Below are 67,567 nucleotides of genomic sequence, written 5' to 3'. Positions count from 1 at the left end.
TCCTTCCTGTAAGACATGTGATTCAGCTAGTCAAGGTCCCCAGGAGATGAGTATAATCAGGTGTGGTAGAGACGGGCAAGCAGGAGGGCATCTCCCCAGGAGTAGGATTGGCCACCCCTTGTTCTGTCATAGAGGCTAGCTGTGGTATCTGGGAGGTTTCCGTTTGTCAACACAGACACCTCGTCAACCTCGGCAATTTCATTTAAAATGATTGAAAACAAATAAGAGATTTTATGGTCTTCGTTTAAGGTTAGGCATAAGGTTAGTAGGGTGGTTAGGGTTATGGTTTAAAATCAGATTTTAAGAAGATAAATTGTGTAGAAATAGGACGGGGGTTTATGACTTTGTGGATGTGGTAACTAGTGACAGCCTAGCTGGGCTGGGGTTAGGGTTAGGGTTAGGGTTAGGGTTAAAAGCCCCCTACAGGAGGATGAGTGTACTGCCGTCATGCTGTGGTCGACTGTCTGTCTGTCAGGAAGAATAGCCTTTTGATTCCCCCTATTGCTGGGCTGTCATTAACTGACTGACTGACTCCTCCACTGAGTCACACAGCTGGGTGTCAGCAGTAACTAACTGTCTGACTGACTCCTCCACTGAGTCACACAGCTGGGTGTCAGCAGTAACTAACTGACTGACTGACTCACTCCTCTACTGAGAATATATAGAATATAGTGAATATATAGCTCCCGAGTGGCGCTGCGGCCTAAGGCCTCGAGGCGTCACCAGAGACCCTGGTTTGATTCCAGGCTGTATCACAGCGGTCTAAGACATCTCAGTGCTAGAGGCGTCACTACAGACCCTGGTTTGATTACATCTCAGTGCTAGAGGCGTCACTACAGATATACTGAATATATAGCTCCCGAGTGGCGCTGCGGCCTAAGGCCTCGAGGCGTCACCAGAGACCCTGGTTTGATTCCAGGCTGTATCACAACCGGTTGTGAGTCCCATAACGCGGTGCACAATTGGCCCAGCGTCGTCCGGGTTAGGGTTTGGCCAAGGTAGGCCGTCGTTGCTGTAAATCAGAATATGTTCTCAACTGACCTGCCTAGGTAATTTAAGGTTAAATCAAATATAAAAATCCTCACCACACCTGTCGTATATCTAGTTATTATTCCGATCAGTGATTCATGTCAAGGAAGACATTTTCTAAGTATCTCTTCAGTGCCAGACAATCTGCCAACTGATTTGGAGGAGTTGAGATGTTTTTTTGTGTGATTGATTGTTTTATCTATCTTAACCTAGTGGACTAAACATCTCTCCATGGTGAAGGAATTTCATGAAGAACGTAACCGACGGAGTGGAGCCAAGACCAGGCTTTGTGCAATCTAGCTCAGACAACATCGTTTCGCACAAGGTCAATATTTAAAAATATATATTCAGTAGGGCAAAAAAGTATTTAGTCAGCCACCAATTGTGCAAGTTCTCCCACTTAAAAAGATGAGAGAGGCCTGTAATTTTCATCATAGGTACACTTCAACTATGACAAAAAAAAATCCAGAAAATCACATTGTAGAATTTTTAATGAATTTATTTGCGAATTATGGTGGAAAATATGTTTTTGGTCACCTACAAACAAGCACGATTTCTGGCTCTCACAGACCTGTAACTTCTTCTTTAAGAGGCTCCTCTGTCCTCCACACATTACCTGTATTAATGGCACCTGTTTGAACTTGTTATCAGTATAAAAGACACCTGTCCACAACCTCAAACAGTCACACTCCAAACTCCACTATGGCCAAGACCAAGTATAAATACGTTTTTGCCCCACTGTATATTATGGAATCCCCACCTTGTACCTGTGTCTGGTCTGTTTTTTAAAAGTATTGACCTCAGGTGAATCGATGTTGTCTGTTTTTTAAAGTATTGACCTCAGGTGAATCGATGTTGTCTGTTTTTTAAAGTATTGACCTCAGGTGAATCGATGTTGTCTGTTTTTTAACACCAGATTTAGTTTAGATGTCAATTAAAAAAAAAAATACCACTAGAGGGAGCCACTGCACCAAAAGTGTCCTGATTCAAAGACTGAATCTCAATTTCCCCCCTAAGCCTAAACCCTACCCCAGGGATCATTAACTAGATTCAGCGGCAGGCCGATTTTTATTTTTCTTGAGTGGATAATCGGCAGGCCAGAACATAATTACAAACAATTTGTAGACTGAAAATTGACCGCAGAAAGAATCCCAAACAGATATAATATTTGACTAAAACGTAATAATTTCAAATCACCAGGTGTTCACAATCATCACCTATTGCTATTATACGTGTGAATACTTGGGAGCAGATATCCCACATTAAAATAACTTGGAGCTGATTTATTAGTGTTTTTAGTCTTATGCCCCCCCCCCAAAATATAATATATATATATATTTTAACCTCGGGCCTCCAGTTGGGGAACCCTACCCTATGAACTTGTGAAGATCTGAGACTATTTGACAGATCCAAGCACTATGGTAATAGCTCCACCCATTGCCCTCTGATTGGCTTGATGGAAGTTTCACCATATTGCTTACACAAATCAAAATAATCTCCATAGGATGTGGGGTCTAGTGGGTCATTTGGGATTGGACCTCTGACTCCACTGTCATTTAATAAGGATCGGACTCTTTTTTTTCATTTTTCACCTAAAATGACATACCCAAGTCTAACTGTCTGTAGCTCAGGACCTAGAGCAAGGGTATGCATATTCTTGGTACCATTTGAAATTAAACACTTTGAAGTTTGTGGAAATGTGAAATTAATGTAGGAGAATATAACACATTAGACCTGGTAGAAGATAACAGTTTTTTTTTGTACCATCATCTTTGAAATGCAAGAGAAAGGCCATAATGTATTATTCCAGCCCAGGTCAATTTAAATTTTGGCCACTAGATGGCAGCAGTGTATGTGCAACGTTTCAGACTGTTCCAATGAACCATTGCATTTCTGTATCAATTTTGTATCAAGACTACCCAAATGTGCCAAATAATTTGTTCACTAATAATTCTTCATGTTCAAAATTGTGCACTCTTCTCAAACAATAGCATATAAATTATTTCACTGTAATAGCTACTGTAAATTGGACAGTGCAGTTAGATTAACAAGAATTTAAGCTTTCTGCCCATATCAGATATGTCTATGTCCTGGGAAATGTTCTTGTTACTTACAACCTCATGCTAATCAAATTAGTTTTTCACCTTTTAAGCTCAAGACTCGGATCTACAATAAGTGTACTAAACATTAGGAACACCTTCACTTTCCATGACATAGACTGAGCAGGTGAATGCAGGTGACAGCTATGATCCCTTATTGATGTAGATGAAGTGGAAGAGACAGGTTAAAAATATATATTTTTAAGCCTTGAGACAATTGAGACATGGATTGTGTATATGTGCCATTCAGAGTGTGAATGGGCAAGACAAAAGATTTAAGTGCCTTTGAACGGGGGGGTATGGTAGTAGGTGTCATGCGCACCGGTTTGAGTGTGTCAAGAACTGCAATGCTGCTGGGTTTTTCACACTCAACAGTTTCCTGTGTGGATCAAGAATGGTTCACCACCCAAAGGACATCCAGCCAACTTGACACAACAGTGGGAAGCATTGGAGTCAACATGGGCCAGCATCCCTGTGGGACGCTTTCGACACAATTTATAGGGTCCATGCCCTGATGAATTGACACTGTTCTGGGGGCAACTCAATATTAGGAAGGTGTTCCTAATGTTTTGTACACTCAAGATATGAGTAGCCTGACTCTGCAATGGGATTTTAAGCTATCTCAGTAAGCGCTACACATTTATAACACTACTTGATTAAATAACAAATAGCATGTGTTCTAAACCGTACACCATAAACATCTAGTTACAAAATATATAGACATTTCAGGATGTAATGAACAAGCTGAATGAAGCGTCTGTCTCCCACCCACTGTACTGCCATAGTCCTGTGAACTGACTCCACTATCCTTCAGGTGGCATAGCAGAGCTGTGTTGTCATTCAATGTCCCCCTGTCCCTGTCCATGCCCCTGTCCATGTCCCTGTCCCTGTCCCTACCCCTGTCCCTACCCCTACCCCTGTCCCTGTCCCTGTCCCTGTCCCTACCCCTGTTCCCTAACCCTGTCCCTGTCCCTGTCCCTGTCCCTACCCCTGTCCCTACCCCTACCCCTGTCCCTGTCCCTACCCCTGTCCCTGTCCCTGTCCCTGCCTGCTGGCCTGTGTGTTTGTCTCTAGCGCCACCAGCAGGTTTAGATGTGGAATTCCTGGTCCTCCTCCCCTGGTCGGAGTCACCACCTCATTAATGCTGTTAGAGCTGTCCAATTGGCCCGGGGCCACTCAGGGGCAGGCTAGCGCTGTTGGGACGTGGCCACTGCAGGGTGGAAGGCATGCTATGGGGGGAGGTTAGGCTGTTGTTTCTCATGGGAACAGGGGGCCGGCCTAATGTTGACACCTTGGGCCTGACGTTGGCGGGGTGGCGAGGGTCTGCAGCTCTTTGAGTACACAGACACTACCGACAGATCCACAATGCTGCTTCCCATATCTATCTTTATCACTGTGTCCATGTCTGTCTCCTCTGCACCAATCAGAGCGTCCACATTGAGGCGAAAAGGCGGGATCAGGGAGGAGCTGAGGGAGTGGGAGTGGCTTCCGTGGAGGGCGGGGCATGGGGATGTGCCAGGGGAGGAGCAGGCAGAGCGGGAGCGAGAGCCACCAAACCCTGCCAGTCTGGGCAGGGAAAATAGGGAGCGGGTTCGACCAGTCCACCAGGCTTTAGAGCCAGCCTCCATCTCCTTCTCCTCCTCACAGACCAGGGGCAGGGCAGTCTGGGAGGCCTGGCTGGACCTGCTGTGGGTCTAGGGCAGAGGCAGGGTCCGGGAGTGGGACGAGTTGCGCCTGTCCTGTAGGAGGCAGGCCACCGGCCAAATGTGTCCGCTGCCGGACAGAGTCATGGCTGGGTCTGCGGGTCATGGCTGGGTCTGCGGGTCATGGCTGGGTCTATGGGTCATGGCTGGGTCTATGGGTCATGGCTGGGTCTATGGGTCATGGCTGGGTCTGCGGGTCATGGCTGGGTCTATGGGTCATGGCTGGGTCTGCGGGTCATGGCTGGGTCTGCGGGTCATGGCTGGGTCTGCGGGTCATGGCTGGGTCTGCGGGTCATGGCTGGGTCTATGGGTCATGGCTGGGTCTGCGGGTCATGGCTGGGTCTGCGGGTCATGGCTGGATCTGCGGGTCATGGCCGGGTCTGCGGGTCATGGCTGGATCTGCGGGTCATGGCTGGGTCTATGGGTCATGGCTGGGTCTGCGGGTCATGGCTGGATCTGCGGGTCATGGCTGGGTCTGCGGGTCATGGCTGGGTCTGCGGGTCATGGCTGGGTCTGCGGGTCATGGCTGGATCTGCGGGTCATGGCCGGGTCTGCGGGTCATGGCTGGATCTGCGGGTCATGGCTGGGTCTATGGGTCATGGCTGGGTCTGCGGGTCATGGCTGGGTCTGCGGGTCATGGCTGGGTCTGCGGGTCATGGCTGGGTCGCTTGCAATGTGAAAGTTGTGGGTTCGATTCCTGCGGGGGGACCTGTATGAAAATGAGTACACTCTACTGTAAGTTGCTCTGGACAAGAGCGTCTAGGGAAAAGGAATGAATAGACCATTTCAGTTTTCACATAGAAATAAATTGCATTTGCAAAGTATTTCAAGAAACTGGGAAACATACAGTACTAGTCAAAAGTTGACACACCCACTCATTTAAGGTTTTCTTAATTTGTACTATTTTCTACGTTGTATAAAAGTAGTGAAGACATCAAAACCATTAAAAAACATACATGGAATCATGTAGTAACCAAGAAATTGTTAAACAAATCAACAAATATTTTATATGATATATTCTTCAAAGTAGCCACTCTTTGCCTTGATGACAGCTTTGCACACCTTTGGCATTCTCTCAACCAGTTTCACCTGGAATGCTTTTCAAACAGTGTTGAAGTAGTTCCCACATATGCTGAGCACTTGGTGGCCGCTTTTACTTCACTATGCAGTCCAACTCATCCCAAACCATCTTATTTACTTATCTTGCTCCTTTCCACCCCAGTATCTCTACTTGCACATTCACCTTCTGCACATTCTACCATTCCAGTGTTTTATTGCTATATTGTAATTACTTCGCCACTATGGCCTATTTATTGCCTTACCTCCCTTATCTTACCTCATTTGCACTCACTGTATATAGACTTTTCTACTGTCATGCGTAGGTGTAATAGGTGGCAGGGAAGTCAGGCGTAGGAGAGTCAAATGGAGTGTAAAATGGAGTCTTTTAATAAAGTCCACGGAGTATGCTCCATAACACTAAATGTACATAAACATGGGTACGAGGACCCGACGCACACCTATACAACAATCACACTACACTGACAAATAAAACAATCTCTGACAAAGACATGAGGGGAAACAGAGGGTTAAATACACAACAGGTAATGAATGGGATTGAAAACAGGTGTATGGGAAGACAAGACAAAACCAATGGAAAATGAAAAAAAGGATCAATGATGGCTAGAAGACCGGTGACGTCGAACGCCGAGCACCGCCCGAACAAGGAGAGGCAACGACTTCGGCAGAAGTCGTGACAGTACCCCCCCCCCTGACGCGCGGCTCCAGCTGCGCGTCGACACCGGCCTCGGGGACGACCCGGAAGGCGAGGTGCAGGGCGATCCGGATGGAGACGGTGGAATTCTGATAACAATGAAGGATCTAACACGTCCTCCACCGGAACCCAGCATCTCTCCTCCGGCCCGTACCCCTCCCAGTCCACGAGGTACTGAAGGCCCCTCGCCCGACGTCTCGAATCCAAAATGGATCGAACAGAGTACGCCGGAACCCCCTCGATGTCTAGAGGAGGCGGAGGAACATTACGCACTTCAGCCTCCTGGAGCGGGCCAGCCACCATCGGCCTGAGGAGAGACACATGGAACGAGGGGTTAATACGGTAATGAGTGGGTAGTTGTAACCTATAACATACCTCGTTCACTCTCCTCAGGACTTTAAACGGCCCCACAAACCGCGGACCCAGCTTCCGGCAGAGAAGGCGATGGGGCAGGTTTCGGGTCGAGAGCCAGACCCTGTCCCCTGGTGCGAACACTGGGGCCTCACTGCGGCGACGGTCTGCGCCAATTTTCTGGCGCCTTATGGCACGCTGAAGGTGGACGTGGGCTGCCTCCCAGGTCTCCTCAGCGTGCCGAAACCAATTGTCCACCGCAGGGGCCTCAGTCTGGCTCTGATGCCAAGGAGCCAGAACCGGCTGATACCCTAATACACATTGAAAGGGAGTAAGGTTAGTGGAGGAGTGACGTAGCGAGTTCTGAGCCATCTCTGCCCAGGGCACGAACTTCGCCCACTCCCCCGGCCGATCCTGGCAATAAGACCGCAGAAACCTACCCACATCCTGGTTAACTCTCTCCACCTGCCCATTACTCTCGGGGTGAAAACCTGAGGTAAGACTAACCGAGATCCCCAGACGCTCCATGAACGCCTTCCAGACCCTTGATGTGAACTGGGGACCCCGATCAGACACTATATCCTCAGGCACCCCATAGTGCCGGAAAACGTGTGTAAACAGGGCCTCTGCAGTTTGTAAGGCCGTAGGGAGACCGGGCAAAGGGAGGAGACGACAGGACTTAGAAAACCGATCCACAACGACCAGGATCGTGGTGTAACCCTGTGAAGGTGGAAGATCGGTCAAAAAATCCACCGACAGGTGTGACCACGGCCGTTGAGGAACGGGTAGAGGTTGTAGCTTACCTCTGGGCAGGTGTCTAGGAGCCTTGCACTGGGCGCACACCGAGCAGGAAGAAACATAAATCCTCATGTCCTTAGCTAAAGTGGGCCACCAGTATCTCCCGTCAAGACAGCGCATCGTCCGACCTATCCCAGGATGACCAGAGGAGGGTGACGTGTGAGCCCAATATATCAATCGGTCGCGGACAGCAGACGGAACGTACAGACGACCAGCTGGACACTCAGGGGGAGAAGGCTCTGCACGTGACGCCTGCTCAATGTCCGTGTCCAGCTCCCACACTACTGGCGCCACCAAACACGAAGCTGGGAGTATGGGAGTGGGATCCATGGACCGCTCCTCTGTGTCATACAGCCGAGACAATGCGTCTGCCTTAACGTTCTGGGAGCCTGGTCTGTAAGAAAGAGTAAACACAAAACGAGTGAAAAACATGGCCCACCTTGCCTGGCGAGGATTCAATCTCTTTGCCTGCCGGATATACTCCAGATTGCGGTGGTCAGTCCAGATGAGAAAAGGGTGTTTAGCCCCCTCAAGCCAATGCCTCCACACCTTCAAAGCTTCTACGACAGCTAACAGCTCCCGGTTCCCCACATCATAGTTTCGCTCCGCCGGGCTGAGCTTCTTAGAAAAGAAAGCACAGGGGCGAAGCTTCAGTGGCGTACCCGAATGCTGAGAGAGCACTGCTCCTATCCCAGCTTCGGATGCGTCCACCTCCACTATGAATGGCAAAGAGGGATCCGGATGAGCCAGCACAGGCGCCGAAGTAAACAGAGTCTTCAGGTGCTCAAAAGCCCTGTTCGCCTCAGCCGACCACTGCAAGCGCACCGGGCCCCCCTTTAGCAGTGAGGTAATGGGAGCTGCCACCTGACCAAAACCCCGGATAAACCTCCGGTAGTAATTGGAAAACCCCAAAAAACGCTGCAACTCCTTTACTGTGGTTGGAGTCGGCCAATTACGCACGGCTGTAATGCGGTCGCTCTCCATCTCGACTCCTGAAGTGGAAATCCGATGCCCTAGGAAGGAGATGGATTGTTGGAAAAACAAGCATTTCTCAGACCAGGGACACATGCTCGGCGCGTGTAGCAGAGTATATCAGAATATCATCGATATACACCACTACACCCTGCCCGTGCAGGTCCCTGAAGATCTAATCTACAAATGATTGGAAAACTGATGGAGCATTCATCAACCCATATGGCATGACCAGGTACTCATAATGACCTGAGGTGGTGCTAAATGCCGTCTTCCACTCATCACCCTTCTTAATACGCACCAGATTGTACGCACTCCTGAGATCCAATTTTGTGAAAAAACGTGCCCCGTGCATTAACTCAATAATCGTATTGATCAGAGGTAGCGGGTAACTATATTTCACTGTGATTTTATTAAGACCTCGATAATCAACGCACGGGCGTAAACCGCCATCCTTTTTTTTCACAAAAAATAAACTCGAAGAGACGGGTGAAATGGATGGCTGAATGAACCCCTGATGCAGGGATTCAGAGATATATGTCTCCATAGCCTCCGTCTCCGCTTGCGACAGGGGATACACGTGACTCTTGGGATATGCAGCGTCTACCAGGAGATCTATCGCACAATCCCCCAATCGATGGGGTGGTAATTGAGTCGCCTTCTTTTTACAGAAGGCGAGAGCCAAATCGGCATATTCGGGGGGAATGCGCACGGTGGAGACCTGGTCTGGACTTTCCACCGTAGTAGCACCAACGGAAACCCCTAAACACCTACCTGAGCATTCTCGCGACCACCCTGTGAGAGCCCTCTGTGGCCAAGAAACAGTGGGGTTATGACAAACTAACCAGGGTAGGCCTAGCACCACAGAATACGCAGGAGAATCAATAAGGAAAAGACTAATCTTCTTGTGACCCTCCTGCGTTATCATACACAAAGGTGCGGTTACCTCCCTGATAAACCCTGACCCTAATGGTCGACTATCTAAGGCATGAATAGGGAAAGGCATATCCACAGGAACAATAGGGATCCCTAAACTATGAGCTAGACTTTTATTAATGAAATTCCCAGCCGCACCCGAATCTACTAGCGCCTTATACTGGGAATGCAGTGAAAAATCAGGAAAAGAGACAGAGACAAACATTAGTGCAGCAGAGGGCTCTGGATGAGAATGGTGCCTACTCACCTGGGGTGACGCCAGAATGCCCTGCCTGCCCTCTCTATTCCCAGAGGAACCAACCCGGCACCGACCAGCAGTGTGCTCTCTGCGACCTTGAATGGTGCTCGAGCCGGAACCCCCTCCGGTCTCCCTGCGCACCATCCCTCCCAATTCCATAGGTTCGGGAGAGAGGGTGCGGGAGGATGGAACAACCAGACCCCGATCTAGACGTCCACGAGTAGCCAGCATGTTGTCCAGCCTGATGGAGGTGAGGGTGGTGTCTCTACAGGCCAGCTCCCGACGGACGTCCTCGCGTAGACTACAACGGTAATGGTCGATCAGGGCCCTGTCGCTCCATCCAGCGCCGGCAGCCAAGGTCCTAAACTCCAAAGCAAAATCCTGTGCACTCCTCGTCTCCTGCCTCAGATGATAGAGAAGCTCACCCGCTGCTTTGCCTTCAGGTGGGTGATCGAATACTATCCGGAATTGGCGGGTGAACTCCTCAAAATGGTCCAGCGCCGCATCCTCCCTACTACACACAGCGCTGGCCCATTCCAGGGCTTTCCCGGTGAGGCATGAGACGAGGGCGTAACTCTTCTCACGGTCAGATGGTACTGGGGAGGCCGTGGCTAGATACAAGTTCAGTTTAAGGAGGAAACCCTGGCAGCCGGCAGTATCTCCGTTGTATCCCGTAGGTAGGGATAAATGGATCCTAGATTCCGGAGAGGAAAAATCGTTCACAGGAGATTCCGGTTGTGGTGGTGGTGGCGCTGGAGAAACTCACTGTCTCTCCCAGCGATCCATTTTCATGACAATGTGATCCATGAAGGAGCTGATAACGTCAAGCTCCCTAGCTTGTTCCTGAACGCGTTCCTCCAGCTCCATGGGCATAGTGTCCTCTCCTGCTGACTTCATATATTGGTCAGAGATTCTGTCATGCGTAGGTGTAATAGGTGGCAGGGAAGTCAGGCGCAGGAGAGTCAAATGGAGTGTAAAATGGAGTCTTTTAATAAAGTCCACGGAGTATGCTCCATAACACTAAATGTACATAAACATGGGTACGAGGACCCGACGCACACCTATACAACAATCACACTACACTGACAAATAAAACAATCTCTGACAAAGACATGAGGGGAAACAGAGGGTTAAATACACAACAGGTAATGAATGGGATTGAAAACAGGTGTATGGGAAGACAAGACAAAACCAATGGAAAATGAAAAAAAAGGATCAATGATGGCTAGAAGACCGGTGACGTCGAACGCCGAGCACCGCCCGAACAAGGAGAGGCAACGACTTCGGCAGAAGTCGTGACATCTACTGTATTATTGATTGTATGTTTGTTTATTCCATGTGTAACTCTGTGTTGTTGTTTGTGTCGAACTGCTTTGCTTTATCTTGGCCAGGTCGCAGTTGTAAATGAGAACTTGTTCTCAACTTGCCTACCTGGTTAAATAAAGGTGAAATAAATTTAATAAAAATAACAAATCTCAACTGGATTGAGGTTGGGTGATTATGGAGGCCAGGTCATCTGATGCAGCACTCCATCACTCTCCTTCTGGGTAAAACAGCCCTTACACAGCCTGGAGGTCATTGGGTCATTGTCCTGCTGAAAACAAATGATGCACCCACTAAGCGCAAACCATATGGGATGGCGTATCACTGCAGAATGCTGTGGTAGCCATGCTGATTAAGTGTGCCTTGAATTCTAGATAAATCACTGACAGTGTCACCAGCAAAGCACTTCCACACCATCACACCTCCTCCTCCATGCTTCACGGTGGAAACCACATATGCTGAGATCATCCGTTCACCTACTCTGCGTCTCATAAAGACACGGCCGTTGGAACCAAACATCTCACATTTGGACTGATCAGACCAAAAGACAAATTTCTGTGTGTGTGTGTGTGTGTGTGTGTGTGTGTGCGTGCGTGCGTGCGTTTGTGCGTGTGTGCGTGTGTGTGTGTGTGTGTGACTGTTAGGGATTGGTTATCTTTCCATTAGGTAGAATTCAACATGACTTTGATGACAGAAGCTGCTCTGACGACATCACACATGGGTTATGTATATATAATTATTTCCTCGATGCCCATGTTTAAAAAAAAAAGCACATGTATTTCAATCACAACAATATCCCTATATCACTGATCCCAAGTCAGCCTGAGCCTAAACCCTGAATCTAACTGCTCTGTTAGCACAACGCTCTGGACTGGTTCAAGGTCAGTGCCCGGGGAGGAGTACTCTTTCATCACATAAAGGAAATCAATGGACCCCCCTAAACTCCCCAATAAGTAGAACATTTGATTCCCTCTTAGAACCATTAGAACCTATTCACTTCTAACATATAATTTAGTTTGGGAGAAGAGAGGCAGTATACAGCAGAACAACATTCTCTAAAACTCCTTAAGCAAATGCTTGCTTTTGTTGCCCCCATGTGGTACAGGGAGGTACTGCCATACCGACTTTTGATACAATGGTAGGCTAGAATGTGTGATGACACGTTCTATTACATTGTACAATGAGAGTATCATGTTTTTAGACACCTAAAACAATATACACAATGATTCCATTCACAACTCTCAGCGATAGTGTTGGCTTACCGTTTAAGACCTCATAAACTTTTACAGATGCACCATTGAGAGCATCCTGTCAGACTGTATCACCGCCTGGTACGGCAAATGCACCGCCGGCAACCGCAGAGCTCTCCAGAGGGTGGTGCGGTCAGGCCAATGCATCACCGGGGGCAAACTGCCTGCCCTCCAGGACATCTACAGCGGCCGGTGTTACAGGAAGGTCAAGAAGATCATTAAGGACCTCAGCCACCGAGCCACGGCCTGTTCACCCCGCTACCATCTAGAAGATCATCAAGGACCTCTGCCACCCGAGCCACGGCCTGTTCACGCCGCTACCATCCCGAAAATCATCAAGGACCTCAGCCACCCGAGACACGGCCTGTTCGCCCCGCTACCATCCCGAAGATCATCAAGGACCTCAGCCACCCGAGACACGGCCTGTTCGCCCCGCTACCATCCCGAAGATCATCAAAGACCTCAGCCACCCGAGCTACAGCCTGTTCACCCCGCTACCATCCCGAAAATCATCAAGGACCTCAGCCACCCGAGCCACGGTCTGTTCACCCCGCTACCATCCAGAAGATCATCAAGGACCTCAGTCACCCCACTACCATCCAGAAGATCATCAAGGACCTCAGTCACCCCACTATACCATCCAGAAGATCATCAAGGACCTCAGCCACCCGAGACACAGCCTGTTCACCCTGCTACCATCTAGAAGATCATCAAGGACCTCTGCCACCCGAGCCACGGCCTGTTCACCCCGATACCATCTAGAAGATCATAAAGGACCTCTGCCACCCGAGCCACGGCCTGTTCACCCCACTACCATCTAGAAGATCATCAAGGACCTCAGCCACCCGAGACACGGCCTGTTCACCCCACTACCATCTAGAAGATCATCAAGGACCTCAGCCACCTGAGCCACGGCCTGTTCACCCCGCTACGATCTAGAAGGCGAAGGTAGTACAGGTGATGCAATGCTGGGTCAGAGAGACTGATAAACAGGCTTCTATCTCAAGGCCATCAGACTGTTAAACATTTACCACTAGCCGGCCTCTGCCCAGTACCCTACCCTGAACCTTAGTCACTGTTACTATCCGCCTACCACTCGGTACTCTGCCCTGCGCCTTAGAGACTGCTGCCCTATGTACATAAACATGGAAAACCAGTCACTTTAACACTGTTTACATACTGTTTTACCCACTTCATATGTATAGTATATACTGTGTTCTTGTCATGGTTCATCCTATACAACTACTGCTGTCCACTTCATATGTACAGTATATACTGTGTTCTAGTCATGGTTCATCCTATTATAACTACTGTCTATACACACCATCCTATATAACTACTGTCTATACTGTCTATACACACCATCCTCTATAACTACTGTCTATACTATCTATACACACCATCCTATATAACTACTGTCTATACTATCTATACACACCATCCTATATAACTACTGTCTATACACACCATCCTGTTTAACTACTGTCTATACACACCATCCTATATAACTACTGTCTATGCACACCATCCTATATAACTACTGTCTATATACACCATCCTATATAACTACTGTCTATACACACCATCCTATATAACTACTGTCTATACACACCATCCTATATAACTACTGTCTATACTGTCTATACACCCCATCCTATATAACTACTGTCTATACACACCATCCTGTTTAACTACTGTCTATACACACCATCCTATATAACTACTGTCTATGCACACCATCCTATATAACTACTGTCTATATACACCATCCTATATAACTACTGTCTATACACACCATCCTATATAACTACTGTCTATACTGTCTATACACCCCATCCTATATATAACTACTGTCTATACACACCATCCTATATAACTACTGTCTATATACACCATCCTATATAACTACTGTCTATACACACCATCCTATATAACTACTGTCTATACTGTCTATACACCCCATCCTATATATAACTACTGTCTATACACACCATCCTATATAACTACTGTCTATACTGTCTATACACCCCATCCTATATATAACTACTGTCTATACACACCATTCTATATAACTACTGTCTAAACACACCATTCTATATAACTACTGTCTATACACACCATCCTATATAACTACTGTCTATACACACCATTCTATATAACTACTGTCTAAACACACCATTCTATATAACTACTGTCTATACACACCATCCTATATAACTACTGTCTATACACACCATGCTATATAACTACTGTCTATACACACCATCCTATATAACTACTGTCTATACACACCATCCTATATAACTACTGTCTATACTGTCTATACACACCATCCTACATAACTACTGTCTATACACACCATCCTATATAACTACTGTCTATACACACCATCCTATATAATTACTGTCTATACACACCATCCTATATAACTACTGTCTAAACACACCATCCTATATAACTACTGTCTATACACACCATCCTATATAACTACTGTCTATACACACCATCCTATATAACTACTGTCTATACACACCATCCTATATAACTACTGTCTATACTGTCTATACACACCATCCTACATAACTACTGTCTATACACACCATCCTATATAACTACTGTCTATACACACCATCCTATATAATTACTGTCTATACACACCATCCTATATAACTACTGTCTAAACACACCATCCTATATAACTACTGTCTATACACACCATCCTATATAACTACTGTCTATACACACCATCCTATATAACTACTGTCTATACACACCATCCTATATAACTACTGTCTATACACACCATCCTATATAACTACTGTCTATACACACCATCCTATATAACTACTGTCTATACACACCATCCTATATAATTACTGTCTATACTGTCTATACACACCATCCTATATAACTACTGTCTATACACACCATCCTATATAATTACTGTCTATACTGTCTATACACACCATCCTATATAACTACTGTCTATACACACCATCCTATATAACTACTGTCTATACTGTCTATACACACCATCCTATATAATTACTGTCTATACACACCATCCTATATAACTACTGTCTATACACACCATCCTATATAATTACTGTCTATACACACCATCCTATATAACTACTGTCTATACACACCATCCTATATAATTACTGTCTATACACACCATTCTATATAACTACTGTCTATACACACCATTCTATATAACTACTGTCTATACACACCATCCTATATAATTACTGTCTATACACACCATTCTATATAACTACTGTCTATACACACCATCCTATATAACTACTGTCTATACACACCATTCTATATAACTACTGTCTATACACACCATCCTATACATATACATGTATTTTCAGGACTCTGACATTGCTCGTTCAAATATCTCTTTCTTAATTTCTTTCTTTTATTTGTATTTTGGAGATGTGTGTTTATTGTTTTGTATTGTTAGGTATTACTGCGCTGTTGGAACGAGGAACATAACCATTTCCCAACACTGTGATAACATTTGCATAATATATGTACGTAGCCAATACAATTTCATTTGTATCCCCAAATGTCACCAGTTGTGAACTAGACATGTGTTTTTTTTTAGTTTGTAGGCTCTGCGATGGCCCTCCGTCTTCCTCCCTCTGCCTTTCATCCAGATCTCTTTTGGTTATTTGGGGATTTGTTGTAAATAAGCCCAAGTGTTGTCCAATTGGTAGAGAAGGAGATAAGAATGTAACATAAAAACACCACTCCTTCTCACTGGTCTGGTAGAGAGAGGGGGTGTGGTCTGGTAGAGAGAGGGGGTGTGGTCTGGTGGAGAGAGAGGGGGTGTGGTCTGGTAGAGAGAGGGGATGTGGTCTGGTGGAGAGAGAGGGGGTGTGGTCTGGTGGAGAGAGAGGGGGTGTGGTCTGGTGGAGAGAGGGGGTGTGGTCTGGTAGAGAGAGAGGGGGTGTGGTCTGGTAGAGAGAGGGGGTGTGGTCTGGTAGAGAGAGGGGGTTGTGGTCTGGTAGAGAGAGGGGGTGTGGTATGGTAGAGAGAGAGGGGGTGTGGTCTGGTGGAGAGAGCGGTGTTCCTTGCACCTCTTGGACTCTTGACCTCTTGGTTTCTCTTATTACATAATTATTATCCAAGATACTCCTGACCATTACACATAACCGAGACTATCACTGGCATCACATGATGCTATATTGTGTTACAGCAACTCCCACTGTTTCCACAGAACTCTTGAGTGTCATGGTGACCTAGGTCTACTGGATCACAGTAGTTCAGATGAGAATTTCAATTAACACCCTTCCTTGCAAGCTGTGGATTATTCAAACACTCAACCACTCTGATTGATTTTCAAATAATAAATACGTTATATATAATTCCACACTATGAGGTTGGAATAATACGGTGACATTTTGAAAATGATGATAATACCCTTTTAGTTTAAGAGCTGTTTGAAAAGATTTCAGCCTGTGGGATGGACTTTTGGCCTGCCTGATGACATCACCATGTTAATCGAAAACAATCCCAGGCTGAAAGGTACTTACTTAATGGTTACCCAGAAGTGATTTGATATTGAGATGAAAACAGTGGCGTTGGACTTTTAAGTGAATCGCAATTAGTTGCCACTGCACATCAGAAGCCGAGAGGCAGCAGGTTCCTGACAGACCAAATATAAAAGCTGTGGTCTATTTTAGGGCTCTGGTTGTCCTCTTTATCACAAGGAGAATGACAGACACAAGAATATGCAGTCTGATCTGTGATGACGTTCAATTAGTCTGATCCACACAGACAACTACAGAATAAAAGTTGTCTGTGTTTCTTCTGATGGAGAGTGAAAATAAATGTTGAGTAGGATGAAGCTGTGCTCATCTGTTAGTTTGCAGAGTTATAGCCTAAGATAAGATACAGATGAACTCAAAAATCAGTTTTATTGATTGATGATTGGACGCGTTTATGTCCAAATCACTGCTGTAAAATGAACCCACTGCCCCAGTGGGTAAAAAGGGGGTGACTTTTGATGCTTTTAGGACAACTGGGAGTTCGGGGGGTGGGGGTCATGACTTCAGCGATCTCCAGGTCGGAAGTCTAGAAAGATATCAGAGTTTCCGACTTCCAATTCCGAGTTGGGAGGACGATTCAAAATATGTTTTCCTATTGGTGTTCTTTTTCTTTCTCTCGAGTTCCCAGTTGTCTTCAATGGACTGACTTGTTCTGAATGCGGCATTTATCCCGGTGATTTAAACTCGTTGAACCTTTTTTTATTTATTTTGGACGTGCCCCCGGATTTGATTGGGCAGCACGAGGCCAACGCCTTCTGACAGCTTCGTCAAACATAAATTAGCCACAACCGATAGGATTTTGTCAACGTGACTGGAACGATTCTCGCATGGTCTCAACAGGACTGCCTGTAGTGGGTAATATAAAGCCGACCACGGGTTCACCGGCGTTTGTAGAACTTGATCACCACGGATACGAACAGAAGGATGTCCACAGCGTCTTACTCGGAGAGGATCACAATGGGGCCCCTGGTCGCAGCTATCGATCAAGGCACAAGCTCGACGAGGTTTCTGGTAAGTTGGCAAAGTCACAGCAAGCCTCTGAGTTCTCCTGTTTTTCAAAAACCTCTTAAATGTAACTTCGTGTAATCCCCGAAAGTAATTATTTATCATGAATCCATCAATAACTAGTGATTTAAAAAAAAAAATATATATATAAACAGTTAAGTTAAGAACAAATTCTTATTTACAATTAAGGCTTTGTTCAGGGGCAGAACGACCGGTAAAAACCTTGTCAGCTCGGGGATTCGATCCTGCAACCTTTCGTTTACTGGCTCAACGTTCTAACTAGGCTACCTGCCGCCCCAATCCATACTCCCAAGATTACAATCTCACCTTTCTGTAAAAATGTTTACAAATAAATTGTTGAGTCACTTTTACAGACACAAGTACAAATATGATTTACATTTAAAAAAATATATATTTTATGACGTATTCCCTATTTAACACTGTATGAATAAGGTTTGGAATTACTTGTATGCTTTCTAAATATAGTATAATGAAATTTATAAAACCACAAACTGTAAAAATGTCACCTTCCTTACAACTGTAAAATACATGTTAGAGAAAAATGTGCATATTTTCTGAAGGTATCTCTTGTTCATATTGGTGGGGGCAGATGTTTTGAGCATCACACCGAGCTCTGGAGTGGCTTCCTGAACTCCAAAGAACAAGTGTTTTTGTTTAAAATCTATGAATATATTTTTTTGATTTAATGGCTATAAATTGATCTCTGACTGTACTATAGTGACGAATCCACTCTTTCCTGCTGTGCTACGATAAGGATTTCAGGCTATGTCAGTGGCTGTGAAGTAGGGGTTCAGACAGGAGAGCAAAAAATATACTACTGTATCCTTGGGAACCAGGGCTATTACTCAATGCAAGCCATTTCCATCTACGGTGTCCACAGATCAATTTAGAAGTGAAAATGTCGATCTGAACCGGTATCAGAACCACACAGGTCCCCTAAACGGGGGACTTTACATCTAATAGGTTTTTAAAGTAAACCGCTGTTTTCGTCCTCATGCTAGTAGCCACAGCAGCCATAATGGAATGTCACATTGAACAACAAAGGAGCTGATTGGCTGACACTGACATTCTAAAATGGCTGCTCTGGCTTCTGGTACCTAGCATGAGGATGAAAACAGCAGTTTACTGGGAGAAGAAACTAGCAGTTGTCCAATGTTCTTTGTGTAACAGTTGAGCTAATGGGACAATTCAGAGTACAACTCATTTCTCATCCCTGGATTGAGGTATGTTTTCTGAGCCATATCTTGCTCCGTGGTGTCTACACAGGAAGACTGTCCGACCCCCTAGAAGACTGTCCGACCCCCTAGAAGACTGTCCGACCCCTAGCCCAATATTGGACTATAGAAGCCTAAAGTTACTCCTTATCGTCCAAGGACCTTACATGTTCTGTTAAAGGTGAATTGGGTCTGGAAGCCAAATCCTCCATCTCTAAACGTGAATCGATTCTCAATTTCAGTACTGTTCTAGAAACAAAACCCCTCTACTTTCATATCATGTCCCAAAATATTTTCACCAATGCAACAAAAAATACACACTTACGCTGACTGTTTTTAAACAGGTTGCTTACTGTAGGTTGCAGCTGACCAGTATTGTTCAGCAACAACACGTTTGTGGTGTCTTGTCTTCCATTTTACACACGTGTTCAGAGACTCGGATAGCTAATTAACACAGGTAGTCCACTCTCATTCGTCTGTTTTCTGTAAACAAGAGCTGTAGTAACATGGAAATACACTGAACGTGCACAAAAACATTAAGGTGTCGAAAGCCTTCACCAGGGATGTTGACTGCAATGCTTCCCACAGTTGTGTCAAGTTGGCTGGATGTCCATTGGGTGGTGAACCATTCTTCATACACACGGGAAACTGTTGAGCGTGAAAGATCCAGCAGTGTTACAGTGTTCTTGACGCCCTCAAACCGGTGTGCCTGACACCTACTGTCCTACTTCGTTCAATGGCACTTAAAATATTTTGTCTTGCCCATTCCCCCTCTAAATGGCACACACACAATCCATGTCTCATTTGTCTCAACCCTAAAAAAAAAAAAAATATCCTTCTTTAGCCCGTCTCCTCTCCTTCATCTACACTGATTTGAAGGTGGTCTCCATAAGAGATCATAGCTTTCACCTGGCCAGTCTGTCATGGAAATAGCAATTGTTGCTAATGTTTTGTCCACTCAGTGTGTGTGTGGCCGTGTGGGAACCCATATGAAGGTGTCGCTTTAACGTCTTGATTTTTGAAAATTATTTCTAAGGGCCTTATGCCTCCAAAACCAAGCGACTCTTTAATGAAGGGGCGTGGTAATGAAGGGGCGTGGTAATGAAGGGGCGTGGTAATGAAGGGGCGTGGTAATGAAGGGGCGGCAGGTTAGAGTGTTGGGTCAGTAACAGAAAGGTTGCTGGATCTAATCCCTGAGCTGACAAGGTAAAAAATCTGACGTTCTGCCCCTGAGAGAGGCAGTTAACACACTGTTCCCTGGGTGTTGAAGATTTTTAAGGCAGCACCTCTCTGACTCAGAGGGGTTGGGTTAAATGCAGGAAGAGACATTTCAGTTGAAAACATTCAGTTGTACAACTGACTAGGTCTCCCCCTTTCCTTAATGTTCAGACAGTGTCGCAGCTCTTAACAACCCCCCCCCACCACCCCTACAGAAGACTCCCTCATCCGGTGTGTGTAATATAATGGAACAAGTGTGTAATGTAAAGGCCAAGTCCGACTTTGTCCGACCCTAGTGCCACTGTAAGCAGGGTTGATGTAGATAGTCTTTCTTTAAGAGGGTCTCTGATCTCTCATCATTTGATCACTACCTTGGTGGCAGCACTGGGATAACACCCCCCCCCCCCCCCCCCCCCCCCCCTGCTTCTTTATACCTCTACCTGAATAAACTGTGAAGAGCTACTGTTTCACGTGTCTTGGTTAAACAGGAAGCTGTCCATTTTTTGTTGAAGGCTTTACATATTTTTTTTTACTCGTCCTGTTGTGACGTAAATATGTTCCAGGCGACGCGACGTTCTGGACATCCAGTCTTGGACAATGTTTCTAACTCTCGTCAAAATGTGTGTAACAACATGTAGTCTACACATTAACTACTATCCTATGGGTGAGAGAGGTCAAGCACTCCTTTTTTTTCAAATGGTCATAGAGGACAGGAGTCCAGCTGGCTATTTAACATGTAAAAACAATGAAGTAACACGTTAATGAATAATTGAGGAACAAAACACACCTTTAGTATCTGAGGGAAAACCTGACGATCTAAACCACTATGCAATTTGTCTTTCCGGGACTGTAAAACAATGCAAATGACATATGTTGTGTAATTTGTTAGATACTACTACTAGTTAGATTATTACTGCATTGTGGGGGCTAGAAACACAAGCGCTTCATTTACACCCGCAATAACATCTGCTAATCACGTCTATGTGACCAATAAATGTTTGATTTAATTTTCTTTAGTGATTATTTCAAATGAGCATCACTTTTCACACTATTTTATTACTCCTGTAAATTCCATGGTATCTACTGCTGAGGACCGTTATCCATCTCTCGGGTAGTGACGTAACACCTGACAGTCGTCCATCTCTCGGGTAGTGACGTAACACCTGACAGTCGTCCATCTCTCGGGTAGTGACGTAACACCTGACAGTCGTCCATCTCTCGGGTAGTGACGTAACACCTGACAGTCGTCCATCTCTCGGGTAGTGACGTAACACCTGACAGTCGTCCATCTCTCGGGTAGTGACGTAACACCTGACAGTCGTCCATCTCTCGGGTAGTGACGTAACACCTGACAGTCGTCCATCTCTCGGGTAGTGACGTAACACCTGACAGTCGTCCATCTCTCGGGTAGTGACGTAACACCTGACAGTCGTCCATCTCTCGGGTAGTGACGTAACACCTGACAGTTGTCCATCTCTCGGGTAGTGACGTAACACCTGACAGTCGTCCATCTCTCGGGTAGTGACGTAACACCTGACAGTCGTCCATCTCTCGGGTAGTGACGTAACACCTGACAGTCGTCCATCTCTCGGGTAGTGACGTAACACCTGACAGTCGTCCATCTCTCGGGTAGTGACGTAACACCTGACAGTCGTCCATCTCTCGGGTAGTGACGTAACACCTGACAGTCGTCCATCTCTCGGGTAGTGACGTAACACCTGACAGTCGTCCATCTCTCGGGTAGTGACGTAACACCTGACAGTCGTCCATCTCTCGGGTAGTGACGTAACACCTGACAGTCGTCCATCTCTCGGGTAGTGACGTAACACCTGACAGTCGTCCATCTCTCGGGTAGTGACGTAACACCTGACAGTCGTCCATCTCTCGGGTAGTGATGTAACACCTGACAGTCGTCCATCTCTCAGGTAGTGACGTAACACCTGACAGTCGTGCCAAAACAATGTCTGCTTTGTTTATCTGTCAACATTGTTTGCTGGCATGATCAGAGTATATATAAAAAATAAAAAAAAGAATGTGAAATGTCAGATTTAATAGTAGTGAGAATTATTTATTTCAGCTTTTATTTCTTTCATCACATTACCAGTGGGTCAGAAGTTGACATACACTCAATTAGTATTTGGTAACATTGCCATTCATTTTTTTAAACTTGGGTCAAATGTTTCGGGTAGCCTTCCACAATAAGTTGGGTGAATTTTGTCCCATTCCTCCTGACAGAGGAATGTAACTGAGTCAGGTTTGTAGGGCTCCTTGCTCGCACATGCTTTTTCAGTTCTGCCGACAAATTTTCTATAAGATTGAGGTCAGGGCTTTGTGATGGCCACTCCAATACCTTGACTTTGTTGTCCTTAAGCCGTTTTGCCACAACTTTGGAAGTATGCTTGGGGTCATTGCCCATTTGGAAGACCCATTTGCGACCAAGCTTTAACTTCCTGACTGATGTCTTGAGATGTTGCTTCAATATATCCACCTAATTGTCCTCCCTCATGATGCCATCTATTTTGTGAAGTGCACCAGTCCCTCCTGCAGCAAAGCAACCCCACAACATGATACTGCCACCCCCTTGCTTCACGGTTGGGATGGTGTTCTTCGGCTTGCAAACATCCCCCTTTTTCCTCCAAACATAACGATGGTCATTATGTCCAAACAGTTCTATTTTTGTTTCATCAGACAAGAGGACAAAAAGTGTGATCTTTGTCCCCATGTGCAGTTGCAAACCGTAGTCTGGCTTTTTTTATGCCAGTTTTGGAGCAGTGGCTTCATCCTTGCTGAGCGGCCTTTCAGGTTATATCGATATAGGACTCATTTTACTGTGGATATAGATACTTTTGTACCCGTTTCCTCCAGCATCTTCACAAGGTCCTTTGCTGTTGTTCTGGGATTGATTTGCACTTTTTGCACCAAAGTACGTTCATCTCTAGGAGACAGAACGCTTCTCCTTCCTGAGCGGTATGATGGCTGCGTGGTCCCATGGTGTTTATACTTGCGTACTATTTGTTTGTACAGATGAACCAGACTTGTGGAGGTCTACAAAAATGTTTTTCTGGCGTCTTGGCTGATTTCTTTTGATTTTCCCATGATGTCAAGCAAAGAGGCACTGAGTTTGAAGGTAGGCCTTGAAATACATCCACAGGTACACCTCCAATTGACTCAAATGATGTCAATTAGCCTATCAGAAGGTTGTAAAGCCATGGCATAATTTTCTGGAATTTTCCAAGCTGTTTAAAGGCACAGTCAACTTAGTGTTTGTACACTTATGACAAGTCCATCATATTCATGGCTTTTTGAAAGAGCTCACAGAGCTTGTTTCTTCATCCACAGTGTTATTTCTTCAGACTGTTACAGAAGCGCTTGAAAATGATGTCTAAGATTATCATGGAAAATATATGCTAAAATGCTTTTCTCATACATGGCAGTACTGTTTTTTAAATGCATTTATATATTTTTTGATAAGTGTTCATTAACAATATGTGAATAGTCCTGGAGGCGGATCTAAATCATTTTCATTGGTAGCACTGGTGCAAAAGTTAGGAGCACAACATAAAATCTAGGCGTGCCAGAATTTATATCTATTTTTAATTGATTGAGATATAGCATATTGGGCCTAGATCAATCCTATACTGACGAAAAACATAAACGCAACATGTAAAAGTGTTGGTTTCATGAGCTGAAATAAAGAAATCACAATTTTCGATTTGCACCAAAAAAATGTATTAATCTCAAATTTCATGCAGAATTGTATTTTTAATGATCTTTGTTCGGTTTTTCTCTTTAGCCAAGAGAATCCATCCACCTTACAGGTGTGGCATATCAAGAAACTGAATTAACAACATGATTACACAGGTGCACCTTGTGCTGGGGACAATAAAAGGCCACTTTAAAACGTGCAGTTTTGACACAACAATGCCACAGGCATGCTGACCGCTGGAATGTCCACCAGTGCTGTTGCCATAAAATTCAATGTTTATTTCTCGACCCTAAGCCCCCTCCAATGTCATTGAAAATGTGGCAGCATGTCCAACTGGCCTCAACTGCGGACCACCTTTATGGCGTTCTGTGGTTGAGCGGTTTGTTGACGCCAACGTTGTGAACAGAGTGCCCCGTGGTGGCAGTGGGCTTATGGTATGGGCAGGCGTAAGCTACGGACATTGGACACAATTGCATTTTATCGATAGCAATTTGAATGCACAGAGATGCCGTGATGAGATCCTGAGGCCCATTGTCGTGCCATTCGTCTGCCGACATCACCTCATGTTTCAGTATGATAATGCACAGCCCCATGTCGCAAGGATCTGGACAAAATTCCTAGAAGCTGAAAATGTCCCAGATCTTCCACGGCCTGCATACACACGTGACATGTCACCCATTGAGCATGTTTGGGATGCTCTGGATCGACGTGTAGCACCGCGTGTTCCAGTTCCCTCCAATTTTTTTTTATTTTTTATTTTACCTTTATTTAACCAGGCAAGTCAGTTAAGAACAAATTCTTATTTTCAATGACGGCCTGGGAACAGTGGGGTTAACTGCCTGTTCAGGGGCAGAACGACAGATTTGTACCTTGTCGGCTCGGGGGTTTGAACTCGCAACCTTCCGGTTACTAGTCCAACGCTCTAACCACTAGGCTACCCTGCCGCCCCGCCCAATATCTAGCAACGTTGCGCAGCCGTTGAAGAGGAGTGGGGACAACATTCCAACACGCCACAATAAAGAGCCCTCATCCACTCTAAGTGAAGGAGATGTGTCGCGCTGCATGAGGCAAATGGTGGTCGCACCAGATACTGACTGGTTTTCTGAAGAAATAAAAAAAAGTGTGATCAACCGATTCACATCTGTATTCCCAGTCGTGAAATCCATAGATTAGGGTCTAAAGAATTTATTTTAATTGACAGATTTTTCTTATGAACTGTAAATCGGTAAAATCATTTGAAATTGTTGCAGGTCACTTTAAAAAATATATATTTGTTCAGTATAATCTGATTTTTAAGATCACTTGCACAGTAGGAACAACTCTAACTCTTGTCGCTCCTCTCCTCAGGTGTTCGATTCTAAAACGGCAGAGCTGCTAAGTCACCACCAGGTTGGGATAAAGCAGAGTTTCCCTAAAGAGGGGTGAGTGCCCACACCTCACACTGCAATACAGTCCGCTTGCAAGGCCCAGTAACAATACTTTTATGAGCATGCGCTATTCTCCTCCCCTCTTTTTTATTTTTACCTTTATTTAACTAGGCATGTCAGTTAAGAACAAATTCTTATTTTCAACGGCCTAGGAACAGTGGGGTTAACTGCCTTGTTCAGGGGAACAGTGGGGTTAACTGCCTTGTTCAGGGGAACAGTGGGGTTAACTGCCTTGTTCAGGGGAACAGTGGGGTTAACTGCCTTGTTCAGGGGCAGAACAACAGTTTTTGACCTTGTCAGCTCGGGGGATACAATCTAGCAACCTTTGAGTTACTATTCCAACGCTCTAACCACTAGGCTACCTGGCTCTACCCTTCTGGGGTGAATTCTGATCCAGGATTGGTCAGTGATGACAGGAAGAATGGAAAGAGGGGAAATATGGAAGGAGGATCTTTATGAGTATGTCAACATTTACCAAATCCCCTCCCTGGGTTGAGTCGACACTGAGTACTAAGAACTGAGATTACACTTTAATGAAGATCCCTAGGATTTTTTTTCCCCCCTTTAGCTGAATGCATGAGCTGTCAGAGTCCAATGTCCAGGGCTTATTTACATTAGACAGACTATTGGTGAGGCAGACTGTGGGGTTCTGTGGGCCAGGCAGACTATTGGTGTTCTGTGGGCCAGGCAGACTGTGGGGTTCTGTGGGCCAGGCAGACTGTGGGGTTCTGTGGGCTACTAAAGCCTTATTTGGGGAACTTACAGTGCATTCGGAAAGTTACGTTACAGCCTTATTCTAAAATGGATTAAATTGTCCCCCCCTCCCCATCAATATTCACACAATACCTCCATAATGACAAAGCAAAAACAGGTTTTGACATTTTTGCAAAAAACAAAACCAATGATATCACGTTTACATAAGTATTCAGACCCTTTACTCAGTGCTTTGTTGAAGCCCCTTCGGCAGCGACTACAGCCTCACGTCTTTTGTTGGGTATGACGCTACTAGCTTGGCACACCTGTATTTGGGGGAGTTTCTCCCATTCTTCTCTGCAGATCCTCTCAAGCTCAGTCAAGTTGGATGGGGAGCGTTTCTGCACAGCTTTTTTCAGGTCTCTCCAGAGATGTTCGATCAGGTTCAAATCCAGGCTCTGGCTGAGCCACTCAAGGACATTCAGACTTGTCCCAAAGCCACTCCTGCATTGTCTTGGCTGTGTGCTTATGTTCGTTGTCCTGTTGGAAGGTGGACCTTCGCCCCAGTCTGAGGTCCAGAGCACTCTGGAGCAGGTTTTCATCAAGGATCTCTCTACTTTGATCTGTTCATCTTTCCCTCGATCCTGACTAGTCTCCCAGTCCCCGCTGCTGAAAAACATCCCCACAGCATGATGCTGCCACCACCATGCTTCACCGTAGGGATGGGGTCAGGTTTCCTCCAGATGTGATGCTTGGCATTCAGGACAAAGAGTTCAATCTTGGTTTCATCAGACCAGAGAATCTTGTTTCTCATGGTCCGAGTTCCTTAGGTGACTTTTGGCAAACTCCAAGTTGGCTGTCATGTGCCTTTTTTTACTGAGGTGTGGCTTCTCTCTGGCCACTCTACCATAAAGGCCTGATTGGTGGAGTGCTGCAGAGATGGGTTTTTCCTTCTGGAAGGTTATCCATTCTCCACAGAGGAACTCTGGAGCTCTGTCAGAGTAACCATCAGGTATTTGGTCACCTCCCTGACCAAGGCCCTTCTCTCCCGATTGCTCAGTTTTGGCCGGGCAGCCAGCTCTAGGAAGAGTCTTGGCGGTTCCCAACTTCTTCCATTTAAGAATGATGGAGGCCACTGTGTTCTTGGAGACTTTTAATGCCGTATACATTTTTGGTACCCTTCCCCAGATCTGTTCCTCGACACAATCCTGTCTCAGGGCTCTATGGACAATTCCTTTGACCTCATGGCTTGGTTTTTGCTCTGACATCCACTGTCAACTGTGGGACCTTTTATATAAATAGACAGGTGTGTCTTTTACAAATCATGTCCAATCAATTGAATTTACCACAGCTGGACTCCAAGTTGTATAAACATATCAAGGATGATCAATGGAAACAGGATGCACCTGAGCTCAATTTAGAGTCTCATAGCAAAGAGTCTGAATACTTATGTAAATAAGGTCTTTCTGAATTATTATTTTTTTCTCAATACATTTGCCCAAAATTCTTAAACCTGCTTTTGCTTTGTCATTATCGGGTATTGTGTGTAGATCGAGATTTTTAAAATTAAAAAAAAAAAAGTATTGAATCAATTTTAGAATAAGGTTGGAATGTAACCAGAGAAGGGATCTGAACACTTTCCGAACTGTATACAGAGAAGCTGCTATTCACTATGGGCCTGGGTTCTTTTGGAACGACTCTTTGACCGAGTCAGAACTTTTAAATTGTTTTTAAAACCAATTGTCTTTTGACCCTGATGAGGACCAGTAGAAAAGAGGGGAATTGGACCACATGTGACTGAAAGACTTAAGTGTTGTACAGTGATCATCAGGGATAGAACGCACAACACTAAGCTGAAATATGACACTTGTCATTACACATTTTCATCATGTTCGTACTCTGAACTGCTACTTTCTAATACTGGTAAAACCGTTTCCAACACTTAGTTGAACTGTGTTTGTGTGTGTGTCAGCTGGGTAGAAGAGGACCCTAAGGAGATTCTTCAGTCAGTTTATGAGTGTATGGAGAGGACCTGTGAGAAGCTCGGCCAGCTCAACATAGACATCTCCAACATTAAAGGTACAGTGGTGTATGTATGTATGTATGTATGTGTGTGTGTGTGTGTGTGTATTAATTTGTGCCTTCAGAAAGTATTCATACCCCTTGACTTTGTCCACATTTTGTTGTGTTACAGCCTGAATTTAAAATGGATTACATTTTATGTGTATTCTTCTTTTTGTCACTGGCCCACACACAATACCCTATAATGTCAGTGTAATAATATTTTTCAAAATGTTTACATAATTAATTACAAGCTGAAATATATATTGATTCAATAAGTATTCAACCCCTTTTGTTATGGCAAGGAGCCATAACAATAAGTTCAGGAGTAAAAATGTGACTAAAACAAGTCACGTAATAAGTTGCATGGATTCACTCTGTGTGCAATAATAGTTTATAGCACGATGTTTGAATGACTACCTCATCTCTGTACCCCACAAATAATAAATGATCTCTAAGGTCTCTGAGTCTCTCAGTGAATTTCAAACACAGATTCAACCACAAAGACAAGGGAGGTTTTCCCAATGCCTCACAATTAAGGGCATCTATTGCTTAAAAACAAATAAAACAGACATTGAATATCCCTTTGAGCATGGTGAAGTTATTAATTACCCATTGTCGTGACTGGGTATATTGATACACCATCCAAAGACACAGGTGTCCCTTCTAACTCTGTTGCCGGAGAGGAAGGAAACCACTCAGGCCAATTTGGTGACTTAAAACAACTATTAGAGTTGACTGGCTGTGATAGGAGAACACTGAGGATGGATCAACAACATTGTAGTTACTCCGCAATACTAAACTAATTGACAGAGTGAAAAGAAGGAAGTACAGAATATATAGTATTACAAGACATGCTTCCTGTTTCCAACAAGGCACTAAAGTAATACTGAAAAAAAAAATGTGACAAAGCAATTAGCTATTTGTCCTGAATGCAATGTGTTATGTTTGGGGTGGAAAATACAACACATTACTGAGTACCTCTCTCGCATATGTCCAAGCATAGTGGTGGCTGCATCATGTTATGGGTATGCTTGTAATCGATAAGGACTGGGGGAGTTTTTGTAGGATTAAAAGAAACTGAATGGAGCTCAACACAGGCTAAATCCTAGAGGAAAACCTGGTTCAGTCTGCTTTCCACCAGCCACTGGGAGATACTTTCACTTTTCAGCAGGAATACACAATAACCTAAAACACAAGGCCAAATATTCACTGGAGTCTTTTACCAAGAAGACTGAATCTTCCTGAATGTCTGAGTTAGTTTTAACTTAAATTGAGAATGAGAATCAATGGCAAGACGTAAATGGCTGTCTAGCAATGATCATCTACCAGTTTAACAGAATTTGAAGAATTTTGAAATGAATAACAATCCAGGTGTGGAAAGCTCTTAGAGACTTACCCAGAAAGCCTCACAGCTGTAATCGCAGCCGAAGATACTTCTACAATGTATTGAGTCACGGGTATGACTACTTATCTGAATTAGCTATTTTATGTATTTAATTTTCCAAAAAAATTTAAACATTTCTAAAAAAACATGTTTTCACTTTGTCGTTATGGGATTTGTGTGTGTGTGTTCAGAAATCCATTTTGAATTCAGGCTGTAACACAACAAAAATGTGTAACAAGTCCAGGGGTGTGAATACTCTGTACCTACAGTGGCACTCAGGATTCCATTGGATGCTGCAGGGGGTGTGATGTTTGTTGACCATTTTGTTTTTGTTTTGTGTTTACCCAGCTGTCGGCGTGACCAATCAGAGAGAGACTACGCTGGTTTGGGACAAAGAGACGGGGGAACCGCTCTACAATGCCATTGGTGGGTATTTACCAAGCTCATTGGTAGTCACAAGCGTATGTGCCAGAAAGTACGGGGTCACCGTCCCCAGTAGAAGGAACAGCCTGTTCACTTTTTTTTTTTTTTGGGGGGGGGGGGGGGGGGGGATCAGAGTTATAATTCAGTAGTGGTTTTAGGAACCAGTCCAATTCATTAGCTTTGACACACTTTTTCCCCCCAGTCTGATTCAGACAGCTACCTTCAGCCCCCCCCCCCACCCCAGTCTCTCCCTCAAACCTCCACACAGATCCTTACTGTAACTCAACTTAGTACATTTCCTACAGTTGTGTCATGTGACAAACCACACAGCACATGGCCAGATTGCATAACATCATCCAATAGCATTGTTGCAATACCATTACACCCTCCCCCAGCTCCAGGAAGTCCTGTATGATGTCATACCAACAGTTGTGCTTTTCATTCTGCCAGTTCCACCACTGTCTATAGTTGAACATTGTAAGATACAGTGTGTATATAGATATTATAATCTCTGGGTGATTTTATTCAATTCAAGATTTAGTTTTTCAGCAGTGATTTCTTTAACTCCTTGTGTGCTCGGTTATCCCTGTAGTTTGGCTGGACCTTCGTACACAGTCCACAGTGGAGAGGCTGATCAACAGCACCCCGGGAAAGAACAAGAACCATCTGAAGGTAAGAGGAGAGCCCTGTCCCAAACCAACCCCTAAACCAGTGGTGGGCTCCTCCAGGCCCTCATTGGAGTCACACTTTCCCTCCATCCCTAGCAAACACAGCGGATTTTAAACTGATTGCATTCTAAACTGAAGATCGTGATTATTGGAGTTAGGTGTCACAGTTTTGCCCCAGCTATCAGGCCCTCGAGGACTGGAATTGCCTGCCCTAGACCCTACTTCATAGCCCCTACCCCACCATGGATCCTAGTCTATAGGCACCTGTGGGGATGAGAAGATTAGATATGAGGTGTGAACTCTCTGATGGGTGACGTCAACCCCCTTGACTCCTCACCCTTACATTTGATTCTTTCTCGATATCTATCTCTCCATACATCTCCCTTTTTATTTGTGATTTAAAAAAAAATGTAATTTAACCTTTTTATTTAACCAAGTCAGTTAAGAACAAATTCTTATTTACAATGACGGTCCCCCGCCAAACCCGGACGACGCTGGGCCAATTGTGCGCCACCCTATGGGACACCCAATCACGGCTGGAAGTGATACAGCCTCTATCTCTCCATCTCTCACTCTCTCCCCAGCACAAGACCGGTCTGCCCATCAGTACATACTTCAGTGCTGTGAAGCTGCGTTGGCTCATGGACAACGTGGAGGAGGTCGCTGAGGCTGTCCTGACACACAGAGCCATGTTCGGCACCGTGGACTCCTGGCTTATCTGGGTAAGACTGGGCCCAACCCAAACGCTACAGGCTGGGTGATTGGTTTTAGTTTTTAATACTGGGCTGGTACAAAAACCTGCACAGTTACTCCGGATCGGAGTTGGTGATCAGTTCCTGTTCAGATTGTTTATCTGTGATAAATGATTAATCATCCAGATGATTGATTTGACAGTTTTAAAAAGGACAGGATCTAAAAAAATTTTTAACTTGTCAGCGGTGACTTAAAAACAAGACTTATTTCCATTGTGGTTCTGTATCGACATGTTTATTATTCATTATCTTCTGTGGCGGTGCGGCCCTCTCTACCCCAGTGTCTGACAGGGGGGAAGAGTGGAGGGGTGCATGTCACAGATGTGACCAATGCAAGTCGCACCATGCTCTTCAATATACACACCCTGGACTGGGACCCCGAGCTCTGCAAGTAGGAACACACACACACACACACACACAGTTGAACATGTCTGCATAGACATATCTGCATGAGTTTATTATTATTTTTTGTACAAAATGTACTATATATTTCCAGCATTATTTTGAATATTTATTTGTTTGTTGTAGATATTTTGATGTCCCAATGGAAATTCTACCCCAAGTGAAGAGCTCCTCAGAAATATACGGTTCAATGGTGAGTCGATGTTTGCGTAATGTTTTTGAAACGCTTAGCGAACCATGTTTTAACCATTAACCCACCTATCCAGGTTAAGTCCTATCATTTTTCAGTAGAAGGAAGCCATAGATGGTTTATGATCAAATATGTGATTTAATTGACCAATCAAAGCGGGTTATTTGGTTTTTATGACTAGTGTTTAGTTCCAACTGAGTCAAAGCTGACCTGATAAGATTCCAGTTGACTGTCATTAGACTATGTAATGGTCAAGGTTTACAGGGCTAAATGTTGTTTTCTTGGTTCGTTCCCCCAGACACTTGATCAGACGTGACATACCGTGTGGTTTTATTTTTGGAAAGTATTCAGACCCCTTGACTTTTTCCACATTGTTACGTCACAGCCTTATTCTAAAATTGAAACTTTTTTTAAATAATCTATCTTCACACAATGACAAAACAAAAACAGGTTTTTGGATATTTTTTTGCAAAATTAATATCACATTTACATAAGTATTCAGTACTATAGCTTTCTTATTCTTGACACTTCTCCCAGTCATATTTAAGGTTAGAACTACCACTTTCTAAGTGTTCTGATACTTCTAGTTTGGAGTTGTATTTTTATGTTAACGTAGCTACAGTATTTCAATGTGTATAGTATTGCTGCTTACTAGGTGTGTCCCATCCATTGTGTAACCACTCCCTCTTCCAATTAGGGCTAATTGATTTATTTAATTAGCTGTTCAAAAGAGGACCTTGTATTTCTTTATTATTTTTTGTTTGTTACTCCCTGACGAAGGCCATGCGGCCGAAACGCGTCGGTTTTAAACTTAGTTTCTATTGAACATGCCATACGAATAAAGGCATTTGAATCAATTGTATGAAGAGTGTCTTGGTCCTCCTTTTTGATTCAGTACTTTGTTGAAGCACCTTTTGGCAGGAATTTTCTGGAAGTTAAAGCTTATTTACTGTAGTTCTACACAATTCAAAAACTCTAAAAAAGCTATTTGGAAAACAACAAAATGACCCCAGCCATGAATTATCGATATTACTTTAAAGGTCAATGTACAGTGCATTTGGAAAGTATTCAGACCCCTTGAATTTTTTCCACATTTTGTTAGGTTACAACCTTATTCTAAAATGGATTGTACTGTTTTGTTTCTCCCCCTCAATTTACACACAATACCCCATAATGACATCTTAATACCCCATAATGACATCTTAATACCCCATAATGACATCACAATACCCCATAATGACATCACAATACCCCATAATGACAAAGCAAAAACAGGTTTTCAGAAAATTTTGCAAATGTAACCCCCCCCCCCCGGAAATATCGCATTTACATAAGTATTCAGACTGTTTACTCAGTACTTTGTTGAATCACCTTTGGCAGCGATTACAGCCTCAAGTCTTCTTGGGGATGACGCAACAAGCTTGGCACACCTGTATTTGGGGCGTTTCTCCCATTCTTCTCTGCAGATCCTCTCAAGCTCGGTCAGGTTGGCTAGGGAACATTGTTGCACTGCTATTTTCAGGTCTCTCTAGAGATGTTCAAGTCCGGGTTCTGGCTGGGGCACTCGAGGACATTCAGAGACTTGTCCCGAAGCCACTCCTGCGTTGTCTTTGGTTTGTGCTTAGGGTTGTTGTACTGTTGGAAGGTGAACCTTCGCCCCAGTCTGAGGTCCAGAGCGCTCTGGAGCAGGTTTTCATCAAGGATCTCTCTACTTTGCTCTTCATCTTTCTCTTGATCGTGACTAGTTTCCCAAAAATCTCCCCACAGCTTGATGCTGCCATCACCATGCTTCACAGTAGGGATGGTGCCAGGTTTCTTCCAGACGTGACTCTTGCCATTCAGGCCAACGAGTTCAATCTTGTTTTTTTTTTCAGACCAGAGAATCTGGTTTCTCATGATCCGAGTCCTTTAGGTGCCTTTTGGCTAACTCTAAGCAGGCTGTCATGTATGTTTTTACTGAAGAGTGACTTCTGTCTGGCCACTCTACCATAAAGGCCTGATTGGTGGATTGCTGCATAGATGGTTGTCCTTCTGGAAGGTTCTCCCATTTCCACAGAGGAGCTCTGTCAGTGACCATCGGGTTCTTGGTCACCTCCCTGACCAAGGCTCTTCTCCCCCGATTGCTCAGTTTGGCCGGCTGGCCAGCTCTAGGAAGCGTCTCGGTGGTTCCAAACTTCTTCCATTTAAGAATGATGCAGGCCACTGTGTTCTTGGAGACCTTCAATGCTGCAGAAATGGTTTTTTGGTAAGGTTCCCCAGATCTGTGCCTCGACACAATCCTGTCTCGGAGCTCTACGAACAATTCCTTGAACCTCATGGCTTGGTTTTTGCTCTGACATGCACTGTCAACTGTGGGACATTATATAGACAGGTGTGTGCCTTTCCAAATCATAATCATCAAATCATTTACCACAAGTGGACTCCAAGCAAGTTGTTGAAACATATCAAGGATGATCAATGGAAACAGGATGCACCTGAGCTCAATTTCGAGTCTCATAGCAAAAGGTCTGAAATGAGGGAGGGGGAAAAAATGTATTTAATCCATTTTAGAATAAGGCTGTAATGTAACAAAGTGGAAAAAGTCAAGGGGTCTGAATACTTTCTGAATGCTCTGTATATGACTTTGATACAGAGAAATGCCGCTCATCTTGTGACAGTTGTCATTGTAATGAGGGCAGATTTAAATGGGTCAAATTTTAAAACTACATACTCTCTAATGAATAGAACGTGAAGTGTCTGTCTGTTTTTGTGTTTTATCTCATGTCACTGTGTCATGTTTGCTGCACTGCTGTCAACTACCTTGGTGTCCAGAGGTCATTCATTGAGCTGGTTGCTCCTCCTACTTCTGATGTGTTCTTATCTGCCACTGTCACCTAAAATGGCTGCCCGTCGTCCCCAAAATGTCCTCTCTCTCTCACCTCCTGCCTCACATCCGCCAAATGGAGGTTTGGTAAGGTCCGTGGAGAGAATGCCAGGCCTTTACCCCCCCCCCCCCCCCCCCCCCCCCCTCTTTTCCATTACACCATTGAGACGCTCGTGACTCCTGTGGCGTCCGTAGAGAGTGTGTGGCTACAGCTATGCCAGTTATTTGGACAGGAGCGTCTCGTGACTGCCTTAACAGCTGATTTTTGGTTTGGCTGTAGAGATGATTTGGACAGATGGTGTGGTTTGTGTTTTAATACGACCTGGTTGACCCGATCCTGTTGCTGCTACTATTAGTTTGGATTTGATAAAGGTGGCAGATTTTTTTTTTTACATTTAAAAAAAAAATTTTTATGGACTTTGTTGAGATTTGACACAGGTCCTGGATCAGTAACTTCACTCACATCATGTCTGTTCATTTCATCCTCTTCTAGAACTCTGGTTCTCTGGCAGGAGTTCCCATCTCCGGGGTAAGGAGTTCTCCCTCGTTGTTATTGCATCAAAACAATATACTGTGTGCGTGTGTGATTTGCCCTAGTTGGAGTGAATCAATGACCTAGCTTTGACAGTAATGACTGACAGAGGTTTGTTTGTGTGTGTGATGACCAAACGCTGTTGTGGTTCTTGACGTCGCAGTGTCTCGGGGACCAGTCCGCTGCTCTGGTTGGTCAGATGTGCTTCCAGGATGGACAGGCTAAAAACACGTAAGTTCTCCTCAAGATGGGTCTTCTCTCCTTACTTGGAAAGATTGCCAGTGATATTCATTCATATCATTTTATTCAGAGGTCTGTATCACTTAAAGGTGCTTGTGTGTGTGTGTGTGTGTAAAAATTTTATCCTTAGACTGTCCAGGTATTCCTTCAGTTAGTTGTAATGAAAGGAGAGGGTGGTCTTTGACTCTGCCATTTTGTTTGGGAGCCTATCACACGGCTCTGTAGCTCTGCATTCTGCCTGTGGAATGCTTGTTGTGTTCACAGCTATGGTGTAGCTGTTTTAGACGGGTTTATGACCTAGCAGACACGGTCGTTCTCTGTGGAACTGGACGTGCTGGTTTAGGTCGTCATCACTCCGAAACACAGCCATTTTCAGAATATATTAGGCAATAGAATGTTATGTACGAGCCTGGCTCCTCTCTAGGTTTCTTCCTAGGTTCCTGACCTTCTAGTGAGTGTGTCCTAGCCACTGTGCTTCTTCTGCCTCTACTTTGCTTGCCCCCCCCAGCCATAAGACTGCTGAACTATTAATCAAATGGCCACTGGACTATTACATTAACCCCCCCCATTTGTTTTGTACACTGCTGCTACTCGCTGTTTAATCTATGTATAGTCACTTCACCCCTACCTACATGTACAGATTACCTCGACTAACCTGTACCCCTGCACACTGACTCAGTACCGGTACCCCGTGTGTATATAGCTTCATCGTTATTATGTCAATTTTTATAAAAAATTTTTTTTTTTACTTAGTTTTTTTTAAATTAAAAAATAAACTCTTTCTTGAATTGCATTGTTGGTTAAGGGCTTGTAAGCATTTCACGGTCTACACTTGTTGTATTCGGCGCATGTGACAAAGTTTGCTTTGATTTTCAGAGATGTCCCCAAGTCTTCCTCTGTTCTTCTCCAAGTCTTCCTCTGTTCTTCTCCAAGTCTTCCTCTGTTCTTCTCCAAGTCTTCCTCTGTTCTTCTCCAAGTCTTCCTCTGTTCTTCCCCAAGTCTTCCTCTGTTCTTCCCCAAGTCTTCCTCTGTTCTTCCCCAAGTCTTCCTCTGTTCTTCCCCAAGTCTTCCTCTGTTCTTCTCAGAGATGGATTATATTTTTATGATCCGACTCCATCTCCTTTAAAAACCCTTTTTTCTATTTAAAAGGTACGGAACAGGCTGCTTCCTGCTGAGAAACACAGGGATCAAGGTAAAATGGACTTGAATGTCTTTATTTTATTTTTTTCTCCAAAATGGTGTCTGTTGCTCTAAAATGACACCCTCTCTCTTTCGTCTCAGCCAGTGATGTCAGATCACGGCCTCCTGACCACACTGGCCTACAAACTGGGGAAGGACTCACCAGCCCACTACGCTCTCGAGGTACACGTCTACTGTCCTGTAGCGCTAGTCCTGTAGTCCTGTAGCGCTAGTCCTGTAGTCCTGTAGCGCTGGTCCTGTAGTCCTGTAGCGCTGGTCCTGTAGTCCTGTAGCGCTGGTCCTGTAGTCCTGTAGCGCTGGTCCTGTAGTCCTGTAGCGCTGGTCCTGTAGTCCTGTAGCGCTGGTCCTGTAGTCCTGTAGCGCTAGTCCTGTAGCGCTAGTCCTGTAGCGCTAGTCCTGTAGCGCTGGTCCTGTAGCGCTGGTCCTGTAGTCCTGTAGCGCTGGTCCTGTAGCGCTGGTCCTGTAGTCCTGTAGCGCTAGGTCCTGTAGCGCTAGGTCCTGTAGCGCTAGGTCCTGTGGTCCTGTAGCGCTAGGTCCTGTAGCGCTAGGTCCTGTTATACAGTGCCTTGCAAAAGTATTCATCCCCCTTGGTGTTTTTCCTATGTTGTTGCATTACAACCTGTAATTTAAATATATTTTTATTTGGATTCCATGTAATGAACAAAAAATAAGAAAGAAAATAGTCCAAATTGGTGAATTAAAATGGAGAAAAAAAAATGACTTGTTTAAAAAGATTTAAAACGAAAAGTTGTGCGCGCATATGTATTTACCCCTTTTGCTATGAAGCCCCTAAATAAGATCTGGAGAAACCAATTACCTTCAGAAGTCACATAATTAGTTAGATTGCACACAGGTGGACTTTATTTAAGTGTCACACGATCTCTGTGTGTATATATATATAAACCTGTTCTGAAAGGCCCCAGAGTCTGTAACCCCATGAAGCAAGCAGCACCATGAAGACCAAGGAGCTCTCCAAACAGTTCAGGGACAAAGTTGTGGGAAGTACAGATCAGGGTTGTGTTATAAAATACATATTTGAACATCCCACAGAGCACCATTTTTAAATCCATTATTAAAAAATGGAAAGAATATGGCACCATAACAAACCTGCCAAGAGAGGGCCACCCACCAAAACTCACAGACCAGGCAAGAAGGGCATTAATCAGAGGCAACAAAGAGACCAAAGATAACCCTGAAGGAGCAGCAAAGCTCCACAGCGGAGATTGGAGTACCTGTCCATAGGACCACTTTAAGCTGTACACTCCACAGAGCTGGGCATAATGGAAGAGTGGCCAGAAAAAAAAGCAATTTCTTAATGAAAAAATAAGCAAACCCAACACCTCATCACCCCGAGAACACCATCCCCACAGTGAAGCGTGGTGGCAGCATCATGCTGTGAGGATGTTTTTTATCGGCAGGGACTGGGAAACTGGTCAGAATTGAAGGAATGATGGATGGCACTAAATACAGGGAAATTCTTGAGGGAAAACTATTTCAGTCTTCCAGAGATTTGAGATGGGGACGGAGGTTCACCGTCTAGCAGGACAATGACCCTAAGCATACTGCTAAAGCAACACTTGAGTGGTTTAAGGGGAAACATTTTAAATGTCTTGGAATGGCCTAGTCAAAGCCCAGACCTCAATCCAATTGAGAATCTGTGGAATGACTTAAAGATTGCTGTACACCAGCGGAACTCATCCACCTTGAAGGAGCTGGAGCAGTTTTGCCTTGAAGAATGGGCAAAAATCCCAGTGGCTAGATGTGCCAAGCTTTATAGAGACATACCCCAAGAGACTTGTAGCTGTAATTGCTGCAAAAGGTGGCTCTACAAAGTATTGACTTTGGGGGGGTGAATAGTTATGTACGCTCAAGTTTTTTTTTTTGTCTTATTTCTTGTTTGTTTCATAATACATATTTTACATCTTCAAAGTGGTAGGCATGTTGTGTAAATCAAATGATACAAAAAAAACTTTATAAAAATCGAATTTAATTCCAGGTTGTAAGGTAACAAAATAGGAAAAATGCCAAGGGAGTGAATACTTTCGCGAGCCACTGTACTAGTCTTGTTGTGCTAGTATTGTTGTGCTAGTTCTGAAATACAGCCCTGTAGTATTTTTGTCAGGTTCTGATTGGCTCCTCTATGCTGGTGCTGACCTGTGATTGGTCTATTCCAGGGGTCGGTGGCCATAGCTGGCGCGGTGGTACGCTGGCTGAAAGATAACCTGGGAATCATCCAATCCTCCGCAGAGATCGGTGAGCTCTGCTCTGCAACACACTGTACGTTTTAGGTTGATTGTCATATTTACTTAAGACCGTCATCATCCTCTTCCTCTCACAGAGAAGCTGGCAGGTGATGTGGGCTCGTCCTATGGATGTTACTTTGTTCCTGCCTTCTCCGGGCTGTACGCCCCCTACTGGGAGCCCAGTGCACGAGGGTAGGCCACTTGTACCTAATTGTGACACAATCCTTGCGCTTCAGACGTCATTCATTTCACTTGGGTTTTTTATGTGACAAAATGTCACTAGATTTGAGGTGTTTTTTTTTTTGTTTTTTTTTAAGTTAACGTGTGTATTTCCGTGTGTGTTTCCAGCCTAATTTCATCTATCTATGTCTCTCTCTCTCGTTTCGACAGTATCATCTGTGGCCTGACTCAGTTCACTAACAGATCTCACCTGGCCTTCGCTGCGCTGGAGGCTGTCTGTTTTCAGACTAAAGAGGTAAGCCAGACTCGGTTCACTAACAGATCTTCGCTGCTCTGTCTGTTTTCAGAGAATATGGCTCTGAGTTCCATTCAGACTCAAATCACAGAAGTCAAACCGCAGACTCTGCTGTGAACCTAATATAATTGTATTTATTATTATTATTATTGTCCAGATCCTGGAGGCTATGAATCAGGATTATGGGGTTCCTTTGACCCAGCTCCAGGTGGACGGAGGCATGACCTCCAACAGACTACTGATGCAGCTTCAAGCTGATGTACTCTGCATCCCCGTGGGTAAGCACCTGCTCGCACCAACACGTACACACTGCATTGAGGTAAAGACCACTAGGCTACCCTGCCGCCCCACATACTCCCGAGGACGGCGCAGTATTGGATTTCTGTGTTGTGTTCCCTCAGTGAAGCCGTCCATGTCGGAGACCACGGCGCTGGGCGCCGCCATGGCAGCAGGAGCAGCAGAGGGGGTGGGTGTCTGGAGTCTGACCCCTGGTAACCTCACAACCATCCCCACCGACAAATACCAACCCCTGATCAATCCTGAGGGTGAGAGAACAGCGTCAGACCTTGATCAGTAGTCAGGGTCGGGGTCAAAGTGATTTGAAAATGGCATTTAAAAAAAAATATATATATATATATAATTTACAATTCATTATTATTATTATTTTTTTTAAATCCACTTCTTGAATTTACTTATTTGGAGAACTGATTTGACCCCCAACCCCGTCACCATGATTTGTGAAACCGTATCAATATTTGTGTCCTACTGTCATCTGGTGGTTAAATGTATCTTACATTAAAAACCGTTCAGTTAATATTCTCAAACCCGACCTTAAACAGTGACTAGGGTTTGGTTTCACTAATGAACCCTTTCTTTTTTGGGGGGGGGAATAGAGGCTTTAGGTCACTGCCTTATCCCCTTGAATAAAACACTAAATAGTAGCTGCCAAGATGGACATCAACGGAGGTTATTTTTAGTGAGTGCGTTTCGCATGTGGCTAATTTGCATCCACCACCCTCACTCTGGAAAAAAACCACTGCCAAGGTTTTGCATGGGAACTTTGGTTTTGAATCGTGACGTTCTGGCATGTCTGCCTTGTGATTTGTTGGCAGGGTCCCCGGAAAATGTTTTCTCCCGTCTCGACTGAGGATGTGACATAGTTCCTTCCTCCATGCCAAGAGTTCATCGTTGTAACCAGACCCTAGTCACTGCGTTGCCTAAAGTCAGGGTTTTACATGACAGACTCTCTACAATTTGGAGTTGAACACTGACATCTAGTGGTTATATGTATGTACTGCAGTTACCTTGAGGATAGGAGCCTCCAATGGAATTGTCTGTTCCCTCCTCCGTCTCCTGTAGAGAGTGAGTTCCGGTACGCACGATGGAAGAAGGCCGTCCAGAAGGCCATGAATTGGGAAACCACGGAGCCCATCATCAGCAATGGGAACGGCCCGGTCAGCAATGGGAACGGCCCGGTCAGCAATGGGAACGGCCCGGTCAGCAATGGGAACGGCCCGGTCAGCAATGGGAACGGCCCGGTCAGCAATGGGAACGGCCCGGTCAGCAATGGGAACGGTGAGCATTGAGCAATAAGCACACCCATTTAATAGCCTGGGGGTCTCTCTATAGAGGCTGACCGCAATAGCCTGGGGGTCTCTCTATAGAGGCTGACCGCGATAGCTTGGGGGTCTCTGTATCCTGTATAACTGCAGTGTTGGGACAGAAGGTTAAGTCTTCCCTCGGGTCTCCCTCTCCCCTTCTCAACGAACCTCTAGGGTCTGGGCCATGTCTCAGCGAACCTCCTAGGGTCTGGGCCATGTCTCAGCGAACCTCCTAGGGTCTGGGCCATGTCTCAGCGGACCTCCTAGGGTCTGGGCCATGTCTCAACGGACCTCCTAGGGTCTGGGCCATGTCTCAGCGGACCTCCTAGGGTCTGGGCCATGTCTCAGCGGACCTCCTAGGGTCTGGGCCATGTCTCAACGGACCTCCTAGGGTCTGGGCCATGTCTCAGCGGACCTCCTAGGGTCTGGGCCATGTCTCAGCGGACCTCCTAGGGTCTGGGCCATGTCTCAACGGACCTCCTAGGGTCTGGGCCATGTCTCAACGGACCTCCTAGGGTCTGGGCCATGTCTCAGCGGACCTCCTAGGGTCTGGGCCATGTCTCAACGGACCTCCTAGGGTCTGGGCCATGTCTCAGCGGACCTCCTAGGGTCTGGGAGTTGTTGGTTTATGTTGTTGTGTCTTGAGTGAGATGCTTCTCCGTTCTAAAACTATTATAGCCAAAATACGTGTTGATTGAAACCCTGAATTTAACTAGAAAGTCCCTTTTTACACGAGGAGTCTCTTCTTACATGTGCAACAACTGTAACATACAGGATGACCCTGAGACTGATACAGGATGAGACTGATACAGGATGAGACTGATACAGGATGAGACTGAGACTGATACAGGGATATAGGATGACCCTGAGACTGATACAGGGATAATGTAATGTAGAAAGACAATTAGTTACATGCTACCAACATGGTGCATGCTACCTACCTGAAGCCAAGTACCACTAATGCCATGGTAATGCATATATTTTTAAGCTACTACTATAAATTACATGAGCTGTCTCCTTTTCTCTCTCATCTAAACCTTGTCACCCTCTTCCTCTCTCTGTCATCACACAGGACACCACTAGTAGGATCTGAGCCAACACTAGGAACCGTTGAGGATACATATGGAGTTGAAGAGAGGGGGAGCATACAGAATGTCACACCCGTCCCTCCATAGGTCCACATGGCACCTACATCTGATGGCTGTTTGGGCATGCTGTGGACTCCCTTTCCTCCTTAGAGCATTCCTAGTCCACATCCTGTTGCCTCCTGTACATGTACTCAGCCCCGTTCTCTTAGTCCCATGGACAAGGGCCCTGTGAACCTGTGAACCTTTTATCTTGGAAGAAAGGCCCAAAGATGGAATCAATTGATGGAACTCGACTGTGTGTCTGAACTGTGATGGAAGAGACTGATTCTCCTGTGGAAGGAAAAAAAAACATCCAATCGTGTCTTGTTTTCTATGAATTTATTAATGTTTTTATCTTTTTTGTTTGTGTCATATGTTGTGACACTGTACATTTTTTTAAAAAATTACAAATTAATTACACTGGTTAGTAATAGCGCCACCATTGAACCAGTGTTGTGAGAATGTTGTAGGCTACATATCTATAATGTGGAATGGAAGGCCTGCTGAGAGATGGTTTGCTACTCTGTAGATCGTAGATGTACCTAGTTATATGTGGGTCCACTTGAAGGAACCTCTGTATGAAAAGCATTTGCAGGGTCCTTACAGCACTTTACAATGATTGATTTACGTGTGGAGTGCATGATATGAGTACGACGCTCTGGATTTTTAAAGGGACATTTGTGTATTTAAAAAATAATAATTAAATACCGATAAAGGGATCATCAGTGGATAATGAAAGGTCTGTGAAACACATTTACTACTTAAGTTGCAAGTGGAAGTTTTAACTACAAAATGCTTCATAAGACCTGTTTTTCAGTCGTTCAAGAAAAGTATATTACTTCCTAATTAATTTTTGGTCATGAATTGTCTTGTCCTTCCTTACAGCACTTTATAATGATTGATTTGCATGTGGACTTCATGGTATGGGTACAATGCGCTAATGTAAATGATAAAAAAAATAAGTCAATTAACAGTAATGCTTTTTGCAAGAGATTATCAATTGATAATGAATTGTGGGGATCAATGTGAAGGCCAGAAATAACAAAGTGACAGAGAAATCTAAATGTTAACTGTACAAGATGATCTGTTTTGGTTATTAATTTACTGAGAAATGTCAACCTGGTAAAATTGTTGTAAAGAGGAAATGAATCCAATGTGCTTCATATCCCAAATGGCTGCTTTTCAGACATGGATACAGAGAAGCATGGTCTGGACCTTGTTTTGTATAATGATCTTATACGTTTTCTGTAACGTCTGTAAAATCTAATATGAAATCTAAAGCCCTCGTTCTGTGTTTGGAAAGAAAAGGACACTAATCTTAAAAGTTGTTTTAAAAAATGTTTTAAACTACACATTTCATTTTAATTGTTTTTGTTGTAATGATTTAATGTTTTATTTGATTTGTCCTTGTTTGTCTTTTCCTGAAAAATGGGTTTGGGTGCCTCCTATTCTGTTGTGCAAAGAAGAATGTGACAATGCACATTGCAATAAAATTTTACTTTTTAAAAACTGGGTCTGGATTTTCCTTCACCGTTAGGTGCCATAAGGGATTGATTTGAATGCTGTAATAAAGCTTTCTTGCTTTGCGAATCGATCACACAATGACAGTGGCCAGCGGTGTTATGCCCATTGGGGGAACAAGAGCACGTGTCCCTTTTAGATTGGCCGTGTATTACATTTTTAAAACTCGCGTTTTATCATAAACTGACTGATTTCCCTCCCCTGTCAGGGGGTATTCCAAGGTGCGCCATGGAGCAAAGACACAGCGTTTGATGTGCTGGCATGGTTTTCCGGTGGGTGTGTGTGTTAATTTTTTTATCAAGATCTGCAACTTATTGATTCCTAGCTATTTTTTTTTTGAAGTTTGCTTTAGCTAGATAGGTTCCACATCTCCTTACCTCATAACGAGCTACCATTTTTCAGGCTATCAATCAAGTTATGCTGCTTTTTTGACTGCAACACCAGTGTAACACTTAGTGTTAACCAACCTTTTGTGACTAGTGGGCAGTATTTTCATTTTTGGAAAAATGAACAAGATGCTAGAATATGCATATAATTGACAGCTTAGGATAGAAAACACTCAAGTTTCCAAAACTGTAAAAATATTGTCTGTGAGTATAACAGAACTGATATTGCAGGCGAAAGCCTGAGAAAAATCCAATCCGGAAGTGCCTCATGTTTTGAAAGCGCTGCGTTCCAATGCGTCCCTATTGAGCAGTGAATGGGCTATCAACCAGTTTACTCTTTCTCCGTATTCTCCAAGGTATCTACAGCATTGTGACGTAGTTTTACGCATTTATGTTGAAGAATAACCGTAAGCGGCTACATTGCGCAACTGGTCACCTGATGCTCCCAGAGAGATTCTCGCGTAAAATACAGAGGTAGCCATTACTCCAATCGGTCCTACTGAAAAAGTAATTGTCCGGTGGATATATTATCTAATAGATATTTGAAAAACACCTTGAGGATTGATTATAAACAACGTTTGCCATGTTTCTTGTCGATATATGTAGCTAATTTGGAATATTTTTCTCAGTTTTCGTGACTGCAATTTCCGGGCGATTTCTCAGCCAAACTTGAAGAACAAATGGAGCTATTTTGCCTACAAAAATAATATTTTGGGAAAAAATGAACATTTGCTATCTAACTGGGAGTCTCGTGAGTGAAAACATCAGAAGCTCATCAAAGGTAAACGATTTAATTTGATTGCTTTTCTGATTTCCGTGACCAAGTTACCTGCTGCTAGCTGGACAAAATGCTATGCTAGGCTATCGATAAACTTACACAAAAGCATATTTCGAAAATCTGAGATGACAGGGTGATTAACAAAAGGCTAAGCTGTGTCTCAATATATTTTAATTTGTGATTTTCACGAATAGGAATATTTTCTAGGAATATTTATGTCCGTTGCGTTATGCTAATTAGTGTCAGGCGATGATTACGCTCCCGCATGCGGGATGGGGAGTCACTAGAGGTTTAAGATAGATTGCACTCCCGAACATCTTCCCCCAAACTGAGTGTCTAAAAGAGGTATAAAAGGAGGAGAGATCAGTGCCAAGGCATGATCCTCTACCCATATGATTTGGACATCATAGAGAATCATCAGACCAGGTAAATTACTTTTACTATACTCTGTTTGTATTGACTACTTTGATCTCAAGGCACGAGCAAACTATCGACTGGTATATCTTAAGATATTGTATTGTACACTGGAAGCTCACACCACAAGAATAAGAGAACAAAGTTGTGAAAGAGAGAACTTCACCCCTCAACAGGGCGAGAGAGAACTTTACCCTTCAACAGGCCAGAGAGAACTTCACCCTTCAACAGGCCAGAGAGAACTTCACCCTTCAACAGGCCAGAGAGAACTTCACCCTTCAACAGGCCAGAGAGAACTTCACCCTTCAACAGGCCAGAGAGAACTTCACCCCTCAACAGGCCAGAGAGAACTTCACCCTTCAACAGGGCGAGAGAGAACTTCACCCCTCAACAGGCCAGAGAGAACTTCACCCCTCAACAGGCCAGAGAGAACTTTACCCTTCAACAGGGCGAGAGAGAACTTCACCCCTCAACAGGCCAGAGAGAACTTCACCCCTCAACAGGCCAGAGAGAACTTCACCCCTCAACAGGCCAGAGAGAACTTCACCCCTCAACAGGCCAGAGAGAACTTCACCCTTCAACAGGGCAGAGAGAACTTCACCCCTCAACAGGGCGAGAGAGAACTTCACCCTTCAACAGGCCAGAGAGAACTTCACCCCTCAACAGGGCAGAGAGAGAACTTTACCCTTCAACAGGGCGAGAGAGAACTTCACCCCTCAACAGGCCAGAGAGAACTTCACCCCTCAACAGGCCAGAGAGAACTTCACCCTTCAACAGGGCAGAGAGAACTTCACCCCTCAACAGGGCGAGAGAGAACTTTACCCCTCAACAGGGCAGGAGAGAACTTCACCCTTCAACAGGCCAGAGAGAACTTTACCCTTCAACAGGCCAGAGAGAACTTCACCCTTCAACAGGGTGAGAGAGAACTTTACCCTTCAACAGGCCAGAGAGAACTTTACCTTTCAACAGGCCAGAGAGAGAACTTCACCCCTCAACAGGCCAGAGAGAACTTTACCCTTCAACAGGGCGAGAGAGAACTTCACCCCTCAACAGGCCAGAGAGAACTTCACCCCTCAACAGGCCAGAGAGAACTTTACCCTTCAACAGGGCGAGAGAGAACTTCACCCCTCAACAGGCCAGAGAGAACTTCACCCCTCAACAGGCCAGAGAGAACTTTACCCTTCAACAGGGCGAGAGAGAACTTCACCCCTCAACAGGCCAGAGAGAACTTCACCCCTCAACAGGCCAGAGAGAACTTCACCCCTCAACAGGCCAGAGAGAACTTCACCCCTCAACAGGCCAGAGAGAACTTCACCCTTCAACAGGGCAGAGAGAACTTCACCCCTCAACAGGGCGAGAGAGAACTTCACCCTTCAACAGGCCAGAGAGAACTTCACCCCTCAACAGGGCAGAGAGAGAACTTTACCCTTCAACAGGGCGAGAGAGAACTTCACCCCTCAACAGGCCAGAGAGAACTTCACCCCTCAACAGGCCAGAGAGAACTTCACCCTTCAACAGGGCAGAGAGAACTTCACCCCTCAACAGGGCGAGAGAGAACTTCACCCCTCAACAGGGCGAGAGAGAACTTTACCCCTCAACAGGGCGAGAGAGAACTTCACCCCTCAACAGGGCGAGAGAGAACTTTACCCCTCAACAGGGCAGAGAGAACTTCACCCCTCAACAGGCCAGAGAGAACTTCACCCCTCAACAGGGCGAGAGAGAACTTTACCCCTCAACAGGGCGAGAGAGAACTTCACCCCTCAACAGGGCGAGAGAGAACTTTACCCCTCAACAGGGCAGAGAGAACTTCACCCCTCAACAGGCCAGAGAGAACTTCACCCCTCAACAGGGCGAGAGAGAACTTCACCCCTCAACAGGGCGAGAGAGAACTTCACCCCTCAACAGGGCGAGAGAGAACTTCACCCCTCAACAGGGCGAGAGAGAACTTTACCCCTCAACAGGGCGAGAGAGAACTTCACCCCTCAACAGGGCGAGAGAGAACTTTACCCTTCAACAGGCCAGAGAGAACTTCACCCCTCAACAGGGCGAGAGAGAACTTTACCCTTCAACAGGCCAGAGAGAACTTCACCCCTCAACAGGGCGAGAGAGAACTTTACCCTTCAACAGGCCAGAGAGAACTTCACCCCTCAACAGGGCGAGAGAGAACTTCACCCTTCAACAGGCCAGAGAGAACTTCACCCCTCAACAGGGCAGGAGAGAACTTCACCCCTCAACAGGCCAGAGAGAACTTCACCCTTCAACAGGCCAGAGAGAACTTCACCCCTCAACAACGCCAGAGAGAACTTCACCCCTCAACAGCGCCAGAGAGAACTTCACCCCTCAACAGAGCGAGGCGTAGAGAACTCTTGGGAGCAACAAGTTCCATCTTTGGTGTGTCAGTGACAATTGCAGTTTGGCAAGATTGAAAAGCCAAGGGTCGACAAAAGGAAATCAATATCTAAACAGTAGGCAGTAAAAATTGTAAACATAGGAAATTCGGACTAAATAAGAAGATTATAGTAGTATAAACAGCGGAGGCCAAAATATTACTACTCTTATAGAGACCAGGGGAAGGACCAAGGGAATAGACCGTCAAGGTAAATATATGGGTGTTTGCTTTGTTTAAGAGTTATAATAAGTGTTTTGAGCGAATTATATTTGCAATATCTGGCATAGTATAGCGCATTAAGGATTGATTGAGCATTATTGTTGTATTGAGAAACTGTATAACCATTGAATTGTAATGATGTGTATAAGACAAAAAACAGAGTGACTTAAAACCTGTTAGGGATGATGCGAATTTTCGCAGCTTTTTGTTAAAAATCGCGCAACATTTCAAAGTCCTGCTACTCATGCCAGGAATATAGTATATGCATATGATTAGTATGTGTGGATAGAAAACACTCTGAAGTTTCTAAAACTGGTTAAATCACGGCTGTGGCTATAACAGAACGTGTTTAGGAGTAAAAATCCCTGGTAAAACTGTTTACCAAAAACACAAAATAAATATTAGTCCGCCATTCAATGTATTGTTTAAGGCGTCAGAAAATAAATGAGGATCCCCTGTAAACGCCTACAGCTTCCACACGATGTCGCCAATACTGGCATTTCATGTCTGCTTTATCCTTGGTTACATCACGAATAGGCCCCTCCTGTCTTGAGGCGCACCACAGGATGTTGTGAAATTGAAAACATGGACGATTTCCAGACTTGCTGCTATCGAATACAGATCGCCCCGTGATCAATTCGATAGATTATTAACGTTTATTAATACCTAAAGTTGGTTTAGAAAAGTCGTTTGAAGTGATTTGTAAAAGTTTATAGGCAACATTTGTAATTTTAAAAAGTGACGTTGCGTCTTGTAAAGGGGCATTTTCCAGGATCAGACTGGCCTTCAGCAAATTACATTTTGGGTATACAATGACGGATTTAATCGGGAAAAAGACCCAATTGTGATGTTTATTGGACATATAGGAGTGCCAACAAAGAAGCTCGTCCAAGGTAATGAATGTTTTATATTTCATTTCTGCGTTTTGGGTAGCGCCGGCTACCGCAAAATCTGTTGTTTATGTGGCGTGCTGGTATTTTGGGGGGGGGTGCATGCTATCAGATAATAGCTTCTCATGCTTTCGCCGAAAAGCATTTTACAAATCTGACTTGGTGGCTAGATTCACAACAAGTGTAGCTTTAATTCAGTACCTTGCATGTGTGTTTTAATGAAAGTTTGAGTTTTATCGAAAAGGTGGCGCTCTGAAATTTCCGCCCGTTGGTGTTCCTGCACTGGGATAAAATTCCGCATCATCCTTAAGAAGTTTTAATAAAAGCTTGAAACTTTGACAACTAGGCCAGATTAACGATCTGGAGAGCAAACGCCTTTGACACTCTCACTGGACAGAAAGTGACCCTGGTTATAGGTTAAAGTGATTGCACTAAAGAATATTTCATTGTGTGGACAATAATATATCTTTGGACAAGTCAATGCATATAGCAATACTAGTTTCCCAGTGACTACTAGCTGACGAGCATAATAACTAACTGAGAATAAGTTATTCGGTATTGATATATAAAAGAAGAAGAGTAGGAAGAATCTATAAACATAAAGTAATAAAGTCCTCATCGGCCTCCCGGGTGGCGCAGTGGTTAAGGGCGCTGTACTGCAGCGCCAGCTGTGCCATCAGAGACTCTGGGTTCGCGCCCAGGCTCTGTTGTAACGGTCCGTGGGGCGACGCACAATTGGCCCAGCGTCGTCCGGGTTAGGGCTTGAGGGCTTGGTCGGTAGGGATGTCCTTATCTCATCGTGCACCAGCGACTCCTGTGGCGGGCCGGGCGCAGTGCGCGCTAACCAAGGTGGCCAAGTGCACAGTGTTTCCTCCGACGTTTCTTCCTCCGGCTGGCTTCCGGGTTGGATGCGTGCTGTGTTAAGAAGCAGTGCGGCTTGGTTGGGTTGTGTATCGGAGGACGCATGACTTTCAACCTTCGTCTCTCCCGAGGCCGTACGGGAGTTGTAGCGATGAGACAAGATAGTAGCTACTACAACAATTGGATACCACGAAATTGGGGAGAAAAAGGGGTAAAAAAATAAAATAACAAATAAAGTACTCAAGGCCCTATACTAGACCGGGAAATAAGGGAGTGACAACGTGAACGAAGGAACAAACCCAACTCACGCGAAGGGCCATTACGAATACATAGGAGGGTTGGTGGGGCCTCTATCCCGTCCTCTGCCTAGCCAGGAGGAGAGGTCTTTGGCCACGCCCACCAGGGGTGGGTTTGTCCACTGAGTTGGTGGGGCCGCACGGCTAGGCCCTTGTTACACCGAAGTGACTAAAATCCTACAGTACTCTGCCCAGCCAGAGGAGAGGTCTTTGGCCAAGCCCACCAGGGGTCGGCTGAGGGTCCACTGAGGTCCACTGAGTTGGTGGGGCCGCACGGCAAGGCCCTTGTTACACCGAAGTGACTAAAGTCCTACAGTACTCTGCCCAGCCAGGGGACGGGATAGAGGCTTCTGCTGCAGGCGACGGGCTAAAGTCAGCACCGGGACAAGGTATTGTACATTAATGAGGAAAAAAACATTGAATCTATTTTATAATAATGCCGTAACGAAACAAAATGTGGAAAAAGTCACTTTTCCCGAATGCACTGTATGTAAATATTAGACACCACAATGTAAACAAGTCCCTGATCCCCGTCACTTTAAACATCTTTGTGTATATGTGTATTTTCTTTTACTTTCAAATAAAAACAGACAATCAATCCAAACGGTGCAGCGGCCGATTGGTAAATAGAAAGAGACACCTGTTACTAAACACCAAAAAGTTGAATGACATTCAGAGATTGTCCTACAAGAATGGGAGGGATGTATTTTCTGTTTGTCCAGATTTACATAGTATGTTTATTGTGGTGTTGAAAATGCAAACCATGATATTGAAGAGCCCGAAGTCAGGATACTTTGTTTATTGATCCTGTCAGTCTAAAATTTGTTGCATATATTTTATATAATTATAATTATAAAATGGCATCAATTTCTCCCTAGATAATCATTGTCTGCAGCTATCTCTGGTTGCAGTGTTTGAAACGGGGAGAGTGAGCTCGTCTGTGGTGGTCAGCGAACTCTCAACCTTCTGATCCGTAGCCCGTCAGAAAGGATGTTTGCGAGAGAAATAAAATCTTTGGCACTTCTCTGTTTTCTCAATGACATTCAAATCAAAATTGAAAAAAGGCGCAAGTTTATGTTTGTTCCACCTGAGCGAGTCTGACCACCAATCAGAGACCACTATCGTGACACACCAAATGATGACCACCAATCAGAGACCACGATGATGACACACCAAATGATGACCACCAATCAGAGACCACGATGATGACACACCAAATGATGACCACCAATCAGAGACCACTGTGATGACACACCAAATGATGACCACCAATCAGAGACCACGATGATGACACACCAAATGATGACCACCAATCAGAGACCACTATGATGACACACCAAATGATGACCACCAATCAGAGACCACAATGATGACACACCAAATGATGACCACCAATCAGAGACCACAATGATGACACACCAAATGATGACCACCAATCAGAGACCACAATGATGACACACCAAATGATGACCACCAATCAGAGACCACAATGATGTCTTCCTAATGGTACGACTGGTGTCGGCATCCAAAGATGATCCAACTTGAATAAACGCTTGGAGGTAAAGGTGACATCAGTGGTGTCGTCCACGGCGATACGGACATCACTTATTATCAGTGGTGTCGTCTACGGTGATACGGACATCACTTATTATCAGTGGTGTCGTCTACGGTGATACGGACATCACTTATTATCAGTGGTGTCGTCTACGGAGATACGGACATCATTTATTATCAGTGGTGTCGTCTACGGTGATACGGACATCACTTATTATCAGTGGCGACCCGTCATTCAGGGCACCTGTTTTGAGCACCACACTTTTAGGTAAGAAAAAAATAATCTGTTTTTTTTGTTTTTTGGGGGGGGTTGCTTGTTTTGCTTGTTGCTTTGGTCATATGACAGGAAAAATAGAGCTCTTTGGCCACGCCCACCAGGGATGGGTTTGTCCACTGAAAAAAACAATGCACAGGTAGAAAATACCTCATCCTTCCTGTAAAATATGGTGGTGGATCTTTGATGTTTGAATGAAAAGCACAACTGTTGGAATGACATCATACAGGACTTCCTGGAGCTGGGGGAGGGTGTAATGGTTTTGCTACAATGCTATTGGATGATGTTATGCAATCTGGCCATGTGCTGTGTGGTTTGTCACATGACACAACTTTAGGACATTTACTAAGTTGAGTTACGGTAAGGATCTGTGTGAAGGTTTGAGGGAGAGACGGGGCTGGGGGTAGCTGGTTGGGGTCAAGTCAAGAAGTGGATAGAAAACACTGTTGTTTTTCTATGAGGATTCTTTAATTAAAAACGTCATTTCAATCTACATCCTCATTGCTGATCTGAAAACTGGATTGAACCCAACCATGCCATTTGGCAGGAGATACTTGATCAATAATTACCTCACAATGCCATCTAGTGGCATTACTAATTAATTAATTAATGTAGGCATTACAACAACAAAACACAAAGGGAAAAAATACAAATACACATTGTTTTGTTTCACCACAATGTGTCGCTAACTGCATAGTTTTCACGAGGACAGGTTTCTCTCTATAGAGGGTGAGCGTGATACCAAAGATTTGATGTGCTCAAACCAGCTGTCACCCTGTCATTGTGTGCTGTGTAATTTCTGGTAAACAACTCTTATTAGAAACAGGTTCACTTTCACGTCATTAGGGAACTTGCTGCAGAACTGAGCAGGGTAGTTCAGGTATGTCTGTCTATGTAGTGAAAAGAATGTGACTCTTTGTGAGTCAAAATCAGTTGTCCTGTACCAGTCCTCGCAGATCAGAAACATCAAGTCCATACAGGAACTAGAATTCCTTGCAAACTGTGTCATAGTTTGACGTCTATATATATATATATATATAGAGAGAGAGAGAGACAGAGAGAGAGAGAGAGCGAGAGAGAGGGGCAGAGAGAGAGAGAGGATGAGAGAGAGAGAGAGAGAGAGAGAGAGAGAGAGAGAGAGACGTCAAACTATGACACAGTTTGTAAGGGATTCTAGGTCAGGTGAACAAAAGGACTTGAGTTCCTGTATGTTGTTATGATCACACCACGACTCGTTAATCATAAGGCATACACCCCCGCCCTTCTTACTATATATATATAGAGAGAGAGAGATGCTGTTTTGATCACACCACGACTTGTTAATTGACTCGTTGGCCAATAAGTCAATATATATATATATACGTTTTATATATATATATATATATATATATATATATATATATAAAACGTGCTTCATTTGAATGATTTGCCATTCTTTAAGGACTAAATACAAGTTTCCATTTTGTCTACCAACACAGTGATATCATCCTGTTTTTCTTCGTATTGGTTTCTCAATGTTTCTGGTTCATATTCTTGGTGCTTTCAAGACAACGCAGAACCTCCAAGTCAAAATGTACCTATGTTTTTTTGCATAGAGCTTCCTGTTGGTTAATTCTGATACTTTCCAAGTGGGAAACTCAGAGCTCATCTTTCTACAACCAGTTCCCTAGTCTGACAATTCTGAGTTTCTGAGTTTAGGTGGTATGATTTCTCATTTATATATTTGGGTTGTCATGAACTAACATTTTTGAGACAAAACCATGTTTAAATTGTACAGTATTGTAATATTTTTTTAGATGGTTGTATATTGTAGTGAAGCATAGTAATTGGAATATAGCTGCATTACTGTTTTCAATTTCACTTTCTGTGTCGTTCATTTAAAAAAACCAATGTGTGAAATGGACGACTGGTTAGAGGTAGTGCAGAGAGGGTGGAGTCTCTGAGACGATATAAATAAGAGACGTTCTTCATTCTCTGGATGGTGATGAACAACAGGAAGGATTCTGCACTCTATACTCTCACTGCACATTAAGGACATCGTTATAGGACAAAGATGGCATCACAGACAGCTGGTAGTTTGAAATGTAGCTTCTCACATTTACAGCAACAATAACAGTTGTTCTCTGAAGTGCTATTGCTTAATAAAATGGCGACTGGAAGTAGACCAACAAAGAGTGCAAAGGGCATCTTTTCAAAATGAGAACAAAAAGAGAACTATACCAGAACCTGTTCATCACAACCTTTCATCAAACCAATAATGAGTTTACATCATTTAGATTTAAGTTTAAAAACAACACGCACACATAAAACTTGAAAAAGCCATTACATGCACATGAGTAAAATCAGAGGATGACACACAATAAAGTCTGGGACTTATTTCCATTGAGGTCCGTTTGAGACAAGATGACTGGACAGGATCCAACACAGTTAAACACAGTATGGCAGTGAAATAATCAAACCAAAACATAGAAGAAGAACATCTATCTCATCAAAAACAGAGAAGAAGAACATCTATCTCATCAAAAACAGAGAAGAAGAACATCTATCTCATCAAAAACAGAGAAGAAGAACATCTATCTCATCAAAAACAGAGAAGAAGAACATCTATCTCATCAAAAACAGAGAAGAAGAACATCTATCTCATCAAAAACAGAGAAGAAGAACATCTATCTCATCAAAAACAGAGAAGAAGAACATCTATCTCATCAAAAACAGAGAAGAAGAACATCTATCTCATCAAAAACAGAGAAGAAGAACATCTATCTCATCAAAAACAGAGAAGAAGAACATCTATCTCATCAAAAACAGAGAAGAAGAACATCTATCTCATCAAAAACAGAGAAGAAGAACATCTATCTCATCAAAAACAGAGAAGAAGAACATCTATCTCATCAAAAACAGAGAAGAAGAACATCTATCTCATCAAAAACAGAGAAGAAGAACATCTATCTCATCAAAAACAGAGAAGAAGAACATCTATCTCATCAAAAACAGAGAAGAAGAACATATATCTCATCAAAAACAGAGAAGAACATCTATCTCATCAAAAACAGAGAAGAAGAACATCTATCTCATCAAAAACAGAGAAGAAGAACATCTATCTCATCAAAAACAGAGAAGAACATCTATCTCATCAAAAACAGAGAAGAAGAACATCTATCTCATCAAAAACAGAGAAGAAGAACATCTATCTCATCAAAAACAGAGAAGAAGAACATCGATCTCATCAAAAACAGAGAAGAACCTCTATCTCATCAAAAACAGAGAAGAAGAACATCTATCTCATCAAAAACAGAGAAGAAGAACATCTATCTCATCAAAAACAGAGAAGAAGAACATCTATCTCATCAAAAACAGAGAAGAAGAACATCTATCTCATCAAAAACAGAGAAGAAGAACATATATCTCATCAAAAACAGAGAAGAAGAACATCTATCTCATCAAAAACAGAAAAGAAGAACATCTATCTCATCAAAAACAGAGAAGAAGAACATCTATCTCATCAAAAACAGAGAAGAAGAACATCTATCTCATCAAAAACAGAGAAGAAGAACATCTATCTCATCAAAAACATAGAAGAAGAACATCTATCTCATCAAAAACAGAAAAGAAGAACATCTATCTCATCAAAAACAGAGAAGAAGAACATCTATCTCATCAAAAACAGAGAAGAAGAACATCTATCTCATCAAAAACAGAGAAGAAGAACATCTATCTCATCAAAAACAGAGAAGAAGAACATATATCTCATCAAAAACATAGAAGAAGAACATCTATCTCATCAAAAACAGAAAAGAAGAACATCTATCTCATCAAAAACAGAGAAGAAGAACATCTATCTCATCAAAAACAGAGAAGAAGAACATATATCTCATCAAAAACAGAGAAGAAGAACATCTATCTCATCAAAAACAGAAAAGAAGAACATCTATCTCATCAAAAACAGAGAAGAAGAACATCTATCTCATCAAAAACAGAGAAGAAGAACATCTATCTCATCAAAAACAGAGAAGAAGAACATCTATCTCATCAAAAACATAGAAGAAGAACATCTATCTCATCAAAAACAGAAAAGAAGAACATCTATCTCATCAAAAACAGAGAAGAAGAACATCTATCTCATCAAAAACAGAGAAGAAGAACATCTATCTCATCAAAAACAGAGAAGAAGAACATCTATCTCATCAAAAACAGAGAAGAAGAACATCTATCTCATCAAAAACATAGAAGAAGAACATCTATCTCATCAAAAACAGAAAAGAAGAACATCTATCTCATCAAAAACAGAGAAGAAGAACATCTATCTCATCAAAAACAGAGAAGAAGAACATCTATCTCATCAAAAACAGAGAAGAAGAACATCTATCTCATCAAAAACAGAGAAGAAGAACATATATCTCATCAAAAACATAGAAGAAGAACATCTATCTCATCAAAAACAGAAAAGAAGAACATCTATCTCATCAAAAACAGAGAAGAAGAACATCTATCTCATCAAAAACAGAGAAGAAGAACATATATCTCATCAAAAACAGAGAAGAAGAACATCTATCTCATCAAAAACATAGAAGAAGAACATCTATCTCATCAAAAACAGAAAAGAAGAACATCTATCTCATCAAAAACAGAGAAGAAGAACATCTATCTCATCAAAAACAGAAAAGAAGAACATCTATCTCATCAAAAACAGAGAAGAAGAACATCTATCTCATCAAAAACAGAGAAGAAGAACATCTATCTCATCAAAAACAGAGAAGAAGAACATCTATCTCATCAAAAACAGAGAAGAAGAACATCTATCTCATCAAAAACATAGAAGAAGAACATCTATCTCATCAAAAACAGAAAAGAAGAACATCTATCTCATCAAAAACAGAGAAGAAGAACATCTATCTCATCAAAAACAGAGAAGAAGAACATCTATCTCATCAAAAACAGAGAAGAAGAACATCTATCTCATCAAAAACAGAGAAGAAGAACATATATCTCATCAAAAACATAGAAGAAGAACATCTATCTCATCAAAAACAGAAAAGAAGAACATCTATCTCATCAAAAACAGAGAAGAAGAACATCTATCTCATCAAAAACAGAGAAGAAGAACATATATCTCATCAAAAACAGAGAAGAAGAACATCTATCTCATCAAAAACAGAAAAGAAGAACATCTATCTCATCAAAAACAGAGAAGAAGAACATCTATCTCATCAAAAACAGAGAAGAAGAACATCTATCTCATCAAAAACAGAGAAGAAGAACATCTATCTCATCAAAAACATAGAAGAAGAACATCTATCTCATCAAAAACAGAAAAGAAGAACATCTATCTCATCAAAAACAGAGAAGAAGAACATCTATCTCATCAAAAACAGAGAAGAAGAACATCTATCTCATCAAAAACAGAGAAGAAGAACATCTATCTCATCAAAAACAGAGAAGAAGAACATATATCTCATCAAAAACAGAGAAGAACATATATCTCATCAAAAACAGAAAAGAAGATCATCAATCTCATCAAAAACAGAGAAGAAGAACATCTATCTCATCATTCCAGTTACATCATAGGGGTTATTCATATGGGCACAGAGGATATCAAACATATTTTTACTTTATTTTTAAAGCTGCCCAGAGATGGCGTTGTTTTTATTGGCAGAGGCAACTCATTCCATTCTGAGGCTCCACTATACAAGACAGTACCTTTCCCAGCATTACTCATGAACACACATCAGCAAAACTTGATCTGGTGCTGTGATTGTGTGCATCCCTAACACAAGGAAAGTAATCACTTAGATATCTGGGCACAGGACCAAAAATACTCCTGTAAACCACACCTAGTCTAATCAGGAAAACCCTCAACAGGCAGCCAGTTTAGTTCCTGAAAGCAGCTCCTGCCTATGCGAGTACGTGGACTCAATACTTCAATACTACCCTTCAATACTACCCTGATCAGCTTATTCTGGGCTATCTGGAGCTTCTCCTTCATAAGTTTAGCCCCCAAACCAGGAAGTACTAGCATAGTAAAAATGGCATTGAATGAGGGCAGTAGATAACACTTTAGTGGAGTCCAAGCAGCTTGGACTTTCTAGCCAAAAATGTAGTCCTGGCATTAACCTTCCCTAGCACCTTATTGGCCAAGCTCACACCTCCCAAGCTTCCATCAAGGATAGATCCCAGGTAGCTAACAGAGGTTTTAGTAGTCAGCACCTCGCCCCCTAACTTCACTCTGATTTCAGAGGACCAACACAATTTAGGTCTGGATCCCAAAATAATTTATTCAGTTTTCCCTAAGTGCAGAGATAGCTTATTATCTCCAAGCCATTTGCTAAAGTTAGTAAGCTCTGTGCTAAGTCTGCTCTCCAACATATTTTTACTTTTGTGAGACACCAGAAGTGTAGAGTCATCCGCATAAAAGGAAAAGACGGCAAGAACAAGCATCTTTCATATCGTTAATATACAATAAAAACAGTAGAGGCCCAAGCACGCTCCCCTGCGGAATGCCACAACTCACAGTTTTTTATATTGTTAATATGCAAATCCAATCTGACGTTAAAAGTAATGTCTGATCTTACAAACGCACATATTCCTCCACCGTTTCGATCCTTCCTGACGACAGAATAATTACCCTTCTCAATTTCTGAGTCAAAAACAGATGAATCCAACCATGTCTCAGTAAAACATAAGACACGCACCTCAGATTTGCAAACCAACAGGCGTATCTCATCGATCTTTGGTAGTAGGCTTCGGACGTTGAATTGCACAAAATGTAAGCCTTTCTTCCCAAAGGCCTCATTGAATTCCCGACCCACTTGTAACTCGCCTCCCACTGCACTGCCATCTTCCCACTGCCCTGCCTCCAGTGGCACCTCTGTTGCCATGGAGCACCCCTCCCCAGGTGCTACTCCATCGTCCTCACCACTGTGTCCCCCGTCACTTGCCTCTCTGCTGTGGACCCCCCCCCCCTCCTCCGGTGCACTCTCCACCCTCGGTAAGTCCTCTGGACCAACTTTCCCTTCAATGCTCACACACCCCGCGGGTACAGCACACAGACGTCAACGGTAAGCTTCATTGACCCCATGTCCAAAGCTAGGATCGCTGCATTTTAAATGAATCCACTGCGCGCATTTCCTAACATACCAAGGCTTTGCTGTTACTCTTATCCCAACGTTCGCAAGAGGAGCATGGGTGCATAGGCTTTTTGATGGGGTTCGAGATAAAGTGAGGTCCAGGGCATTGATGGATATCCCCCGATAAGAGAAGGCATAGAGTTATTATAAGATCTCCACCATTCATTTGTGATTTCAGACTGGCCTTCGATAATCGTTTTGGTTTGTGCCAAGGTGCTATGAAAGTTTGTTGTATGTAACAGTCCTTTCAAATAAGAAGTGCTGAATGCCTATCAAAAGTGTTTGCATGACTGAGAAGTTGCTGAGAATTTACTCTTCTTTCATCTAGGTTGCAGACGCAATTATTTCCAGTGACGTTTAAAACAAACACATCAATTAAAAGTGCTGCCACCATGCTGAACTTGCCTGTCGCCATCTTGGACCTGAATATAGTAGTCACATTTTGTGGTAGAAATTCCCTGATAGTGGGCAAGATTTGATGTGCTTTAGATGCTCAGACATGCCCTCACCCTCTCATTGTGTGCTGTGTAGTTCTGGTAAACAACTCTTATCAGAAACAGGTATGGAGGGTTTCAAATTCACATTTGATTAAACAGAAAGATATGTGCTGCACCTTTCTTGACACGGATCACTTAAACCAACATTTCGGTCATGAAGGTCTCATCTGACAAAACAGGAACCACACTAAAGGTCACTAAAACTTGAGAACGTAATAACGTGGCTTTATTAAATGACCATTAATATATTGTGAAGGAGCTCCACTATGCAGAACGTTCTTTTCGATCTATTCGTCAATACTTTGATTATTCCTTCACCTATCTGGACATCATTCCACAGTTCAGACACTATTTTCTGAAGCAATCTGAGAAGTTAATCAGGCTACGTGCAAGATACAGATTAGCAACCATAACATATGTGACAGGCAGTGACAGGAAAGGATTGTGGTCAAACCAGTCTTTTCAATGCCAGTAATCTACAGTACGAAATGTCCTTTTGAACAGCAGTAGTCATTGTAATGCCCGTACTCTGTTCTATTCAACAGTTTGCAAAGGTGAAGGAAAGCCTCAGGCTGTCCCACATAGGCTGTCCCACATAGGCTGTCCCACATACACCATGGGACAGTCACGACAGACTGGACAGGTACATACACCATACACCAGTCACCACAGACTGGACAGGTACATACACCAGTCACCACAGACTGGACAGGTACATACACCAGTCACCACAGACTGGACAGGTACATACACCATGGGGCAGTCACCACAGACTGGACAGGTACATACACCAGTCACCACAGACTGGACAGGTACATACACCAGTCACCACAGACTGGACAGGTACATACACCAGTCACCACAGACTGGACAGGTACATACACCAGTCACCACAGACTGGACAGGTAAATACACCAGTCACCACCAGACTGGACAGGTACATACACCATGGGACAGTCACCACAGACTGGACAGGTACATACACCAGTCACCACAGACTGGACAGGTACATACACCAGTCACCACAGACTGGACAGGTACATACACCAGTCACCACAGACTGCACAGGTACATACACCATGGGGCAGTTAAAACAGACACAGAATACATTTTAGTCCTAGAATAAAAATAATATTCCATGTAGATCCAGGATTTAGAGGAATCTGTATCCGGGGAAACCTTCCAGATACTGTATGTTAGAGGTAAACCTAGAACCGGTTGAAATACAACAGTCAAACTGTACACAGCACACATAATGTGCAAACATAAATCCACACACCATGAACAGAAAAACACTGAAATGGAAAATAACCACCCACAAACAAGAGTGGGAAAACAGGCTGCCTAAGTATGGTTCTCAATCAGAGACAACGATAACCAGCTGCCTCTGATTGGGAACCATACCAGGCCTAACACAACACCTAGACATACAACATAGAATACCCACCCACCTCACACCCTGACCAAATGAAAAATAGAAACATACAAAGCAATCTACGGTCTGGGCGTGACAGTATGGTTCATTGCCAACGCAAATATTATTCAAACGAGATAACATGCAAACTCTAGTTTCAGTGTTCTAGTATGAACAAAAACTTCATTGGTTGGCTATATAACTAGGATGATTATCAATGCAAAATACATGTATTACCATCATAATAATCTTGTTACAAACAGCAAGGTTTCTCCTGACACTATCTTTATAATTTCTAACTTCATTTGATTTATTTCCTTACAGCTAAGATCACACTGGATGAAAAAACAGCCAAACCAAATCTCCTACTGTCCCCTGACAGGAAAAGAGCTTTATACTGCTGCTTTCAATCAGAGGGAAGTGGTTATACTGTGTGCAATTTTGCTCAGTTGAAGTAAACAATGTATTTCTGTTTGCTTTCAGTTTCACTTTTCAGTCAAAATACAGAAGGCAGTGTCAACATCTGAGCATTTGTGACCGACAGGCTCTAATCGGTCTTACAGTATGTAGCAACATTTGAAATTGTATTTTTTTATTACATTGGATAAAAGTAGAGACTCACTACAGTTGAGGAACAATCTGAAAGTAATTTTGCTTTGAAAGTTAACTTGTAAACTAATTTTTGAGAAAATGGCCTTTGAATGATTTGGTACTACTACTGGAGAACTCTTCTTTGTCTACACCCATTCAGTGTTGTTCACACCCTCTTATGCTTTAGCCCCGCCCATCTCTTTAAGATCCAAACGTTCTGTACTAACAACAGCAGTCAAGCACCCAAGCTAACTTTCCAGCTACTTCCAGACATCTAAGTGAGAGAGAGAGAACAGCTCACTGAACATTATTCACCCTAGTAGAGCTGGTTAGGCTGTTATGTTATCCAGAGTGTTGGTGACTGCAACTGTGCTGTCAAATTGTCCGTTCGTAAATTCAGAGCGTTTCGCACAGTGGATGCTCTGGTCAATGAGTTTACTGAAGTTTACTGACAACAGCCATATTCAACGGGTATTGAGCGTTTGTAAATTCATCAATTATTCTGTGCTCTCTGGCACACTCAGACGAGAATGCTCTGAAATCGGAGTAGAGGGCCAGACTGAATTTATTAACTCACCCGAAATGGTTACTTGCATAGTGGAGTCTTTTGTTAAGACATGTAGCTAGCTAGCTATACAATGAACCATGATCCCAACTCATGACGTTACTACCCTGAATGAATCTGCAGGTAGTTTACCAACCAGGCTGTAATGATGTGTCCTGGGAGTGAGTGTTTTAATAAATAAACACAACGTAATACAAAATAAGAAACACAAACAATGCACAGAACTGACACAGGAACAGAAACAATAACTCCTGGGGAAGGAACCAAAAGGAGGCCGTCATTGACTTGCCTAGTTAAATAAAGGTAAAAAAATAAATAATGATAATATATATATATATATATATATATATATGTATATATATATGTATATATATATATATATATATATATATATATATATAGGGAAGATAATCAAGTATGTGATGGAATACTTATTTTCCACCATCATTTGCAAATAAATTCATAAAAAATCCTACAATGTGATTTTCTGGATTTTTTTCTCTCATTTTGTCTGTCATAGTTGAAGTGTACCTATGATGAAAATTACAGGCCTCTCTCTTCTTTTTAAGTGGGAGAACTTGCACAATTGGTGGCCGACTAAATACTGTTTTGCCCCACTGTATAGGGAAGGTAATCAAGTATGTGATGGAGTCCAGGTGAGTCAGATGACGCGCAGGTGCCCGTAACGATGGTGACAGTTTGGTGTCATAACGAGCAGCCTGGTGACCTAGAGGCCGGAGAGGGAGCACACGTAACACAGGTTTAATGTTAGCTAGCTAACATTAGGCTACAGCTAGCCAAGAAAATGTCTCTTTCTGTCAAAATTAGAAACATTTCATATCTGATAATGTAGCTAGCCAGACTCCTACCTGTATACCGTTACCTCATTCATGGATGCATCTCCTGTTTAGTTGAGGATGTAATCCGGATGCAATCATACTCGAATTCCACTGATTTCAAAACTCAGTCCTCCAGAAAGTGGAGAGCAACATTTACGCTGTTTTAATACATACAATGCTTTTTTTTTTTTTTAAAGCCGCGTTAAAAGTTTACGTTCAAACTGCTCTCCTGTGAAGTAGTAGCCTCATGCAGCGCAACACATCTCCTTCACATAGAGTTGATCAGGATGTTGATTGTGGCCTGTGGAATGTTGTCCCTCTCCTCTTCGATGGCTGTGCCAAGTTGCTGGATATTGAAGGGAACTGGAAAACGCTGTCTTACATGTCGATCCAGAGCATCCCAAACATGCTCAATGCCAAACCTTCATACCATAACTGCAACACACAGCCCATATAGTATAGTTGTCACCACATTAGCTAACATCATCATCAACATAGCAACTAGAACTAACGCATCCTAGGTTTTGTATTGAAGTCAATGTCCCCAGAGGAGGACAGAAGCTAGCTGTCCTCCGGCTACACCATGGTGCTACCTAACAGAGTACTGTTGAGGCTACTGTAGACCTTCATTGCAAAACAGTGTGTTCTAGTCAGTTATTAGGTTGACATGTGAATAATTATTTTAGTATACTTGTATCTAAAAATGACACATTTTTCACTATTTCAATTTTTATGAAATTCATTGAGTGTGATAGTCCTCCCCTTCCTCCTCTGAGGAGCCTCCTCTGGTGTGAAATCCTCTGGTTTGTTTGGGTCATTCCAACAGCAAGTACAGTTCTTGTTTTGACAAGCTTTTTCTGTCCGTCAATGTGAATATGAATTTGCACTTGTAATTCCTTTCAGTTCAGAAAACTATTCGCTACTCTGTCATATTTGACACATTTTACATGTCCTTTTGGATACGTGGTTTAGAGGGTAGTTGACATTGTAGTTTAATGTAACAACTTCTTGCATTAGACTGTGGACATTCAAGAGTGTCTTAAAAAATGTGGATAGCTGCTTTTCCACTCAATCCTCAATCTACAGGCTGGTCATAGATCCTCAGTCTACAAGCTTGTCCTAGATCCTCAATCTACAGGCTTGTCCTAGATCCTCAATCTACAGGCTTGTCCTAGATCCTAAATCTACAGGCTGGTCCTAGATCCTCAATCTACAGGCTTGACCTAGATCCTCAATCTACAGGCTGGTCCTAGATCTTCAATCTACAGGCTGGTCCTAGATCCTCAATCTACAGGCTTGTCCTAGATCCTCAATCTACAGGCTGGTCCTAGATCCTCAATCTACAAGCTGGTCCTAGATCCTCAATCTACAGGCTGGTCCTAGATCCTCAATCTACAGGCTGGTCCTAGATCCTCAATGTATAGGCTGGTCCTAGATCCTCAATCTACAGGCTGGTCCTAGATCCTCAATCTAAAGGCTGGTCCTAAATCCTCAATCTACAGGCTTGTCCTAGATCCTCAATCTACAGGCTTGTCCTAGATCCTCAATATACAGGCTGGTCCTAGATCCTCAATCTACAGGCTGGTCCTAGATCCTCAATCTACAGGCTTGTCCTAGATCCTCAATCTACAGGCTGGTCCTAGATCCTCAATCTACAGGCTGGTCCTAGATCCTCAATCTACAGGCTTGTCCTAGATCCTCAATCTACAGGCTGGTCCTAGATCCTCAATCTACAGGCTGGTCCTAGATCCTCAATCTACAAGCTGGTCCTAGATCCTCAATCTACAGGCTTGACCTAGATCCTCAATCTACAGGCTGGTCCTAGATCCTCAATCTACAGGCTGGTCCTAGATCCTCAATCTACAGGCCGGTCCTAGATCCTCAATCTACAGGCTGGTCCTAGATCCTCAATCTACAGGCTGGTCCTAGATCCTCAATCTACAGGCTGGTCCTAGATCCTCAATCTACAGGCTGGTCCTAGATCCTCAATCTAAAGGCTGGTCCTAGATCCTCAATCTACAGGCTGGTCCTAGATCCTCAATCTACAGGCTTGTCCTAGATCCTCAATATACAGACTTGTCCTAGATCCTCAATCTACAGGCTGGTCCTAGATCCTCAATCTACAGGCTGGTCCTAGATCCTAAATCTACAGGCTGGTCCTAGATCCTCAATCTACAGGCTGGTCCTAGCTCCTCAATCTACATTGTTGTCCTAGATCCTCAATCTACAGGCTTGTCATAGATCCTCAATATACAGGCTGGTCCTAGATCCTCAATCTACAGGCTGGTCCTAGATCCTAAATCTACAGGCTGGTCCTAGATCCTCAATCTACAGGGGCTGGTCCTAGATCCTCAATCTACAGGCTGGTCCTAGATCCTCAATCTACAGGCTGGTCCTAGATCCTCAATCTATAGGCTGGTCCTAGATCCTCAATCTACAAGCTGGTCCTAGATCCTCAATCTACAGGCTTGACCTAGATCCACAATCTACAGGCTGGTCCTAGATCCTCAATCTACAGGCTGGTCCTAGATCCTCAATCTACAGGCCGGTCCTAGATCCTCAATCTACAGGCTGGTCCTAGATCCTCAATCTACAGGCTTGTCCTAGATCCTCAATCTACAGGCTTGACCTAGATCCTCAATCTACAGGCTTGACCTAGATCCTCAATCTACAGGCTCGTCCTAGATCTTCAATCTACAGGCTGGTCCTAGATCCTCAATCTACAGGCTGGTCCTAGATCCTCAATCTACAGGCTGGTCCTAGATCCTCAATCTACAGGCTGGTCCTAGATCCTCAATCTACAGGCTGGTCCTAGATCCTCAATCTAAAGGCTGGTCTTAGATCCTCAATCTACAGGCTGGTCCTAGATCCTCAATCTACAGGCTTGTCCTAGATCCTCAATATACAGGCTTGTCCTAGATCCTCAATCTACAGGCTGGTCCTAGATCCTCAATCTACAAGCTGGTCCTAGATCCTCAATCTACAGGCTTGACCTAGATCCACAATCTACAGGCTGGTCCTAGATCCTCAATCTACAGGCTGGTCCTAGATCCTCAATCTACAGGCCGGTCCTAGATCCTCAATCTACAGGCTGGTCCTAGATCCTCAATCTACAGGCTTGTCCTAGATCCTCAATCTACAGGCTTGACCTAGATCCTCAATCTACAGGCTCGTCCTAGATCTTCAATCTACAGGCTGGTCCTAGATCCTCAATCTACAGGCTGGTCCTAGATCCTCAATCTACAGGCTGGTCCTAGATCCTCAATCTACAGGCTGGTCCTAGATCCTCAATCTACAGGCTGGTCCTAGATCCTCAATCTAAAGGCTGGTCTTAGATCCTCAATCTACAGGCCGGTCCTAGATCCTCAATCTACAGGCTTGTCCTAGATCCTCAATATACAGGCTTGTCCTAGATCCTCAATCTACAGGCTGGTCCTAGATCCTCAATCTACAGGCTGGTCCTAGATCCTCAATCTACAGGCTGGTCCTAGATCCTCAATCTACAGGCTGGTCCTAGATCCTCAATCTACAGGCTTGTCCTAGATCCTCAATATACAGGCTTGTCCTAGATCCTCAATATACAGGCTGGTCCTAGATCCTCAATCTACAGGCTGGTCCTAGATCCTCAATCTACAGGCTGGTCCTAGATCCTCAATCTACTGGCTTGTCCTAGATCCTCAATCTACAGGCTGGTCCTAGATCCTCAATCTTCAGGCCGGTCCTAGATCCTCAATCTACAGGCTGGTCCTAGATCCTCAATCTACAGGCTGGTCCTAGATCCTCAATCTACAGGCTTGTCCTAGATCCTCAATCTACAGGCTTGTCCTAGATCCTCAATATACAGGCTGGTCCTAGATCCTCAATCTACAGGCTTGTCCTAGATCCTCAATCTACAGGCTTGTCCTAGATCCTCAATCTACAGGCTGGTCCTAGATCCTCAATATACAGGCTGGTCCTAGATCCTCAATCTACAGGCTGGTCCTAGATCCTCAATCTACAGGCTGGTCCTAGATCCTCAATCTACAGGCCGGTCCTAGATCCTCAATCTACAGGCTGGTCCTAGATCCTCAATCTACAGGCTTGTCCTAGATCCTCAATATACAGGCTGGTCCTAGATCCTCAATCTACAGGCTTGTCCTAGATCCTCAATCTACAGGCTGGTCCTAGATCCTCAATATACAGGCTGGTCCTAGATCCTCAATCTACAGGCTGGTCCTAGATCCTCAATCTACAGGCTGGTCCTAGATCCTCAATCTACAGGCTGGTCCTAGATCCTCAATCTACAGGCTTGTCCTAGATATGGAGGAACTGTTATAGTTTTTTTTATTTTTTACATCTTTACTTACGGTGAGAGTGAAAGAAACATAGGGAAGTGTTTGTGTGTTTTGTTACGGCTAGGAGTGGGTGGTGGGGGGTTAAGAAACTGCAAATCAAACTTGTGACACCTCACCATATACGCCCTATCTGATTATACA

The 67,567-nt window shown here is 43.7% G+C and overlaps 1 protein-coding gene across 3 annotated transcripts; it reads left to right on the top strand.

Annotated features, from left to right (window-relative positions):
- The first annotated feature begins 17,816 nt into the window (after positions 1–17,816).
- On the top strand, positions 17,817–43,992 carry LOC139405531 (glycerol kinase-like). Of its 3 annotated transcripts, none has more exons than XM_071147940.1 (19): positions 17,817–18,043; positions 25,544–25,617; positions 28,289–28,395; positions 30,113–30,190; positions 30,780–30,859; positions 31,440–31,577; positions 31,889–31,998; positions 32,136–32,202; positions 35,556–35,591; positions 35,758–35,825; positions 36,984–37,026; positions 37,116–37,196; positions 39,209–39,287; positions 39,373–39,469; positions 39,668–39,752; positions 39,910–40,030; positions 40,154–40,297; positions 41,112–41,306; positions 42,426–43,992. In XM_071147940.1, exons 1-19 carry the CDS (start codon positions 17,957–17,959, stop codon positions 42,434–42,436), a joined length of 1,701 nt encoding a protein of 566 aa, XP_071004041.1. In that variant the 5' UTR covers positions 17,817–17,956; the 3' UTR covers positions 42,437–43,992. The 3 variants fall into 3 exon arrangements, with proteins under 3 accessions (XP_071004041.1, XP_071004040.1, XP_071004042.1); XM_071147939.1 differs by having other exon boundaries at positions 41,112–41,327; positions 42,426–43,991; XM_071147941.1 differs by having other exon boundaries at positions 41,112–41,285; positions 42,426–43,989.
- Positions 43,993–67,567: the final 23,575 nt, after the last annotated feature.

The sequence above is a fragment of the Oncorhynchus clarkii genome, chromosome 3 (assembly GCF_045791955.1).
Source record: "Oncorhynchus clarkii lewisi isolate Uvic-CL-2024 chromosome 3, UVic_Ocla_1.0, whole genome shotgun sequence".
In the NCBI taxonomy this organism is placed as follows: domain Eukaryota; kingdom Metazoa; phylum Chordata; class Actinopteri; order Salmoniformes; family Salmonidae; genus Oncorhynchus; species Oncorhynchus clarkii.
The sequence above is the reverse complement of the archived record's forward strand: the minus strand, read 5'-3'. Positions and strand labels throughout refer to the sequence as shown.

What these genes read in the sequence shown, in the direction of transcription:
- LOC139405531 (XM_071147939.1), top strand. Translation starts at nt 17,957, where the DNA reads ATGTCCACAGCGTCTTACTCGGAGAGGATCACAATGGGGCCCCTGGTC. An exon ending in AGACATCTCCAACATTAAAG is followed by an intron (nt 28,396 to 30,112) that starts GTACAGTGGTGT and finishes GTGTTTACCCAG; the next exon opens with CTGTCGGCGTGACCAATCAG. An exon ending in GATGGACAGGCTAAAAACAC is followed by an intron (nt 35,826 to 36,983) that starts GTAAGTTCTCCT and finishes TCTATTTAAAAG; the next exon opens with GTACGGAACAGGCTGCTTCC.